The sequence below is a fragment of the Triticum urartu genome, chromosome 3 (genome assembly GCF_003073215.2).
Source record: "Triticum urartu cultivar G1812 chromosome 3, Tu2.1, whole genome shotgun sequence".
NCBI lineage: Eukaryota > Viridiplantae > Streptophyta > Magnoliopsida > Poales > Poaceae > Triticum > Triticum urartu.
The window spans coordinates 402,289,483-402,361,571 of record NC_053024.1 but is presented as its reverse complement, the minus strand read 5'-3'; positions in this window follow the sequence as shown (position 1 = coordinate 402,361,571).

The following is a 72,089-nucleotide window of genomic DNA, read 5'->3' as shown; positions in this document are numbered from 1 at the left end:
CTGAAGATGCTTTAAGGCCTTGGGATCGTGTCACTAAGAGCATCTCCAATAGATAGTCCAAATTTTGGCGGTCCAAAACTGGAGTTGTAAAATATGGACCGCCAAATGTTGCATTTTGGAGCTTCGAAAAATGCTCAACTCCAACAGATGGTCCAAATCGAAGATGTAAAAGAGCTTCTCCAACAGATGGTCCAAAACAAGATGGAAAAAACTGGCCAGCAGCCACGCGAACACCTTGTACGCGCGGTAGAAGAAGATGGCCGCCGGTTGGATTGGCTGCTGCGGACGACTGCGGTCGGCTTTAGACGGCAGCGGTGATGAGAGCTAGCTCGGCGGGCGGCGAAGAGGAGTTCGGTGACCGACGGGGAGGAGGTCGTGCGGGCTAGGTGTGGCAGTCGTGCAGCCGGCTACAGGGCCGTGGAGAGGCCCGTGACCGACGGGGAGGAGGCTGGCGGAGGCCTACAGGGCCAGCCGGACCGCCGGAGGTGCCGAATCCCCACCGCGGCTGCCTCCCGATTCAGCGGCGCCCGGGCGGCTGCAAGACAGCTTCCGGCGACGGAGGCGACGAGGGCGAGGGCGGCGGCGGGGATTCGGGGCGGTGGCGGCGGGGATTTGGGCGGTGGCGGCGACGATTTCCCACCAACTGGTGTTCGCGTAGACGGACGGGAGCGACTATGAAATGAAAGGAAGGGCGGTTGGGCGTTGGCGGGTGGTCGCTGAATTTGGAGCAGTTGTATCTCGCGATGCAAATTTGCACCACAAGGTGTTGTATTTTACATCACCGGGAGGCAGCGGTCCAATTCTTTTTACATATGGACCGTCTGTTGGAGCAGCGTTTTTTGTCCCAGACGGTTCAAAAGTTAGGTATTTTGACATTTAGGCCGTCTATTGGATATGCTCTAAGGATGGATCTGGTAGCTGTGCTGTCCCACATTAATGCAGAGAGGCGACTAGGTAGCGCCGTAGCGGTGACACTAGATAAACCGGTGGGCGCTTGAGGGAGTCCTGTATTAGGGGGTGTTCGGGTAGCCGGACTATACCTTCACCCGGACTCCCGGACTATGAAGATACAAGATTGAAAACTTCGTCCCGTGTCTGGATGGGACTTTCCTTGGCGTGGAAGGAAAGCTTGGCGATGCGGATATTCAAGATCTCCTACCATTGTAACCGACTCTATGTAACCCTAACCCTATCCGGTGTCTATATAAACCGGAGGGTTGTAGTCCGTAGGCAATCAACTCCATACACAACAATCATACCATAGGCTAGCTTCTAGGGTTTAGCCTCCTTGATCTCGTGGTAGATCTACTCTTGTACTACCCATATCATCAATATTAATCAAGCAGGATGTAGGGTTTTACCTCCATCAAGAGGGCCCGAACCTGGGTAAAACATCGTGTTCCCTGCCTCCTGTTACCATCCGGCCTAGACGCACAGTTCGGGACCCCCTACCCGAGATCCGCCGGTTTTGACACCGACATTGGTGCTTTCATTGAGAGTTCCTCTGTGTCGTCGCCTTTAGGCCCGATGGCTCCTTTGATCATCAACAACGATGCGGTCCGGGGTGAGACTTTTCTCCCCGGACAGATCTTCGTCTTCGGCGGCTTCGCTCTGCGGGCCGATTCGCTCGGCCACCTGGAGCAGATCGAAAGCTACGCCCCTGGCCATCAAGTCAGGTTCGGAAGCTTAAACTACATGGCTAACATTCGCGGAGACTTGATCTTCGACGGGTTCGAGCCACGGCCAAGCGCGCCGCACTATCTCGAGGGGCATGATCTAGCTCTGCCTCCAGACAGTGTCCTGGAGGCCGCACACGCATCAGTTCCGACCCCTAACTCGGAGCCTATTGCGCCAATCGAGGATGAGCGGTTGGACGTCACCTCGGGGGCTGCGATCCCAAAAGCGATCGAGCCGAACGCTAGCCCCGCACTCTGCATGACCCGTGACTTCGAGGATCCGGAGTCCTCCCCGGACTACGAATCCCCCGCGCCCCTGCCAATCGAATCCGATTGGGTGCCGATAATGGAGTTCACCACCGCAGACATCTTTCAGCATTCGCCTTTTGGCGACATCCTGAATTCTCTTAAGTCTCTCTCTTTATCAGGAGAGCCCTGGCCGGACTACGGTCAGCGAGGGTGGGACACGGACGATGAGGAAATTCAAAGTCCACTCACCACCCACTTTGTAGCCACTGTCGACGATCTAACCGACATGCTTGACTTCGGCTCCGAAGACATCAACGGCATGGTTGACGATGTAGGAGACGAACAGGAACCAGCACCTGTAGGGCGCTGGAAGGCCACCTCGTCATATGACATATATATGGTGGATACTCCAAAAGATGGAGATGGCGATGGAACAGTGGGGGATGACACCCCCAAGAAACAGCCAAAGCGCTGGCGTCAGCGGCGCCGCTCTAAATCCCGCCAAAGCAAAAACGGTGATTCCGGCACGGGAGATAATACTACCCCGGATAGCGCCGAAGAACACCCACCTCAGCAAGATTCAGCACAGGAAGATGGAGAAGCCTGCCCTCATGAGAGAGCGGCAGACCGAGAGGTCGAGGATGATAACTATACGCCTCTCTCCGAAGACGAGGCAAGCCTCGATGACGACGAATTCGTCATACCATCAGACCCCGCCGAACAAGAGCGTTTTAAACGCAGGCTTTTAGCCACGGCAAGCAGCCTCAAGAAAAAGCAGCAACAACTTAGAGTTTCCCAAGATTTGCTAGCTGACAGATGGACCGAAGTCCTTGCGGCCGAAGAGTATGAACTCGAAGGCCCCTCCAAGAGTTACCCGAAGCGCAGGCCGCTACCCCGATTAGAGGAGGAAGCACCTACATCACCAGCGCATGACATGGCAGACCGGCCACCTCACGGCCGCGACAGAGAGGCCTCTCGGCCCTCCACCCAAGCCATGCCCCGCCGCCGCTCAACTAAGGCACGGAAAAATGCGCCCAACCTGCGAGACATACTGGAGGATAAGGCAAGACAAACAAGATCTATCTACGGATCGCGCAGGTGCCCTACAGCATGTGACAATGATCTTCACTCCGGATACAACAAATCCGGCCGGGCCGAACACAACAGACATAGCTCTTCCGAGCTGCGTCATGATATAGCCCATTACAAAGGCGCCGCACACCCGCTATGCTTCATGAATGAAGTAATGGATCATAAAATCCCAGAGGATTTCAAACCCGTAAACATCGAATCATACGATGGCACCACAGATCCGGCGGTATGGATCGAGGATTATCTCCTTCACATCCACATGGCACGCGGCGATGATCTACACGCCATCAAATACCTCCCGCTCAAACTTAAAGGACCGGCCCGGCATTGGCTTAACAGCTTGCCAGCAGAGTCAATCGGTTCTTGGGAGGACCTGGAAGCCGCATTCCTCGACAACTTCCAGGGCACTTACGTGCGACCATCGGATGCCGACGACTTAAGCCACATAATTCAGCAGCCAGAGGAATCGGCCAGACAATTCTGGACACGGTTCCTAACAAAGAAAAACCAGATAGTCGACTGTCCGGACGCAGAGGCCCTAGCAGCCTTCAAGCATAACATCCGTGATGAGTGGCTTGACGGCACCTGGGACAGGAAAAGCCGAAATCCATGGCAGCCCTCACGACACTCATGACCCGCTTTTGCGCGGGAGAAGACAGTTGGCTAGCTCGCAGTAACAACTTATCGAAGAACCCTGGTAATTCGGATACCAAGGACAAAAGTGGCAGGACACGCCAGAATCAGCAAAAACGCCGCGTTAGCAGCGACAACAATGAAGACACGGCAGTCAATGCCGGATTCAAAGGCTATAAATCCGGTCAGCGGAAAAAGCCATTCAAAAAGAATACTCAGGGCCCGTCCAGTTTGGACCGAATACTCGATCGCTTGTGCCAGATACATGGCACCCCCGAAAGGCTAGCCAATCACACTAACAGGGATTGTTGGGTGTTCAAGCAGGCAGGCAAGTTAAGGGCCGAAAACAGAGACAAGGGGCTGCACAGCGACGACGAGGAGCCCAAGCCGCCGAACAACAATGGACAGAAGGGCTTTCCCCCACAAGTGCGGATGGTGAACATGATATACGCAACCCACATTCCCAAGCGGGAGCGGAAGTGTGCGCTACGGGACGTATACGCGATGGAGCCAGTCGCCCCAAAGTTCAACCCATGGTCCTGCTGCCCGATCACTTTTGATCGAAGGGACTATCCCACTAGCATCCGTCATGGCGGCTTCACCGCATTGGTTCTCGACCCAATCATCGATGGATTTCATATCACAAGATTCCTCATGGACGGCAACAGTAGCCTGAACCTGCTTTATCAGGATACAGTGCGGAAAATGGGCATAGATCCCTCAAGGATTAAGCCCACAAGAACGACCTTTAAAGGCGTTATACCAGGTGTAGAAGCCAACTGTACAGGCTCAGTAACACTTGATGTGGTCTTCGGATCCCCGGACAATTTCCGAAGCGAAGAGTTAATCTTCAATATAGTCCCGTTTCGCAGTGGCTATCACGCCCTGCTCGGACGAACCGCATTCACAAAGTTTAATGCAGTGCCGCACTTCGCATATCTCAAGCTCAAGATGCCAGGCCCTCGAGGAGTAATTACGGTCAACGGAAACACCGAACGCTCCCTCCGTATGGAGGAGTATACAGCGGCTCTCGCAGCGGAAGTACAAAGTAGCCTTCTCAGGCAATTCTCCAGTCCGGCCATTAAAAAGCCAGACACTGCCAAGCGCGCTCGGAGTAACCCACACCAGGACCGCCTGGCACACTCTGAGCAAGCGTGGCAATGCGGCCCCAACCCCAGCTTTCGCGACATAGCGAAACCAGTACCTCGCGTACATAACTACGCCCTTGAAATACCATGGGCACAGGGGAAGGGGCACAATAACGGCACGCCCAAAATACGGCTTAAAACATACTAGGGGCTGCCGGATTCTTTTTTTAATTTTTTCTTACTTTCAGGACTCCATACTTCGGACGACCCGTTCGACAATTCGACTGCCGCACAAACGATGCAAGATCCAGGGAGGCAGACAAGCCATGCCGCATTATGGAACTCCCAGGTGGTCTCTATTACGAGCGATATACCTGTTTTAAATACAATTCCACGGCCTGCCCCTGGTCAGGACATACTGAATAGTCCAATATCTTTTGCTTACCGCACTATTTGTATCGTTCGGCTTTGATAAATAGCCTCTCTATAAAAAATGCTTAGCTTCTTGTCTATCTTTTGCATTGTCTTCTTTTTACATTTATGTTTATTGCATGACATGATTGCACCCGTACACCATGGTACGGCAAACACGCCAGGGGCTTCAGTACCCCTCATAATGGTGTGAGAAGTCCGTACACTTTCAGAAGTGCGGCACCCCGAACTTATAGCACTATATGCATCGGCGCCGAATCATGATTTGGGTCAATAGTTGGGTTTGCCCGGCTCCTATGTTTTGGTGCCTTACGTTCCGCTCTACCGGCTAAGGTAGCACTAGGAGAACCACTGTGATTGTGCCCCGGTTCAGCTGGGTTAAGCACCTCAGTGGAGAAAGCTAAAACTGACTGTCATGATGTGGCGAGAGACCAGTCGCTATTCGAGAGGTTTTTTGAGTCCCTAAAGGCTTATGTCGCTTCGAGCGAGGAGCTGGCTTTGTCCGGCCAAGGCGTGGATAGCGCCCCGAACTTGGTCTTCCGAACTAGGGGCTTCGCCGAAATTTAAAATTATAGAGTTCTATGGCTAAGTGAGAGTGTTCAAGCATTATAGTCCGGTTGCCTGGTTCGTTGTGCTGAGCGCCTCCCTTGAAGGACCCAACTATGGGAAAAAGAGCGCTCAGGTTTATCCCGAACACCCCAGCACTAGTGGCACGGGGGCAGAAGCCGACGACTGGCCATCTCTCAATTTTTGATAAACGGCCGCACAGAAAGTAATATTTTAAATTCAATAAGCATTGCTTAGCGGATATGAACAAGTTTTCAGCGCACAGGATAAACACGAGCGAGTTCATTCAAATATCACATCCTTGGTACATTCATCCGCCACAAGGCGGGCACCTGCAAGAACATCCTTGTAGTAGTTCTCGGGCTTGCGATGCTCCTTCCCCGGCGGCGGCCCATCCTTCACAAGCTTCTCACCGTCCAGCTTACCCCAGTGCACCTTCGCACGGGCAAGGGCCCGACGGGCACCTTCGATGCAGACGGAGCGCTTGATGACCTCAAGCCTCGGACAGGCCTCCACCAGCCGCTGCACCAGCTCGAAATAGCTCCCAGGCAGGGCCTCTCCGGGCCACAGCCAAACTATGAAGCCCTTCATGGCCTGCTCGGCCGCCTTGTGGAGCTCGACCAGCCGTTTCAGCTGGTCGCTCAAGGGCACAGGGTGTCTAGCCTCAGAATACTGAGACCAGAATACCTTCTCCGTCGAGCTACCCTCTTCAGCTCGGTAGAATGCGGCAGCGGCGGATACACTGCGGGGAAGATCTGCGAATGCCCCTGGAGAGCTCCGGATTCGGGTAAGTAACAGGTAGTTCACTTTTATATTTCTGCTTTGCATAAAGAATGCCTTACCCGCTGCTATCTTCCTCATCTCCTCCAACTCTCGGAAGGCCTTTTGGGCTTTGGCCTTGGCAGACTTGGTAGCCTCTAGGGCCGTTGCAAGCTCGGATGCTTGTGCCTTCGACTCCAGCTCCAAACTCTCATGTTTTTTCATGAGAGCCTGAAGCTCTTGCTGCACCTCGCCGACCTGAGCCCCAAGTCTGTCTCGCTCGGTGCGCTCCACGGCCATTTTCTTTTCGGCCGCAGACAGCGCCTGCTCAAGGGTCGCCACCTTAGTCGTGGCCCCTACAATAAGCAGTACAATCCTGTTACTCTTTCTGCAATCAAGCCTTTCTATAGGCACTTTTTCTGTAAGGTATTTCTTACCTTCTTCCTCCTCGAGCCGCCGCTTGGCAAGGCTGAGCTCTTGCTCGGTCCGCTCGAGGTCCTGCTTCAGGACACCCACCTCCGCAGTCAGTGCGGCGGTGGATAGCAGCGAAGCCTGCATACGCATATTGACTCTTTTTTGTTAGACTCCTGCGATATTTAATAGATCCTCTATTCGGCTTTTCTTTCCGAACGCCAAACAGAGCATCAGGGGCTGCTGTCTATGCGGTAATATTTTTACATATTTTTACTTACCTCGAAGCCTGTTAGAAGGCTAGCGCAAGCTTCAGTCAGTCCGCTCTTGGCGGACTGAACCTTCTGGATCACCGTACTCATAATAGTACGGTGCCCCTCATCGATGGAGGCGTCGTCAAGCACCTCCAGCAGATTGTCCGGCACCTCTGGCTGGACGGAGGCCGCCGGCTCAGAAGGCTTGCTCCTCTTGGAAGGAGTTCGCCTACCGTGGTCCGGAACTGTGGAAGATTCCGGCGCGGTGTCCGGCACAAAGCCGGACTGAGAGCCCCGGGGAGCCTTATCCCCCTCACTACTGGAGTCCGGAAGGTTGCCTTGCGGCTCCTCCGGGACCACCTCCTCCTGCCCCGGAGCTTGTCGCGACGCCACTTCGGCGTCGTCCGCAGTGCGGGGGGAGACAGCAGGCGGAACTGAGTTCACGTCCGATGAGTCTAGGGAGCCGCCCGACGATTCGTCGAATTCGGCCCGGGGCGGACTGCATAATTACATTCGACATTAGGGAAAGCTGTGCAACAAAGGAACATCATGAGTTACTCTGATATCCGAACTTACGATTTCGCCCGACGCTTGGCCCTGTTTGGCCACTCCTCTTTGCCCTCTTCGGCGTTGGGGGCGTAGTCCGGCGGAGGGGTCTTCCTTTTCCTAGACCCCTCGGCCTCCCCCGTTGGGGCGGCCTTCCTCTTCTCTCCTCCCTCCGATGGGGGGGAGAGTTTTCTTCTTCCTCCTCCTCGTTTTCGCGGGAGGAGGGCGTCTCGGACTCGTCAGATGACGAGTCCGACACCACCATGTTGCGGGCACTCTTTCGAGTCCCCGTGGTCTTCTTCTTCTTGGCCTTCTTCTCCGGCACCACATAAGGCGCCGGAACCAGCAGCTTCACTAGTAAAGCTGGGGCTGGGTCTTCGGGTAGCGGAGCTGGACAGTTAATCGGTCCGGATATCGCCCGCCAAGCCTGTCAAAGGTAAGGGAGTTTAGATCCCGCATAGAGTCAAACTATGAAAAAAGCTTAGCATCCTGTAAAAGGTGTAGATGGCTTACCTTGCCAGTGTGACACTGCGAGCTGTATCCGCGGTCCTCGGAGGCGGATGCGGGAGCCTCGGCACCCTTGAATAGCATCTTCCAAGCATCTTCGTACATCGTGTCGAAGAGCCTGCTGAGGGTTTGATGCTGCGCCGGGTTGAACTCCCACAGATTAAAATCCCGTTGTTGGCACGGGAGGATCCGGCGGACAAGCATAACCTGGATTACATCAACAAGCCGGACTGGCTTGTTCACCAGGGACTGGATGCATGTTTGCAATCCGGTCACCTCTTTTTCGTCACCCCGTGACAGGCCCGTCTCTTTCTAGGACATAAGCTGTGTGGAGGGTCCGGATCAGAACTCGGGGGCTGCGGTCCATTCCGGATCACGCGACTCGGTGATGTAAAACCACCCAGATTGCCATCCCTTTAGGGTCTCCACGAAAGAGCTCTCGAACCATAGGACGTTGGCCATCTTGCCCGCCATGGCGCCTCCGCACTCCGCCTGGCTGCCGCGCACCACCTTGGGCTTGACGTTGAAGGTCTTGAGCCAGAGGCCAAAATGGGGGCGGACGCGGAGAAAAGCCTCGCACACGATGATAAACGCCGAGATGTTGAGGATGAAGTTCGGATCCAGATCGTGGAAATCCAGGCCGTAGTAGAACATGAGCCCCCGGAAAAATGGGTGGAGTGGAAAACCCAGTCCGCGGAGGAAGTGGGGGAGAAATACTACCCTCTCATGGGGCCTTGGGGTGGGGAGAAGCTGCCCCTCTTCGGGAAGCCGGTGCGCGATGTCCTTGGACAGGTATCCGGCCTTCCTTAGCTTCGTGACGGAGGAGACCATCCACTTGCCTCTCGCTCCGGACATTGCTGGAGAAGGTTGAGGTGGGAAGTGCGGGCTTGGGCGCTGGAGCTCGGGTGCGCAGGAGATGGATAGGAAAGGGAGGAAGAAGGCGTAGGTAAAAAGGTGGATCCTTATCCCCTTATGTGGGCGGATGCGGTTGTGCGTCCCCACCTACCTAGTAAAACTCGCTTGCCTCCCAAGCGCCGTGATAAGTGGCACGGTTGGGTTACCCACGTCCGTATTGATGAGAATCCCGTAAAAGGGGGGTACACGATCTCTGCTTTAAAAAGACGTGCCAAGGAAACCGCCTCACAAAACAACGCTGAGGTGGAAAAGTGAAATCGATTCGGGTAAAGGACTTGGCTGTAGTGTGTTGACGCACTGTGGAATACGTCAGCAGATTTGATTTGTGTTAATATTATTCTCTCTATGGCAATATGTGGAAGCTTATTTTGCAGAGCCGGACACTACTCTTGGTGTTTACAATCTTTTATGAAGGACTTGGAGGAGGAACCCGCCTTGCAATGCCGAAGACAATTTGCGCGCCGGACTTGTCGTCATTGAAGCCTGGTTCAGGGGCTACTGAGGGAGTCCTGGATTAGGGGGTGTTCGGGTAGCCGGACTATACCTTCAGCCGGACTCCCGGACTATGAAGATACAAGATTGAAGACTTCGTCCCGTGTCCAGATGGGACTTTCCTTGGCGTGGAAGGCAAGCTTGGCGATGCGGATATTCAAGATCTCCTACCATTGTAACCGACTCTATGTAACCCTAACCCTATCCGGTGTCTATATAAACCGGAGGGTTGTAGTCCGTAGGCAATCAACTCCATACACAACAATCATACCATAGGCTAGCTTATAGGGTTTAGCCTCCTTGATCTCGTGGTAGATCTACTCTTGTACTACCCATATCATCAATATTAATCAAGCAGGACGTAGGGTTTTACCTCCATCAAGAGGGCCCGAACCTGGGTAAAACATCATGTTCCCTGCCTCCTGTTACCATCCGACCTAGACGCACAGTTCGGGACCCCCTACCCGAGATCCGCCGGTTTTGACACCGACAACGCTCTATACATTAGCTAGCCGAACGGATACAAACTAGAAATTCACATATACTACTATACATTGTATAGACTATCTGGCAGTCGCCCCACAGAAATTTGCAGATTGATTAGTCAGAACTTGCTGAGCTCTAAATACTCGCACATCATTTTATCTCTCAAAAAATTCTTCATCTTATACCCGAAAGTGCAGATCGATGAACATAGCTCAGCAATTCCATAAATACGCAAAGTTCTATCTATTTTTTACAAATTTCTCACCCAAAACAAGGCCCTTTGATAATTCTGGAACAAGTAGTACTTCCTTCAGGAACAAGAAATACTATATCATGTACAGACTTCACATAAAAGTGTGAGATGCATAACAAAAACTACTCGTGGTTATAAAAAAATACGCTGACTGCGAGCCTGTGGTGATTGCAGACTGCCCTTCGGTGCCTTAAGACACCTGCCTTTGTGCCTATAACATGTGAGCCCAGCAGGTGGCTGGCCTACATGTCAGGGACCCAAAGGCATGTGCTTTTACTGCATTGAAGCTGCTTCCGGTGATTGCATAGCTCCCTGCGTACGGTGGTGTCTAGACTGTAGCACCACATGCACGCCATGGATCCTTGAGGAGTGGGTAGGCTGCCGAGATCCCAAACTCTATGGGCCATGGCCATGGTTAGAGAAGAAGGGATGTAGGACCGGCGTGACTCCTAAATCTGGGAAATAAGGTGTTGCCTCAAGCATGTCTTGTTGCGTTGAAGCTCCTACATCAGAAATCAAATGAAGAACTGGCATCACAATTTCAGCACAAACACCACATAGTCAGCAAGCACACCGGCCGGAGCAGACACCCACAACACACACATACACATGGCCAGCCATACACGACATGCGAACGCACAACACAAGAAAAAAGAAGGCCACAACCATGTTTCGAATGCCCATTTGAAAGATTCCATAGTTTCTTTGCCGAGAACGACACAACCAAAAACACAATAAATCCATTATGTCACTTAAGCAACTAAGCAATGCATGGATCAATATTCAATACACATAGCCAACAGAAAACATCAATTCTACATGCTCATGCCATGTCACTAATTACCATGCTCTTACCTTACATCGGCCTACATGGATCCAATTTTCAGCAAGATCTGCAACAACATATAACTAGGGTTAGGAAAGTTTGCAAAAAAATGACAAGGACCGATAAAGACCTAAGGAATTGCTTCCCGCAGGCAGTGGAGGTGGGACGTGAGAGCACGGAGGGACGCCGGGAAGAGGAGCAGGAATGGCGGCGGACGGCTCGGGCAAGGCCATGGCGGCCACGGGCAAAGAAGTGACAGTAGGGGAAGAGGAGGAGGATGGCCGGAGAGGGGAGCTGCCACAGGGGAGGAGGAGGATGGCCTGCTTGGCGGACAGATCTGCTGGAGTACGAGAGGAGGAGCACAGCCCGCGTGGTGATTTACCTGGGCGCCGCCGCGTGCTCTCCTGCTCGCACGGGTATGGGGATGGCTGTTCATGATGGAACGGATAAGGCAAAAAAACAAGGCTAAAAAAAGTTGCACGAACCTTTTATCGGCTGGGCACCATGCGCAGTTGTGGACCTTTCCTGGGCTTGGAACCGTATCTCCATGGGCCCATGACTGGCGTGCCGCAGGGGTATCAGGCTATGGGATGGGCCTAGCGCATAGGCACGTGCACGCGTGGTCCACAAACACCTATAACAGGAAATAAAATGTATTCATTCCAAATGTGAGAAATTCAAAGATGGCAAATGTTTGGACCAGATCCCAAGCCTAACATGTGGCTATGATTGCTACCTCCACAAGATTGTTGCATAGGTTTGCTTTTCCCTATATATATATAGTGTTACTATTCATCACCCAAGGTGCAAAATAAGTTATTCTTCACCCGAGGTAATTTTACGATCGTTTCATAACTAAATTACGTTTCAAATAAAACTAGTTACATTCATCTTGATTCACTATCTAAAATTTGGTATAATAAAACAAAAATATAGGTCATAAGATCAGAAAAATGCATTTTATGTATATTTTACACTATGTTTTTACGTTTGTAATTTTAGTAATATAAAATATTTTTTACGGCGACTATATATTTTCTTACAATATATTTTTAGTATAAAATAAGACAAAATTTATGAAACACAAAATTACGGTGAATTGATATTAAAATAGAGGGGGTGAAGAAAAACTATTCCTCGCCCAGGGTGACTATTCATCACCCAGGGTGCAGAATAAATTATTCTTCACCCGAGGTAATCTTATGATCGCTTCCTAAATAAATTACGTTTACAATATAAATAGTTACATGCATATTGATTCAATATGTAAAATTTGGTATAAAAAATAAATAAAAATATAGGTTATAAGATCAAAAAATCACATATATGTATGTTTACACTACGTTCTCTTTTCATGTATGAAATAAGACAAAATTTACGAAACGTAAAAATACGTTCCATTGATGTCAAAATAGCAAGGGGGTGAAGAATAAATATTCCTCATCCAGGGTGACGAATAGCGCGACCCTATTATATATATAAACACTATTCTGATCACAGGATCAGAATAATATTCTGATCACAACCTGAACTGCCTGAGTAATGCACCTGAACTTCCCTCTGTACGAACTCGACCTTCGGACTATCTTCGCAACCGTGGCTTCCCCCGCGAATTATTCTGATTAGTCATCTTCTATATGATGTTAATGTAATCTAGAAATGTTTTTAGCAACTAAATACTGGTTTTAAATAGGAATCTCGCTCGTTGGCGGATTTTGTTCTAGGGTCGTGATGAAATTGCGTTTTTTGCAATTTTACTGCCTGAGCTGTTCGACCTAAACTTCTCCCAGTGCTAGGTTGAACTTCCACCAACATTGCCCAAATGGGGCTTGCGATATACCATTGGAAAGCTATGGATACCAGTATCATGACCCAAGTTAAATTTTTGGCAAAATGTAAGCGGTTTAAGAGCAGTTTTGAAAACCGTTTTTTCTTCATACAAAAAACATGAATCGTATTTTTGATCGTATTTCTATACCGTTTATCGGAACGAGGCAAATAATATGGCATTGAAATGTTGTTGTAAAACCGCTCCTTCCACATGTTGAAAGTTTTTTCTAATTCCTTATGGTTAAAGAGTAATTTAGAAAATCATAAAATTTTGCAAACCGAATAGCCGAGTTCATATTTTCGATGTCATTTCTAAATGGCCAATCGAATTGAGGCAAATTATATGGCTTTGGAAAGCTTATAAAAATGCTCTACTTTCTCTTGTTGAAAGTTTTTTCTAATTTTGAACGGTTTAAAAGTAATTTAGAAAATAGTACAAGTTCCACCGAGTTCGTATTTTTGAGCTAATTTTTTAACCTTACGTCCGAATGCAACAAATGATATGGCGTTAGAAATCTTGAGGAAATGCGAAACTTTTTGGTGTATATTATTTCTCCCAATTCATTACGGTTTTATGTCAATTTTCAAAATAGCTAAAAACGTATTTTTGTTGTAATTTTTACAAATTTTATCGGAATGGGACAAATAATATACCGTTAGAAAGCTACGAAAAATGTGAAACTTTTTCATATTGATGGTTTTCTCTAATTCCTAGCCGTTTTCAAGTAATTTCGAAAATGGCGGGATCATTCGTTCTGCCTTTATCACGGAACAGATTCTTCAAAAATGCACCACATGAAGAACTTGAACTTCTCGGCATGTGTACTTGAACTTCACTCTATTTTTTCACGTGCTTTTCTCGCTCGTAGCTCTTCATCCACTGCTCGTAGCTCTCCATCCACTCACTGGAATTAAGCTAGTGATATACCGATGGAAAGCTGTTGTAAACAAGCAACTTTCCCGTGTTGATCATTTTTCATTTGAAATTCATTCAGTGTAGTAGTTGAACTTCCTGTTGTTTTCACGTTGAACTTCTGTGGCATATTTTTGTTTGTAATTTTCTCATCCATTCGTCGGTGTTACACAAGTGATATTCCTTTTGTACAAACCTCTATCACAATAATTTTTCTAACTTTGTCCGACCGAGGACTTGAACTTATAACAACAACAAATTCGGACCTTGCCTTTTTATTCATTTTTCTCATATTAAACACACACCATGTAGTACATGAACTTTTTCCATTTTTGTGATTTGAATTTTTTATTTTCTTTTTGAAATCAAATTGCTCCCAAATAATAATTGAACTTCTTTGTGGATTGAGAGAATTATTTTAAAATTCAAAAAAAAATCTTTTTTGTGTTTTCGAACATGGAAGTATAAGGTGAACCTCTCTCGCAAGAATTTTTGAACTTCCCCGACAGAGCACGTGAACTTCTTGCAACAAACCTTTTAAGCTTTCAGTTTTATATTCTTATATTCTTATCTGAAACGCATTCCGTGTAGTAGTTGAACTTCCTGATGTTTTCACCTTGAACTTCTGTCACGTATTTTTGTTCAACCTCTCTCACAACAATTTTTGAAATTTATCGGGCTAAGCACTTGAACTTCTAAAAACAAAATCTTTTAGACTTTTCTTTTTCATTCTTTTTTCATAAAAAATGCACACCATGTAGTACGTGAACTTCTGGCAGTTATCAATCTAAACTTCTCTCGGTTACGTGAAAACATCTGAGTTTTTTTACGAATATTCATCTGTATTTCTTAATTATTTTATGAATTCTGAAGCACTCTATTTTTAAAAGTTGAACTTGTTATTTTATTTTTGAACTTCTGAGGGAAATCTGAGTTTTCTATAATCACCGTACTTCTCCATATTTTTAATATGGACTTCCTAGGTTTTTTGATTAAACTTTTTTATGAAATTTTGAAGTGCTCTATTTTTAAAAGTTGAACTTCTTGTTATTTAATTTTTATACTTCTTGTTTCCATTCTTTAATAACAAGGAAAATCTGAGTTTTCTATAATCATCGAACTTCTCCATCTTTTTAATTTGGACTTCCTGGTTTTATTTCTTTTAGTAACGGAAAAAACCTACTTTTTGATAGACATCGAGCAACTCAGTTTTTAAATTTGAACTTCTAGGTTTATTTTAGCACAGAAAATCTTCTTTATAAATTTGTTTGAGATGCTTCTTTTTAATGACCTTCTTTGGGTTTGTAACAAGCATTGAACTTCTTCGTCTTTTTAATTTGAACCTATAGGCTTTTTCTAGAAACGGGGAATTTTATTTTTATAATTTTTGAAATGATCATTTTTTAATTTAAACTTCAATGTAATAGTATTGGAAAACGGGGAATATTTTTTTATAATTTTTTAAATGATCATTTTTTTAATTTAAACTTAAATGTAATAGTATTACACAAAGAAAAACTCAAAAAAGCTCCAACTTTTCCATGGCACTAGCACACGAGCAAACATTTGTTTTCTGCCTGCCACTAGTTTTTCATTTGACTTGCTATGAACATTTTGTTCGACCTGCACATAGCGCAATCCAGGAGGAGCTATGCCTACCACTAGTTTTTCATTTGACTTGCTATGAACATTTTGTTCGACCTGCACATAGCGCAATCCTGGAGGAGCTATACTACAATGTTGTTTCAGCATGGCACAGAAGCGCACACATAGGACTTAATGATGCATCTTTATGCCACTCTGGGCAGCGTTACTTTTTTCCTATAATAAACGTCGGGTTGCCCCGTTATTTTAAATTCGAACTTATAGTTTATTTAAGAAATGAGGAAAATCCTTTTTCTTTTAAAACTGTTGTGAATTATTCTATCTTGTTTTAATTTGACCTTCTTTGGTTTTTTGTAAATAGAAAAATAATTTTTTAGTACAGAGATAAATCTTCTATGTGTTTTTATAATTTGAATTTAGGTTATATTGTTTATAAACTAAAATATTTTTGGATCGGTGCTCTACCTTTTTTCATAATGATTAATTTTGCCGACAGGATTTAGCAAAGTGTATGTTTGTTTATAACTACAACAGAGGCATTTTTTACATGTACTTTCTAGAATGATTCTCTGTACATACAAAGTTCTACAGTGTTGATTTTCTCTGTTTTCTTTAGCTGAGTTCTTGTGATGTGAGCACAAGGATGGAAACTGAAGAACATGCAGCTCTGTTCTTGGAGCATTCTCTGCACTTTGCTTTCCTCTCAACACACCATTTTGCCTTCTCTGCACTTTGCTTTTCTCTTGACGCACCATTTCTTTCTCAAAGGGTAGTTCTGAGGAAGCATCAGCCAGCACATAAACACTACAGATCCTTTGATGCTCACAGAAAGTTGGAATCTGTATACTACTACTACCATTAGAGACAGAATAGCTAACTCCCGTGCCGCACTCAATAACTGTTGTTTTTTTCCTGAAGCTCGGAATTACATTTTCCTACCTTCTTCCCGTGCTTGCTTGTTCTTTTCTTTTAATAGGTGAGAAATCAATGTGTGTTGCCACAGCGTCACCTTCTGGAGGAGCATCAAGAGGAAGTCGAAGCTGTCTTGAGGAACGGCGTTCGTGCCCTGCAGTGGGGTTGGGACAGCTACAACGGCGGGATCCGGGAGCTCATCATCCATAGTCGGTGCGGCACTTTGCTAGTAGAAGTTCAAGGCCAGATCCGGAGGAAGTTCAAGATGATTAGGCGGTTTGGCAAAGACGACGCCTGACAGTGGCAACACTCTGGAGGTAGGACGGCAGTGCGCGATGTCACTGGGGCTGGGAGACAGTGCACTGGGACGTCGGTGAAATCATTCAATAATGAAGAAGAAGAAGGTAGGCAAGGGGATTTCACCGGCCCTGACCAGGATCCGGGCGCGTGGTGACGAGGATCCGGTCCTGTAGGTGGCGGCGCTGCGGCAGGAGGGCCTGGCAGCGGCGCTGCGGGAGGAGGCCGGCAGCGGCGTCACGGTAGGAGGCGGTTATTTCCGAATGGGGGTTTCCAGAGGTGGCGGCGCCCGGGGTTGGCGGGGCAGCGGCGCCTCGGGTCGGGGGCGGCGGCACCTGTGGTCGAGGGCGGCGATGGTAGGGTGGTCCCCGGTGGTAGGTGGATTGGGGGTTTCCTGCGGGGGCGGCGGGTGGGTCGGGGATCGTGAGTGGTGCGGGAGGTGGGGGATGGGTTCTGGCTTCTTTTGGCATTTACGGGATCTCAGGAGTATCCGATCGCGACTATATAGGGGGAGCCGTGATCCAAATAGTTATTCTAATCCCAGGATTAGAATAGTGTTACTATATATATATATATATAATTTCCAATACATTGGCGCAAGTCAATTAATCGCTGAAAATGCTTAGGTTGATGATTCTATTCAATCATTTTGTTCCCACTTCGTCTCTGTAGAGCTGTAGAACTTTGACAGTAGCTTGCGTAGACATTGAGCTCATATATTTCGTGGGATCGTCTGGAGCGTTAACAACTAGAGAGAGCATTATTCAGGACTGACTTCACTGCAGTCTAGTCTTTGTTAAAATATCTCTTTGAATCGAAGAAATAAGCCCGCCAAGGCACGACAACATCAATATTAAAATCCATTGTCCGTCGCTGCGTGGAGAATTGAATAGTAATATAGGTCAACCGACGACATCCAATGAATATATATAATATGTGTGCATGTCAAGCATAAATTAGTGTGGAAGACTTACTCGGCAAAGTAGGGCACGTGTATGTTTTCCTTGGCCGCATTTGCAGTCATGCCTTCCCAAAGGTAGGTCGCCATGATGTAGGTTAGTTGCAGTGAGCATATGTCGAGTTTTCAATGGCTATATTTGGTTGTTGTAGTGAGCATATATGACTTGTTTATTTTAGTTATTCACGATGTTATGTGCATTATATGCAAGTATGAAATGCATAGTTCAATTTCATCAATACCAGTTTCAACGGCTATATTAAGTTCATGTTATGCCTTGTGGAGTTAATACATGTCCTTTATTTCAGTTTTATACAATTATCCAATGTATTGTCTAAGAACGAGCTACATTATATTTAGTTTTAACAATACCAATTTGAATTACAATATTTGCTCGTTGCTAAACTTGTTATTGTTAACATTCACTTTCATTTTTTTATCTTATTTACTAGCGTGCTTAACCTACACATTGAAGCTATTATTTGGAGATGATGTTGCTATATATTTAGTTGATGTTAAGCTTGTTCTACTTAACATGCCTTTCCATGTACTTACACATGACAACAATAATGGGAGTAACTAACATTTTCCATCGAGGTTAGTTTCATCCATCGACTTATATTATATTACACCATTCTGCAATTGTAGTTTCGCTTCTAATACTAACTTGTTGCTTGCAGGTACATATGTCTTCGGTACAGATCCATGCTTGGACCCTTTTTGCATATGGGGCAATGAGATATTCATGAACTAGCATCAGGTGAGTAAACTAAGAAATATTGTTAGAAAAATAAACAAATGATGGCAATTAATATATTTGTTTACGCTCTATCCAACACAACAGTGAGCTATAGGCTGGTAACTATGAACTTTGTAGCATTCTTTTTTCTGCCCATATGGAGTTGTTAGACGACAACGTCTGAATATTTTTTGTTGCAATGGTTCCTAGAGAAGTTTACTCAAGATTACCTTGCAAAGTACATGATTGGTGGACATGCAACGAAGGTTAAAGTATTTCATCTAGACTATAATGAGTATCTAGAAGTCCTGAAGACAATGAAGGATGTGGGGTGGCCATCACAAGGGGTTGCCCTAGAGTCGTGTGTGCATTCGCCGTCGAGGAGGGCTCAATATGGGCATTCCACTTCACCTTCTCCAGCAACCAGAGTGTCTTTCTCATTTTGTGTTACCATCTTGAATACGACTGTGGCTCATTATTCTTTATTTGTTGTTTCTGTAGTTCTTGAATATATGTACCTATGAATCGAATTATGCATTCGTTCTTAAACCTATTTGTATACATGATCAATAGGAAATAAGTGATTGCCTACTTTCAAATTCAAATTTTGTGAAATTCTAAATGCAGGAATTAAATTAGAAAGAAAATTATGCTCTACATGCCATTACACTGCACACGGTTTACCAAAGCAAAACATTTGTGAGCAACCTCCAGTTTAGACATGTCGGTGGAAACGACACCTATGGAATCACTGGGGTCCCTTCTACGGTTGGCGGGCGCGGGGTTGTCAAAGAGCGGGTCTAGTAGCTAGCACAAAGATCGTTTACCCAGGTTCGGCTGCAAGGATGCGTAATACCCTAATCCTGCTTTGGTGTATATTTGAGTGTTCTTGAGCTTCCGAACTAGCTGCGGTGCATGCGTAGTCCAAAAGATCAGAATCCTTCTCCAGTAGGCCTCGGGCCTCCTTTTATAGTCAAAAAGGGGTCGCCACAGTGGCACACGGGAGGTGGAAAGGTAAATAGTGTACAAGCTTATCGCCTGTCATTACGGGACAAGGCACATTAAATGCGCCCCTTAGGTGTCCCGTTGCTTTATTGGGGATGGCAACGAGGCCATCCCGTCTGTCGCCGTTCCGCCTCGCTCCGACACGCATCCAGGCCAACGAGGCATGCAGCGCCACGTTAGCTGGCAGGCTGCTGAGATGGCGTGGTGGTAGGGTCTTCACGAAGATCTGCATGCCACCACACAGGTGCTTGACTAGCTGGATTAGCATCCATGTATTGCCACGTGGGTACTAGCCTCAGTTGGTGGGTTGGCCGCCGAGCTGGGGCGGTGACGGGGCGGCAAGGTCTTGTCGCAGTCCTGCTTATATTCCTGGCAAGGGTATTGCTAGGGTCTTGTGATCGCCCTCGTCAAGAGTCTTGCCGGGGCCATGCGAGTGTTTTCGGCAAGGAGCCTTGTCGGGGCCTCGGGGGCATCCTCGGCAAGGAGGCTTGCGATTGTCTTTTCTTCTGGTCATTGTCTAGTCTTGTGGGCTCTTTGTCTTCACAAAGATTCATATGTCACCATGGAGGTGCCTCCCGAGCCTCGGTTCCAATGTGGTTGATGGTGTTGGAACCCTTGGGCTCAAGGGTGGCGCACTCTGCTGGCATTGGGCAAGTTGCCCCAGCAAGGCCCTTGCCGGGGCTGCGGAGGCCCCCCGGCAAGGGTCTTGCCGGGGGAGTCCACCTCGCCCTCTTGCTCTTTGTGTCTCTGGTCTTGGCGTAGTTCTGGTTGTCTTGTGCTTTTGCTTCCTCTACCCCGCTAGGTATGGCCGCAAGCACGGCTCTGGATGTTTGCGCACAAGTAAAGGGGAACAGAAGAGAGCCCCTACTTTTGTGCACCGACAGGAGCCCCCGGGCCTAGGCCATACATAAGCGCGATGCGTTGTTGGGCTAGGCCCAAAATGGTGCGCGTGCATGTGGGGCCGAGTTTTACTGCTGTAATTTTCTCGCCCGTCGCACTTCCCCACGACCCGCGTCGAATGCGCAACGCGAGGGTCGTGTGTGATGTGGGGGTCATTCATGGGGCGGTTGCCTCCCTCATGTGTCACATCGCAGTGAATGCTAAAGAGGCAGCCCGCGCCTTCCCCATAAGAAAAAGGGGAAACTGCGGGCGCGCTACTCATTTACCCTTCGCGTCTCTCCAATTTCGGAACCAATGTCCCCCCTTCTTCTTCCTCAAGAGAAAAAGCTGAAACCCCTGCCTCCATCTGCCGCCGTCGTGCTCCCATTGCCCCCAATCTCCCACTGCTCCAGATTCTTCACCTCTTTCCCGGCCGCCATGGCACCCAAAATCAGTAAGGGCAACAGAGTGGCTAAGGACGCCGATGAGAAGGAGATGTCGGAGAGCGAGTCGGCGGCGCTTCGGACGCATCTTGCCTTTTCCCCTTGACGGTTGATGCGTTCCACCTCAGGGACTACTTCAAGCCTTTGTGGGGGGTGAAGACGACGGGGCATCCGGCTACGCACATCATCCCCGCCGATTTTGCCAAGGCCGGCCCGAATCGGTATCCTTTCTTTGTTGACTACTTCTCCTGTGGGCTTTGCTCCCCTTTCTCCGACTTTTTCAATGATGTCATGCACACCTTCGGCTTCCATCTTCTTGATTTCACGCCGAATGCCGTGGCGTGTATGGCCCTCTTCGCCCACCTTTGCAAGGGCTTTGCCGGAATGCTTCCTAGCACGGCGCTTTTCCACCACTATTTCTTTCCCCGTATCCAGGCGGGGGGTGCCATCTCTGGCTGCGTCACCTAGATCCCATGGATCCAGGAGAAAGGTACATATCCAGAGGGTGCCTAGAAGGAGAGGTGGGAGGAGTGGTGGGGCCGGTGGCTATGGATCGAGGAGGAGGATCCGCAGGAGTTCTGCCAAGTTCGTCAGAGCCCGCCAGTACGCCGCAAGAATTGGAGCGACGCTGACGCCGATGACAAGAAGCTCGGGATTGCTACCACTAGGATCCATCGCCTCACTATGGCCGGGCTCACCCTTGAGATGATTGGGGCCGACTTCATCCGTCGCCGCATCGCCCTACTGCATAACAAGGGGAGGCTGGCCTGGCTCTTTAGGACGCAGGCGATGTCATGAGGCTTCACCCTGGCTTGAAGCACAACTTCACGGTGATGGGGCACGCTCATTTTTGTTAGCGGATTTTCCAGCTCGATGTGGGTGACGACAGCAGGGCTGGGAGAGCCGGCAAGGCCGCGAAGGCCGGCAAGGTCGTCACGGGGCCTATGTTCGGGTTGCCGGCGGGAGTGGTCCCGCTAAGCAACAACTCTCGCCAAACCGACATCATCTCCATGATGCCGGACTTCAACGTGCACGGCCTTGACCCAAGTTGGGCCGAGCCAGAGGAGGAGTGGGTGCAGGAGTTCTTCAACAACCTATCAGAGAGGTATGTCCGTGATGATCCATTACTTATCAAGGACATCACCAAGTAGGAGCTAGACTACATCACCGCCAGGGCGGCGGAGGCGGCGCTTGCCAGGGAAGCTGGCAGCGTCGGCCAGGTGGAGAACGAGGCCGAGGTGGCCGTGGAGGAGGAGGAGCTTGCCGGATGGGTAGAGCCTGCTGGGGAGGCCAGCAGCACCGGCACCGGGGCCCCTCTCATTGAAGATGTGGTCGAGGATTCGACCGAGGAAGAGGCCGAGGCTGACGACCCTCCGACAATGGGGAGAAAGCGTGTCCTGTGGCGGGCCAGCTCTGGTGAGCCGGTCCGGCCCGGCAGGACCGGGCAGCGGCAAGAGGCACAAGGGGAGTCCGTGCACCTGACAAGGGTCGCGGCAGCGAGGAAGGTGGTGAAGGACGCGGTGACGAAGAAGAAAGTGACCGCCTCTTCGTCCAAGCATCGCCGGACTCCATCCCCTTCCCCTCCTCCTGCAGGCGTCGACACGAAGGTCGTCTTCGATCTTGGGTCTCTCAGCCCAAGGAGGAAGAGCAAGGCAGCGGAAGAGGATGTGGAGGATGAGTAAGCATCTTGCCTTTCATCATCTCCGTTCCTTCAGACCGCGCTGGTTTCCTTGACTTGTTTTTACTCTTGCAGGGATATGGAGACGCTGGCCGAGAGGGTGGCGAAGAGGGCCAGGGCCTCGACGGGCGGCCAGCCCCTGGCAGGCACCTCGAGTACGCCACTGGTGGTGGAGAGCAGCACGGACAGCAGCCCCCGGCGCAGCCCCCAGCGTGCGTTCACCACTCGGTCCCCATCAACGTGTGTTGGGATACGATCCCTTGGCGCTGACCTTGTCGTGGTTGCGGGAGGAGGACGGCAGTAGGAGGAGCCACTGAGGGCCACCCCCAACATGCCACCCCCATCAACCACGCCGCCCCGAGGGGTGTCCCCGGCAAGGGTGCCAAGCACCAAGCCCATGCGCACGGAGGAGGAGGAGGAGGCGAACCCGGGCACTGGTGGCTCCGTCCTGACACCAAATATCACACGAGGAGGGGGACACTTCTTCCCAGCCCGGCGCGGGTGAGTTAATTGCCCTCTGTCCCTGTTCTTGCTTTTTCTTTTCAAACCTTGGTCTTGGCCTCGCCTCATTCCCCTCCTCGGTATCCAGACCCTTCCCCGGCGGCCCGAGGACATTGACACCGTCATTGAGGAGGTCACCAAGGACGCCGAGGCCGAGGCCGCCTAGATCGCCATCGAGGAGGCTACCAAGGGTGCTGCCGAGGATGCCGCCAAGGGGCCGACCGGGGAGACCGGTAGGGCCGCTGCCGAGGAGGCCGACAAGGGGCTTGCCGGAGAGGCCGGCAAGGCCGTTGCCAAGGAGGGGTTGGTTGATGACCAACCTTCCTCCTCCGCTGCCTCTGGCTCGTGCAAGTACCTGAAGGTGAGCGACGACCTGTTCGTCCACCTCCCAGGGACGGCGAGCACCAGGGCTCCCACCAAGTGGGAGGTGTTTGATGACAAGGTGCTCGCCGCCGCCGGGCTTGAGGTTGTTGATGAACTGAGCGCCGGTGGTGGCGGTTCCCAGGAAGAGCGTCTCCTCCAGGCCATTAGCGTCAACTTCCAGAAGCTCCAGGCGCTTCACCGTGCCTGCCTGGACAAGGCCAAGTGCAGGATGGTGGCGGTGGACAAGGCGGAGGCGGATCTCGAGGAGCGCGTCGCCGAGACGCAGGCTTGGTTCCGCCAGGCCTGTGAGGAACTGAAGGCTGCCCAAGATCTGCTGGTCGAGCGCAAGCAGGATCTTGTCCTGAAGCAAGCCGACGTCGAGAAGGCCTAGGAGGCAGCGAAAGCACAACCCGCCAAGGACGAGGCCGCTCAGCACCAGCATCAGGCCGTGCTGAACTCCCAGAAGGAGGACCTTGCCGCTCGTGAGGAGAAGCTCGCTGCGAGACTCTGCGGCAAGGATGAGGAGGCCGAGAAGCTTGTCGTGCAGCGGACCTGGGAGCTGGAGTAGAGGCACGAGGAGGCACTCAATGCTCAGGCCCAGGTCCAGGCCGGCAAGGTGAACGAGCTGGAGGTGGAGCAGGACAGGCTGAAGAAGCAGGTCCTGGAGCTGACGGGGGAGAGGGATGCGGCCAAAGGTGCCTTGGCTGACGCACAGGCCATAGTCCTCGGCAAGGTCGAGCTGCTCTCCCAGGCCAATGACTCCATCAGGGATATGAAGCTGAAGCTGGAGGGCCTCGAGGGGACACTTTCGGAGGTCAGGGCATGGGAGGTGACCCTGACCAAAGATCTGGAGGCCGAGAGGCAGCTGCGGAGGAATGACGCCACCAACCACGCGGATTTTGTGAAGGGCGAAAACCTCTGGATTAGCCGCCTCGCCGACATCGCTGGCAGGATCACCACGCAGCTGGCTACCATGGGAATGCCCAATGTGAGGTACGCCTCGAAGCCGAACGTGAGTCCCAATGCCAAACTGACCCTGTTCTTCGAGGGCGTTCTTCGAGCTCTGGAGCAATTCCGCTCCAACAGAGCGACCTCCCTGGCCAATGAGGCCCAGAAGCTTTGCCGGGGTGTCCTGACCAAGGTCCTCACCAAGGTGGCGTACTGGAACCCCAACCTCGACTTCGACGCCGCGCTCGAGAGCTTGCTGGAGGGTGTGGAACTCGCGGCGCTCGAAGAGCGTATTCGAGCCCATCATCAGTCGCGTTGACGGAGTTCAGAGGATAGAGGGCTAGCGCCGGGACTAGGCACCCCGTTTCTCATCGCCGCTATAGTTCATGACCAAGAAATTTTTTATCTTTAGTTAGAACTACAGCAACAATTGATGTAATATAACTCTGCAGTACCTTGAAACGATGCATGTTATTTTCCTGTTCGATCGTTCTTTGTATGTACACCCTACGCTCAACTGGATAGGCTTGCCAGCACGCGAACCCGGGCTACGGCGTTTCGAGGACGGATCCTCACAACAGGCTGGGTGTGCCTGCAGCCAAGTAAACCACCTTGCCGTTCTCATCACGGCCGCTTGAACTGTTGAGCGGACTCGAAACAGAACAAGGGTGTTGCCAATAGCGGGAAGGCCACCTTGCCATTCTCGACGTGGCCGCTTGAACTGTTGAGCGGACTCGAAACAGAACAAGGGCGTTGCCAATAGCGGAAGGCCCCCATCGCGTGCAGGTTTTTCATACCAAGAGCAGGATCTCTGAGGAAAACAACCTTATACATAAAATAATTACTCAAAGTTTCGAATGACTTAGCTTTTCTATCGCGGTGCGAGTGTTTACTGCACCCGCAAATGATGCCACTCGTTCGGTCATCTTCTTCCTTGGGGGGATGACCACGACGAAACCGCTGCGCCAACTAGACCAGATTTCCACAACTGCGCCCCCTACCTGGTGCGCCAAAGATGTCGGTGGAAACGACACTTATGGAATCACTGGGATCCCTTCTACGGTTTGCGGGCGTGGGGTTGTGCAAAGAGCGGGTCTAGTAGCTAGCACAAAGATCATTTACCCAGGTTCGGGCCACAAGGATGCGTAATACCCTAATCTTGCTTTGCTATATATTTGAGTGTTCTTGAGCTTACGAACTAGCTGTGGCGCGTGCGTAGTCCAAAAGATCCGAGTCCTTCTCCAGTACACCTCGGGCCTCCTTTTATAGTCAAAAAGGGGTCGCCACAGTGGCACACAAGAGGTGGAAAGGTAAATAATGTACGAGCTTATCGCCTGTCATTACGGGACAAGGCACATTAAATGCGCTCCTTAGGTGTCCTGTTGCTTTATTGGGGATGGCAATGAGGCTCGTCCCGTCCATCGCCGTTCCGCCTTGCTCCGACACGCGTCCAGGCCAATGAGGCATGCAGCGCCATGTAAGCTGGTAGGCTGCTGAGATGGCATGGTGGTAGGGTCTTCACGAATATCTGCATGCCACCACGCAGGTGCTTGACTAGCTGGATTAGCATCCACGTACTGCCACGTGGGTACTAGCCTCAGTTGGTGGGTTGGCCGCTGAGCTGGGGCAGTGACGGGCGGCAAGGTCTTGTCGCGGTCCCGCGTATATTCCCGGCAAGGGTCTTGCCGGGGTCTTGTGATCGCGCTCGGCAAGAGTATTTCCGGGGCCATGTGAGTGTTTTCGTCAAGGAGCCTTGTTGGGGCATCGGAGGCATCTTCGGCAAGGAGGCTTGCGATTGTCTTGTCTTCTGGTCATCGTCTAGTCTTGTGGACTCTTTATCTTCACAAAGATTCGTATATCACCATGGAGGTGCCTCCCGAGCCTTGGTTCCAATTGGGTTGGTGGTGTTGGAACCCTTGGGTTGAAGGGTGGCGCGCTCTGCTGGCATTGGGCAAGTTGCCCCGGCAAGGCTCTTGCCAGGGCTGCGGAGGCCGCCTCGGCAAGGGTCTTGCCGGGGGAGTCCACCTCGCCCTCTTGCTCTTTGTTTCTCTGGCGTTGTTCTGGTTGTCTTGTGCTTTTGCTTCCTCTTCCCCGCTAGGTATGGCCGCAGGCGCGACTCTAATTGTCCACGCACAAGTAAAGGGGTACAAAAGAGAGCCCCTACTTTTGTGCACCGACAAGACACGTTTCTCAGATCACGTTGTGTGTGATGAATCTTTAATGCACATAAAATCAACCAAGAAAAAACATGTGAAATGAACAACAGCAACACACACAGTTCCTCCTTGGTAAATGTTTGCGATAGTCTACTTATCACACACGCTTTGCAATAATGAGTTGTTTATGATGTCGTGCACATCATAAATGTTGGGAACAAAAGATCGTGTGCAATAGGTCTGTCATACCACACAGGTATTACAGATGAATTGTTTGGGATATTTATATATCTCAAACACTTAATGATATATTAACGAGTGGGATAAATTCAGGTATCGTATATGGTTTTCTGCAAACAAACATATGCATGCTTATATCCTATCACATGCGGCATTGCAGAACTAAATGTTTGTGATGGACCTCTTATATACATGATTTATAATCATGAACTGTTCATGATGTCGTGCACATCATAAACGTTGCGCCACAAAAGAGCGCGTACGATACGTATGTCAACTCACACGAGTATGAAGGTTGAAGCATTTGGTACATTTTGCATATCACAATCGAGTAATACATCAGTTTCGTGCGGGATAGACTTGGGCATTGCTTACGGTTTTCTTCTACCAAATGTATGCATGCTTACACCCTACCACATACGATTTATCTGGGACATGTGTGATCGACCCTCCAATCACCCATATTAGCAAGGCGACGGTTTAAAACGGTTTCACAGAAAGGGAGTAAAAACCATTTGCATAGGACGTTACCGCACTAGTGTTGGCATACTTGGGGTACCAGAGGCCCAACTTTGGGGGTGTGAACAAGGTATCTAAGAATATGCTTAACCGTCGTATGATGAATATCCCTAGGGGAAGATTGATATCTTGCACATATGCATACACTTAACGTGATGTCTAGTCTAGACACACAAAGATAAAGCAATGAACCAATCATAGAGCATTTGAGAGATGGGTCAAAAGGTGTACCATTTGTGTCTTCATTAAGTATTTTGGTTGGCATGGGTGTCTTGCATGGTTTGGAATCAGTCATTCCAAACTTCTCAAGTACATCCTTGATGTACTTATTTTGTGATAAGAAAATTCCTTCTTTAAATTGTTGAAATTGAAATCAGAGAAAGAACTTCAAATCCACATTGAGTGACATGTCAAAATTCTTGTTCATGGATACCGTGAACTTCTTGCACAAATGAACGTTAGGAGAAGCAAAGAGAATGTCATCTACATAGACTTGGCATAGAATCAAATCACCTCTTTCCCTCTTGGTAAAAAGAGTGCGATCAATCAACCCTCACACAAAACCATCATCGATTAGAAACTTCCTAAGATGACCATACCAAGCACGAGGTGCTTGTTTGAGGCCATACAAAGCCTTGTGAAGTTTATAAACATAGTCTTTGTGATCGGGATCAATGATCCGAGGTGGTTGTGACACATACACTTCCTCTCGTAGAGGACCATTAAGAAAAGCACTCTTTAGATCCATTTGATGTAAAGTGAAACCATTTAAAGCAGCATAAGCAAGCAAGATGTGAATGGCTCAAGATGAGCAACGGGATCAAAGGTATCATCAAAGTCCATACCTTCAATTTGAGAGTACAATTGTGGCACTAACCTTGCCTTGTTTCTAATTATGATACCATTCTCATCTTGCTTGTTCTCAATGATCCACTTGGTTCTGATGACATTTTGTTCCTTGGTTAGCCTCTCAACTAATGTCCATACTTTGTTGCATTTGAAGCTATTCGACTCTTCTTGCATGGCAACAAGCTAATCATTTTCCATCAATGCATCTTGGACCTTGAGTGGCTAAACATTAGAAACAAACAAGAAGTGAGGACAAAAGTTTGTCAATTGTTTACAAGTGACTCTACCTTTAGAGATGCCGGTTAGAATTTGTTCTATGTCCATGTGACCGGCTACACGAGGCATGATGGAGGATAGGGTTTCACGAGGTTCAACTTCATTTCCATCATCAACATCCTCAACATAAGGATCATTAATGTACCATGGAAGATCCTATTCCTCATATTGCAATGTTGAGGTTCATCATCATGATAAGGCTCATTGTATTCAATAGTTGCATGTTATTGTTGATAATCTTACTCTTGGAGAGGGTCTTGTTCTTGTTCTTGGACTATGGGCTCCTCTTGAGCAATGAGACCTTATGGTGGTGCGGGTGTTGTGGTAGCTTGAACATGAATGGATCTTGTGTCTTCTTCCTCATCTTGATGAGGTACTTGTTCCATTGGAAGAAGAGCAACACCTTGTAAAATTGTCATTCAAGGAATTATTACAGGATTTTACCCAGGTTCGGGCTCTCTCAAGGAGATAATACCCTACATCCTTCTTTTGATTGTATTGATATGAGGATAGTACATAGTACAGGTATCTGCCACGAGATTGTAGTAATGAATATGAGATTGTCTATTGACTAGCCTGGCCTATGTTTATATAATGCACCAGACGCCTAGGGTTTAGGAGAGTCATCATCTTGGGCTCCAAGTCTTGTGGAATATCCCTCGAATGCGGCATGGGATGCTCGAACTGGCCCAATAGTGAACGGCCATGGGGGTCCTCGGCCCGATCCAGCTGGTCGGGAGACGACGTGGTGAGTACCACCAAGTCTAGGACACTGCCAGTAGCCCCTAAACTGGTCTTCATGTTGGGGACGCTCCTCGATTCTTTCAAACTGTTCTTCATCTTCGGTCGTCGGTCTTGAAAACTGGTTCAACAAATCTTCTCATCTTCGATCTTGAGGATCGCCAAAGTGGATCTGAAGATTTTACACGTCGGGTATCCGAGGAGCCCCTTTAAGTTTGCGGCCTTTATCAATGCCTTGTTCATTTTTTTCCACACCTCGGGTTTGCAATTGTTCCCATGCGGCGGTGTCCTCTTATGTCCGAGCTCTAACGTTGGACTGTATCCAAGCTCCAATGCCAGACTGCATCCAAGGTGTCTTTTTGCAGCTGAGCTCCAATGCCGAACTGCATCCAAGCTCCAATGTCAGACTATATCCGAGCTCCAACGCCATACTGTATCCGAGCTCCAACGCCGGAATGTATCTGAGCTCCAACGCCAGACTGTATCTGAGCTCCAATGTCGGACTGTACCTGAGCTCCAATGTCGGACTATATCCGAGCTCTAACGATGGTCAATGTCCGAGGTGTCATAAACTACCTCGGTCATTAAAAGATTGAACGAATTCAGCCAAGCTTAATGCCGGAAATGCCCTCTGTGGTGCCAGCCACTAGGCCCGAGCTTTGTGCCGGACTGCTTTCGAGGTGGTGCACCACCTCGACTGCGGGCTGATTTTTTGTGAATATTTTCGATTGCTGCAATTTATTCTCTGCCAAGATATATAGCCAGTAGCCCTCAAGGTGTGCGTAGGTCTAAAACCCGAGATGCACTTGAAGGATGACATAAGTCCGCTGCTCCCAGTAGCCCCTGAGACTCAGATTGATTCACAAAATCGGCCTGAGGATCAAGTCCAAGCTCGGCAGAATACTTTGGGACACAAAAAGTGGTGTGCACAGTCCCCGAGACTCAGGTTGCGTGCGGCCGACCAACCTGAGGATAATAATCTCCTCGGAAACTATATTGCACTTAAATTTTCTGCATTGGATTGTCAATGCAGTGACCCCCGAGAATTGGGTTGGGTAACATGGCAGACCCTAGGATAGTAGCTCCTCGGAACTAGTTCAACTATCATGTATGTTTTGGCAATACCGAGGTGGAGTTCAACAGGAAAGATGCCGAACAATAGTTTCAGAAAAGAGTTTCACGCCGAACACCTCAACCAAGAGAATGTCTTGCTTCCTGAAAGGAAAACATAAAATAGGTGAAAGATGTTATAAGCTCAAAAGACCAAAAAACATGCGTAACTTTTTTACGTATAGATTGAATCTAGCTGTTTTGGTGCCAATAAGAAATTGGTCCTAAATTGTACTTTCATCGTGCTTTGACATGACACATCCGATCTCTAGACTTCAAGTGGGTCAGCCTTCGGCTTCAACCTCCCTATCCCAAAGGCGGATTGCTTCTCAGTCCATTTTAGCGAACTAAACGCGAGCGGCTTTAGATAGAAACCAGGCTACTCGGCTATTGATCATACACCTGAGTCGAGAAAGGAGTGGTAGAAAAAGACTTTCCAGCAACTAAGAAGAAAACATCTATTATAAAAGGGCTCATATTAATTTAAGAGCCCCCAAGTGACTTGGGTAAAACAATTTTATGTATAATGATTGTATGTATCGAAGTACTTATATAATATCTGTGTTCACCTGAACTTTGAACGCGTCTTAACCGACCATCGGCTTCTCCCTCTTCGTCCAAGGGCCGAAAAGTGTTATCTACTCCGCCTACCGAGAATATCGGCGGTGTTTTAGATAACTAGGCAATCAGGCCATGAGGCTGTAACAGACAAAGCGCGCCCAGGGAACTTATACTATATTACGTAAGAAGCATCTTCAAAGAAAATAGTGCCCCAAACGGTACCTTTCTTTGGTCGCTCATGATTACTATGAGACTTAGTGCAATATATTTGTGTATGCATGAGTTCCATCGTATGCTGACCATAGTTGAAAACAATAAGAGCACTAGCTTTCGACTTCACCCGTTTGAGGTACGAGTTCGGATGACCCGGTCGTAACAATTATAGAGATGCTCCCTTTACTCCCTAGCTGAACAATCGGGAACGTAGGGGTAAGCACAGGAGCCAGGCAACCCAGCTTTACGGAAAACTTAAGTCAACATGATGTATATTTTGGCATAATACACAAAGAAGGAATGGTGAGATACATTAATAATCATATGCAAGAAGAATGGCTTCATAAAGGAAGACCTCAAGTAAACGGGGTATTTGAATTTGTTTGTAACAAACAAGGTTTTGACAAAGAAATTTTTTCGCAAACGACTTTTTGTTAAAAAAGTATAATGCTTGGTCGAACCGAACAAAATTTAAATTGAAAGTTTTTGAGCATGAAAGCGACTTAGCTGGTTAATGTGCCAGGTGTGACGTGGGACGAGCTTGTAGTGGCTCAAGGTCCCAACCCCCAAGCCGGTCTTGACGTACCCGAGCGAAGAGCTCGGCTTGATGAAGTGATAGAACAATAGTGCCAAAGTGTTGAGGCGAAGCCCCCGATCCAGCCGAGGAGACAGAGTAGTTCGATAGCATGACAATGAAGCCCCCACGTCAGTCGACGTGTCAAAACAGGTCGGCATGGTGGATGTTAGTTTGGTGAAGCGACGACGCGATAATGGCGACACAGGGTATCACACCATGGTGACGGTGGAATTTGGTTGATGGAGGCGAGATGACGACTCCATATGCCGAGGTTACTGTGTGATGTAGCAAAAGTTAATTATCTGCACACATAAAATAGTTCAAGGCAGAAGTAATAATAATAAAATGTTTTAAAACAAAAAAGTTAAAAATTCCTCCAATTAATTAATTTGAGTGAAACAAATAATTAAAGAAACACGGACTGGACACAGGGGTCGGCTCGATGGAGAGGAAACATGAAAGTGTCATTGCAGATCAGAATTTGCCAAACAATGATGTTGTCGGGCCACTGATAGAAAACCAATCCATCATATAACGGCGACTGCAAGGGAGACAAGATTGTAGAGCTGCCACAATGAAAATTCCCAAACCATAGAATACACGTTCTGGGATACTGTGCTGCAAAAGGCCAACTATGAGTTAAATTATAAAAAAGAAAAATATATAGAGAAAAACAAATCTCCATGATGTATATTTGGATGTCCTTCTCTCAATGTGGTCACTTGCACGTCTACCACCACTTCATGTATGCATAGCTGTACGTGCGCCCTTGAGAAGCCGGTCTAGTTGGAGCTAAGCGGACCACTTATGGAGACCGTGTTACACAGTCCAAGCCAATTATCTGCGCACATTATATATGGCAAGCCAAAAATAATAACAAACAAACGTAATGATATATATATATATATATATATATATATATATATATATAAGAAATTATTCTACTTAGTTAATTTAAGGGAAGCAAATAAGTAAAAGAATATGGCCTGGGCACCGAGGTGCGTGAACGAAGAGTTCGGTTTGACGAAGTGGTGATGTTGCACGGCCGATGTGGTGAGATGAAGTCCTCGGTCCAGTTAACATGGTGAAGTTGTGATCGGCGGATGCCGAAGTCTCTTGCAGGTCGGTTAGTGAAATTGAAGTCTCATGCCAGCCGACGTGTGGAAGCAGGCCGGCTAGTGACACCGAAGTGACCGCGTAACACAGTCAAAACCGATTACCTGCACACATAAAATAGTGCAAGCAAAATAATAATAATAATTAAAGAGAGAAAAAAGCTGCATAATTAATTTATGTGAAGTAAATAATATGATATACATGGCCTGAGTGTCGAGGTTCGCTCAATGGCGTGACGGCGTTGCGGCACGCCAATGTTGACCCGGGTCGCTGAGGTTTGGTCGGCCAAGGTGACGACGAGAGGCTGGACCAGAATGCCACGCCCAAGCACCGGTAGAATATCTCTTGCATTATCCTGCATGGTCGCGGCGACGAGTGTAGCAGACCGAAATAAAAGAAACCGATCTATATTACAATAGTTCCAACTCGCATAAGGAATTAGAGATCGGATGTAGCACCCGTTGATGTAGTATATCTGTGGTAGTACTTGTTAGACTAGTAGTCATCAATATAGTTGGAGACCGGCTACAAAACTAGCACTCAATCGGACTCCTAGCAGGCAAAGGATATTGCTAGCGGACGGTCAGCGATTGCCGGGTGCCGAATAAAAAAAGAAAGGAAAAAGGAGGAATATTCCTGACGTGTGCTGCCGTTGAGCTCAATTTGCGTCGGCGCACTGCTACGCATGCATAGTCCCCTTGGCCGGATCACTCGCTTCTCCAAGAATTTCCAAGATGCGCAGGGTAGAATGTCTCCCCGAGTTAGGTGTGATGCTCTTCGCCGCAGCAGAGTTCAGATCCGACGTACCGCCAAACGGTGGTGTCATCGTTGTTAATTTCTTGATCCCGATCTGAACTATAAACAAAATAGACAACGCAGCAGTGATGCTCGCCGAGGTGGCGCATGCAAAATAGATTTCCTGCCCATATGTAAATTGCACAAGCCAATAATAATAATAATGATAAACATCTTTGCGTATTTAATTTGTGCAAATATATTATTCAAAGAAATAATGGCCTGGGCAGTGACGCGTCATGGTTGACATCGGCTGGTCAAAAACTGCTAGTCGTTCGTGGAACAACAATGTCGATGTAACATAGCGGTGAGACAAGAACTCATAAGGCGACATCATTGTGGCCACACATTATCTGCCTGTATAAAAAAACGACATTGGCCAAAGTAATATTCCCAGAAGTAAAAATATTTCGTACTAAAAATAATCTGGAGAGGTAGCACCTGACAGTAATATGAGTGGTTGGCCAAATCAAAGACATACGAAGCAAAGTCTGATGAAAAGTTGTCCGGGCGTAGATGCAGAGTTGGCCGGATCGTAGATGGTAAACGACAAAGCCGGCCGCCAGACGATCTCCATATGGGATAGCTGAGTTAATCAACCAAACCTCAGGACAAGCGCTTCCAATTAATACTACGCATTGTAGCAACAATAGTGTTAGCAGTTCTGAGAAAATCAATTAAATTCCCCAAAGGTTGATCGGGTCTACCCGGATTTGACAGGACGACGCGTGCTGCCTGTGCTTGGCCTGCTGCGCTAGTATGCATGCCCTGCGCGTGAGTCCTTGTCAGGAAGGATGCTCTCACGCTGGCCCTGCCCGCGATCTACGCGCTCGCCAGCACTGCGTACAAAGACCGCCATATTTTTTTCTTTCCGAGCTCAATTTCTGCAAACAAAAAATCGCACAAGCCGACAGCAACAAATCTAAAAGGAAACAATTCACAAAAAATATCTAACTGAAGACATAACACCTGATCATCCCATCGTTCCACGGTGATGACCTAGCAGGCTCTCAATGAAAGCACGAATGTCGGTGTCAAATCCGACATATCTCGTAGTAGGGGTCCTAAGCTAGGCGTCTTGGAGCGATAGTAACATGGACACATGATTTTACCCAGGTTCGGGTTCTCTCAAGGAGATAATACCCTACGTCCTGCTTTTGATTGTATTGATATGAGGATAATACATAGTACATGTATCTACCACGAGATTGTAGTAATGAATATGAGATTGTCTATTGACTAGCCTGGCCTCAATTTATATAATGCACCAGATGCCTAGGGTGTAGGAGAGTCCTCGTCTTGGAAGCCTAGTCTTGTGGAATATCCCTCGTGTGTGGCATGGGCTGCTCGAACTGGCCGAATAGTGAACGACCATGGGGGTCCTCGGCCTGATCCAGCTAGTCGAGAGACAATGTGGTGAGCACCCCCTAGTCCAGGACACTGTCAGAGGCCCAAAGAGATCCACATGAAGGAGCTCAAAAGGCCTTGACATTGATACGATATTCTTGGGTGGGTGCTTTGATTGATGATGCTTTCTGACTATCCATGCACTACAAACACGATCTTTCTCGAAAGAAACGTTACTTAGTCCAAGGATGTGCTCACCCTTTAAGAGATCCTGAAGATTTCTCATGTTGGCATGGGCTAGCCGGCGATGCCATAGCCACCCCTTGTCCGTCTTGACTAGTAGACAAGTTGCATGAAAGTACTTGCTACTTGTGAACTACGTTGGGATTTCCCCAAAAAGGAGAGGATGATGCAGTACAATAGAGATAAGTATTTCCCTTAGTAAAGAACCAAGGTTATCCATCCAATAGGAGAACCAAGCAACACCTCGTTAGTAGTACCGGCACACAAACAACAAATCCTTGCAACGCAACATGAACAAGGGGTTGTCAATTCCTCGACGGTTATGAGCAAGACTAAGTTGTATGTGATAGATAGATATATCACACAGAAATACAAAATAAAATAAATAGAAGATAAATGCAACAAGTTATTTTTGGTTTTAATATATGATACAATATAGACCCGGGGGCCATAATTTTCACTAAAGGCTTCTCTCTTGAAAATAACATGTGATTGGTAAACAAATTACTATTGGGAAATTGTAGAAAAGAAAATAATAATGAAGATATCCAAGGCAATGATCATATATAGGCATCATGTCCGAGACAAGTAGACCAAAACGATTCTACATCTACTATTATTACTCCACACATCGACCGCTATCCAGCATGCATCTAGAGTATTAAGTTCATAAAGAAGGGAGTAACGCCTTAAGCAAGATGACATGATGTAGACAAGATAAACTCACATATGAATAAACCCCATCTTTTCACCACTACATAAAAACACATTCGTGACATTTTGGGCCGAACGGAATTTTTTTCTGTCATGCTTATGACACTTCTATGACGATAATTGTGACAAAACCCGCTATCATCATAGATGTAGTGGGATCCTACGTCTATGACAAAAAATCATGACAGAAAATGGGCTTTTCGTCCTGGGCAGGCCGGAGACGCAGCTGCATGACATTCTTTGGACCGTCCATGATGGAAAAACCGTGGTAGAAGAGAGGGCGAAGAAAATATCGGGGGAGTTCCCGGTTATGGTGGGTGGTCGGGGGCCGAGCGATGCACGTTTCTCTCATATGTACGTGTGTGTGTGCAAGGTGTTGCGCTCTAACTGAACCCGAGCGAGGCATTGGGCTCTAACTAAGCACGAGCGATTGCACTGCAGGCTACGCGTTACTGAACCCGAGCGATCGATCGATCCCTTGCTGTTAACTGAACCGAGTGATTCCTTCGCTAATGTTGCTAACTGAAGCCGATCGAACCCTGCTGCCTCCTTCCCTGGATGAATAGCGAGGGTTGTTGGGGGGGGGTTGGATGAACAGTTCCCGGTGGTGGGTTGGATGAACAGGACCCCGTGGTAGTAGAGGCCGTTGCCACTGGATGAACAGGACCCCAATTGATCGAGCTGGTTGGAAGGTGGATGAACAGGACCCCATGGAGGGATGGATGAATAGGACCCCGTGGGGGGCTGGTGAATAGTAGCTGGTGGAGGGCTGGATGAACAGTAGCCCGTGGACGGATGGTTGAACAGGACCCCGTGGAGAGGGCTGGTTGAACAGTAGCCAGTGGAGGAGCACATGATGGAGGTTGGATGAACAGGAGCCCATGGATGAACAGTCGCAGGTGGAGGCTAGAGGAGGTCGACGGTGGATGAACAGTAGCCCGTGGAGGCAGTCGACGGTGGAGATGAACAGTATCCCATGGAGTCCCGTTTTGCGGTACGCCACACCGCTCCCGATTAACAGGACCCCCGTTTCGACCATAACGCTCCAACACAAGTCTGTTTTCTCCATTTTGCGGTATGCCACACCCCTCCCGATCAATAGGACCTCGTTTCCACCATAGGAGGTCCAAGAGAAGTCCATTTCCTCCGTTTTGCGGTCCGCCAGACCCCTCCCGATGAACAGGATCCTGTTTCGACCGTGGCCGGTCGAACACAAGGCCGTTTCCTCCGTTCCGTGGTACGCTAGGCCTTGTTTCCATCGGCTATTCCGTCTAAGTCGGTTTGCTCCCGATGAACAGCACGTGTTCCGTTGCCTCCCGATGAACACGACGCATTCTATTGCCTCTCCATGAACACGACGACGACGCAGTTTCTCCGTTCTGACCCAACCATGTACACGAGCCCTGGCCGTACGTATGCGCGAGTAGGCATTCAAGACCCCGCCCGTATGTACGTACGTGGCCGTATTTACTGTCTTGCACCTTGGCCGCTGTACGTACATGTACATGCTATGTGCGCGCCTCTACTATGACACGTTCCCTTCCTTACACAGCCACGGTTCATCGCTACAGCCTACAGATAGACCGGTCGTATGAACGTACATGTTCGCAACCAGAAAGACAACGCTACATACGCTTCGACCAGGTGGGTTCTGACTGTCAGGCACTTCCTTGCGTGCGAAGATGTAGCTGGTGGGTCCCAGCAGTCAGGGGGCGAATCATTATTTTTTTGCTCGTAATATGGACACACTTCCTTGCGTGCGAAGATGTAACTAGTGGGTCCCAGCAGTCAGGGCGGAAACGTTTTTTCGCGAAATACGGTGGCATGTCCTGTGGGTCCCTGCTGTCAGGTGGAGGAATCATTATTTTGCACGTAACAAGGAGGCATTTCCTTGTGTGTGCCCGTGGACCCAGATGTCATCCTCTCTACGTACAGTTAACGTCCGATGGATGTCGACCATGTTGACCACAGCGCGCTAAGAGCACCAGGGCGGTGGACGACGACGAGGACTAGGAAGGGAACGGCACGGAGCCGGGGAGGACTCCACAGTGGTTGCCCACACGGTGGGGAGTGTGAGGGTTTACTGGTCCGGCTGTCGTCGCCAGAAAATAACAGGAGGTGTGGGTGAGTAGAGGAATGGCCTGGCCAGCAATGGAGTAGGGTGGGGCGGTGCGGCCTGTGCGGCAGCACAGCCGGCCATGGGAGGCGGGAGCAGGCAGTCCCACCGGCACTGGTTTGGGAGGCTGGAGCAAGAAGACCAGAGGTTGAAGAAGCACTACGGCCGTTGGATGGACATCGTACGGTCTCTGCAGCTAGAATCGTTTATATTGACTAAGTTGACAAAGCTCTTGGTACGCGTCAACTTAGTAGGCCCATAGGCCAGCCTCCGAAATGGTGTGCCCCAGATTTCTTGGGGAGGAATCATTTTTTGGGAGGCTGAAGCTAGAATATCCGAGATTGAAGAAGAAGCACGACATCCTATGGATGGACATCCAACGACCACTGCTGCTAGAATTGTGTGTTGACTATAAGTTGACAAAGCCTTGCATACGCGTCAACTTACTTTTTTTTGAGGGGACGCGTCAACTTAATAGGCCCACAAGTGTGTGGCAGAGAACTTATAGCCCATTTGTGATTTGTAAGAATGTACAACCCATTTTTGAATTCTAATGGAATTTACTACAACCCATTTATAGTTTGTTAAAAGTACAACCCATTTTGTAGCTAGGACAACGATTAATAATTTCAACCAACCGTTCAAAACAGAATTCAATAAAATTTCCCACATTTTGATGGGATCCGGAATATTTTTATCCCGAAATTTCTAGTCAGATTAAATACAATTTCAATATAAATTTGTATTACGTAAAAAACAACGAAACATTGCGCGCGCAACAATTAATGAAATTAAAATTTTCAAAATCCAAAAAAAATTAAACTAATTACGTGTTTGGTGCATTTTTTATAGTTACTACCTAGTTTTTATAATTACATTCCATTTATTATTTCTTAAAGCTTGTTTTCTTGTTAAGCCTAATGCATCCCTCTTTGGAAAGATTTGCAGCCCAGCGGGGCAGAAAATAACAAGTTGACCTTGCCTGGGTATTCCTAAAAAAGTATAGCTAGGCTAGCCATTTTCAGCTTGAAATTTTTTTAATATTTGTGTTGGATATCTGGCCTGGGCTAGACGGGCCATAGCCCGCCCAGTTAATACCCTGCTCTCCTCTGAACAACAACGAAAACATCGCTCAAGAAAAACTCTGCAGTGCTCACACCTCAAAAACACAAATACTGCTCGAGCTGCTTGGTCCTAGCTGTCGGCCGCTCCTTGATTCTCTATTATTGACTACATAGGTTGACAATGGTGTGGGATCGTGATGTCAGGAAACTAGGAGGAAGCAAAAAAATTATAGTTGTATATAATAAGGAGGCACTTGCTTACGTGCGGCTATGGCCCTGGTGGGTCCCCACTGCCATCCTCTCCAAGTAAAGTCATCTCCTCATTTCTCATGTATGTTGATCATGTTGACAACGCGAGACGGCGGCGCCACGGCGAGCACAAAAACTCGAAGGACGATGGAGACGGCCTCGCAGACGCTACGGATGCTCTGATACAGCGCCCGCTGCTCATTCATGAAGCCAGGATTATAGGGGCACATGTCCACGACGACATTGTCGTTCGCTTGTTTACCGGTGCTCGTTGAGGAGACGGAGGTTGCAGCACAGGTCCTCCTGCGCTGGTAGCTCTTCCACCTTTAGGGCGTCAAAGTGTGGCCGCACCTGCTCTATGGTGAACACGGCATGAACCATCTTGTATAGTGGCGCCGGCTCTTGGTGGGAAGCTACGTCCATCATCTGATTGTCGACGCTCAGCTCAGCGAGCTTGCTGGCTAGCCAGCATGTCCGGCTGCTAGACCGACCCACTGCCAAGCACGAATCTAACTGTCGTGGTGCACCCAGACCGCCTCCCTCACCCGTGCGCATTCCGCCCGAAACGGTCAGCGTTGCCCGCCCCGCTTCCCGGTGTAGGCGATTGCTTCGCCTTCAAACAACACAAGTGTTGTCCATTCATCCGTCAGCCGCCCACATTAATGATACGCGGTTGCCGAGCTGGCTACTCCAGTGCCACACGTCCGTACCTCCGCCGCCCACCATTGCTATATAAACTGCTGCGCCGGCCATATCTGCAGTCATCCGCCTCTGTTCCCTTTCTCCTGTCCACACCACTACTGCCCACCATGGCTTCGTCGTGCTCCAGCGCTCTTCGGGACGGCGGATGACGGAGAACAAGGAGATGGCAGCCATTGCTGCCGACTAGCTGGCCGGCAGGCAGCTGGAGGACGACGACGTCCCAATGGATAACATGGTAGTCGATGATCCTGCGCCAACCCCCTCCTCCGCGCCATCCTTGCCGGTGCATTTGTAGGATCGAAAGTATGTCTAGAGGGGGGGTGATTAGACTACTTGATCAAATAAAAATCTATCCTTTTCCAAATTTTAGTCTTTGGCAGATTTTAGCTATCTTAGCACAAGTCAAGCAATCATAACACAATTCAAGCAAGCATGCAAAGAGTCCATGAGCAACGGAAAATAAAGCATGCAACTTGCAAGAATGTAAAGGGAAGGGTATGGAGAATTCAAACGCAATTGGAGACACAGATGTTTTTGTCGTGGTTCCGATAGGTGGTGCTATCGTACATCCACGTTGATGGAGACTTCAACCCATGGAGGGTAACGGTTGCGCGAGTCCACGGAGGGCTCCACCCACGAAGGTTCCACGAAGAAGCAACCATGTCTATCCCATCATGGCCATCGTCCACGAAGGACTTGCCTCACTAGCGGTAGATCTTCACGAAGTAGGCGATCTCCTTTCCCTTACAAACTCCTTGGTTCAACTCCACAATCTTTGTCAGAGGCTCCCAAGTGACACCTAGCCAATCTAGGAGACACCACTCTCCAAGAAGTAACAAATGGTGTGTTGATGATGAACTCCTTGCTCTTGTGCTTCAAATGATAGTCTCCCCAACACTCAACTCTCTCTCACAGGATATGGATTTGGTGGAAAGGAGATTTGAGTGGAAAGCAACTTGGGGAAGGCTGGAGATCAAGATTCATATGATAGGAATGGAATATCTTGGCCTCAACACATGAGTAGGTGGTTCTTTCTCAGAACATGTGTATTGGAAGTGTAGGTATGTTCTGATAGCTCTCTCCTTGAATGAAGAGTGGGTGGAGGGGTATATATATCCTCCACACAAAAACTAATCGTTATACATAATTTACCAATCTCGGTGAGACCGAATGGAGAAACTCGGTTAGACCGATTCAGCAAACCTAGTGACCGTTAGGTTTTTCGGTGGGACTGAGATGCAACTCGGTAGGACCGATATGGTTAGGGTTAGGGCATAATGTAATCTCGGTGTGATCGATTACACAAACTCGGTGAGACCGAATTTGGTAATAAGCTAACCAAAGAGTTGGTCATGTAAACTCGGTGTGACCGATCGCTCATTTCGGTGGGACCGAAATGTTATGAAAGAGAAACAGAGAGTTTACATTGCAATCTCGGTGGGACCGATCGCTCATTTCGGTGGGACCGAAATGTTACGAAAGAGAAACAGAGGGTTTACATTGCAATATTGGTGGAACTGATCGCTCATCTCGGTAGGACCGAAATGTTACGAAGGGAAACAGAGAGATTACAACCCCATCTCGGTGTGACCAAGATCCCTATCGGTGAGACTAATTTGCCTAGGGTTTTTGGCAGTGACTATGACATTTGAAACTCGGTGGTGCCGGATAGAAAGAATCGGTGGGGCTGAGTTTGACTTTTGGTTTAGGTCATATGTGGATATGGGAAGGTAGTTGAGGGTTTTGGAGCATATCACTAAGCACTATGAAGCAAGAACCTCATTAAACAACACCTCATCCCTCCTTTATAGTATTGGCTTTTCCTATAGACTCAATGTGATCTTGGATCACTAAAATATAAAATGTAGAGTCTTGAGCTTTGAGCTTGAGCCAATCTTTTTTTCCTTAGTATTTTGAGGGGTCCACTTTCCTCATCCATGTCATGCCATTCATTGAGCTTTTCCTGAAATATTAATCTTGGAATAGCATTAGCTCAATGAGCTATATGTTGTCAGGAATTACCAAAACCACCTAGGGATAGTTGCACTTTCAATCTCCCCCTTTTTGGTAATTGATGACAACATATAGATCAAAGCTTCGACAAATGATAATAAGAGTGAAAACATTGTCGCTTTGAGAAGTATGTGAAAAGTAAGAGCTCCCCCTAAATTTGTGCATAGTTTATGATTTTCTTTGGACTGCAAATGCACAGAGAATTAGGCCCATGGGTTACTCTTCCATGTCACATACATCTTGGTGGAGCGCTCAAAATAATAATAATTAAATACATGCACTCATCACCAAGCAAAGTGAATGATCATATAGGGATAAAATGATAATATCATCCAACAAGCATTAAGGTAGCATATGATCAAACACATGATCATCCAAGTATCGCATAGACAAAAGGTATCTCAAACAAGCAAAGCAAATAAAGTTCAACCACCAAAGCAAGAGAGAATAAAAAGCAATGCTCTCTCTCGAAGCCTATGATCTATACATTTTTCTACCCCTTTGGCAACAAATTACCAAAAAGTTCCTAGAAAATGCATAGCACTAAATCGTCTCTCAGGCTTGGTCTTCAGGTGGTGGTGTTCGGATAACTCCAAGAATGAAGGCTTCAGTCGAAGTAGATGGAGCTGATGGAGTAGGTGCTGGAGCTGGTGCAGATGAAGTGGCTCTGGTGTCTAGAACAGGCACTGCAGCAGACCTCTGAGCTCTAGGCACTCTGGCAAATGCATCAGTGGTTGTCTTTCCCTTCCTCTCCTGCATATCATCTTGAAGTTGCTCCACGACAGACTAGATCTCAGTTACCTTCACATCCAAGTCATAGAACTTTTGCTCCATGATTCTTTCCAAGCTCTCCTGGTTTTGACCCAGGGTGGCCAGTCCCTTCTCAATCCTCAGAGTGGATGCAATGAGGTAGCCAAGCTGATCTTACTTGCTCTTCAGAAGATACTGAGATGCTTCTTCAATAGTTGGCATCCTTGCAGCTTTCTCAGCCTTTGCCTTCTCCTTCTTGGCTTGTGCGTGCACTGAAGATGGTTCATCCTCATTCATAACCACAGTGTTGTCCTCGAAGTCTGGATAGATAGGCATGTGCTCCTTTCCCAGCAGATATGTACCAGTGCCCATCTTGGAGTTGATCAGCTCTTGAATCTGTGGGGCATACCCACAACTCCTCTTCTGATCTGCAGCTGTCCTCTTGATAGTTTCAACTATAAGGCTCATGACTTTGAACTTCTGTGGGACATCAAAGATATGAAGCAAGTTTATTGCATGTCCTCTGATCACCTGACTTTGGCAAGAGAGTGTGCCTGAGGATCCAGTTGATGGTTGGCAAGCCTGACAGAAGGTAATGTACAGATCCAAACTTATGTGTCTCAAGAGCAGCATCTGGGATCTCCTTGTACATGTGTGCCATGGTGTTGTGATCCTTCTTCTTGTTGGCATAGACATCCAAGTCATCTTCACTCTCTTTTGGGGCATTGATCAATTTCACCCATTCAGCAACCATGGACTGGTACCTCGTACCTTCAGACATCCAAACAATCCTTCCATATGGGTAGAAATGAGCTGTGGAGTAAAACTGCATGATGAGCTCATCATTCCATTTCGTGAGCTTCTGAGCCACAAACTCATCGACTCCACAAGCCTTCAAACTGTCATGTACACCTGGATAGTGATCCTCATTCTCCTTGATGTAGTCCTAGTCGACCCATCTCATGTCACACACTATGGGCTTCTTGTCAAGCAAGATGGTCTCATAGAAGTCCTGCTGTTCCTTTGTATGGAACCTATAGTCCATAGCAGTCCTTCTCGTGGTGGCATATGGATCTGACTCTCTCCATAGCCTTAGACCTGAGTCCTTCCTGATCTTCATGTTCTTAGCAACTGGATGAGCATCATTGTGATTTGGGATTTTTGGCTTCAGCTTCCTCAAGACATGTGACTCATCATCTTCTTCTTCCATTTCAGCATCAGGCACTCGGGCCTTGTTCTTTTCCTCAGCAGGGATGTTCCTAGTGCTCCTCTTTGGTTTTGGCTTTGAAGCTGGAGCAGCAGCCTTTGGAGCAGTCTTAGGCTTAGATGGAACAGCCCCTGCCCCCTCATGGCATCACCCATAAGCTTCTGAGCTTTGGGTGCTGGTGCAACATCTTCTTCCTCTTCCTCTTCAGAATCTCTCATGATTGAGGATCTCCCAAGCACTCTGGCAGTGGTCTTCTTGACCCTTTCTTTCCTCTTCTTCTCTGCCACAACCTGCTCTTTGGGTGCAGATCCCAAAGTCTCTTGAGTGGATGCTCTGGTCTTAGACATTGGAGCTCTCTTGGCAAGAACCTTTTGCTTCATGCCTGGCTTGGTGGCTGCAGCTGTGCCATATTCCTTCTTCAGGACTTTTCTCTTTGAGGTGGTTTCTTCTTCCTCAGCCACATAGTCCTCATCCTCTGACTCTGAAGTTCTTTTCTTACTGGCCCTGGTGGCATCTTTGGGTAAGTTGCTTGGGGTGCTCCTGCTGCCATCATCTGAGCTGCTAGAGGGACTAGTGCCCTCACTCATGTTAACCTGCTCCTCTGACCTGTTCTGGCTGTCACTCTGATCAGACATAATGCAAACACTGACAACAGACCCTGTGAATAGATATAAATGAGATAGAGTGGATAAGCATCACAAAATGCAGAGGTTTTTGCAAAAGAATGAATCAAAAACATAGTTTTTGTTTTCCACAGAAAGCATTTCGGATCAACCGATTTGTAAACTCGGTGATACCGAAGCAGCTTTTGGAACCTAAACTAGTGAACTCGGTCAGACTGAGTCACCGTTCGGTGGTACCGAGACTGCTAGGGTTTCACAAAGTCCTAAACTCGGTCACACCGATTTGCAATTCTCGGTCAGACTGAGAACCACATGTGCAATGGCCTGAGCCAAATCGGTGGTACCGAGTTCCACAACTCAGTGGGTCCGAGATGGTTTCGGCGGAAACCTAACCCTAAATTTTCAATCCACGACTAAACTACGGAGTATTTTGACTAGATAGAATGGTTTCAATCGTGGCAAGATACATGGCAAAGCAATGTGCTGGGGAATTGGAGATAGAACAACACAGTGATCGAGTTCATACCCTAGTTCGGCGATGAACTCCTACGGCGGCAACGGCGGGGTTGATTCCCGTTGACGACGGCGGAGACCAGCGGCAGGAGGCGGCTGGCGACAAGGAATACGATCCGGAGACCCTGGAGGCAGAGTGGGCTAAGCGCGGGTCAAGGAGGTTCGGAAAGTTTTCCAAAATTTGACCCGTGGGTATATATAGCCCGACCCTGTCGGTGTGACCGAGTGGAACAACTCGGTGGCACCTAGATTCATAACTGCAAGTAGTTACTGAAACTCGGTGTGACCGAAAGGTTCGAATCGGTTGCACCGAGGTTGAAAACCTAGATCGACTTAGTGATCTCGGTACGACCGAAATGGCTGAATCGGTCAGACCGAAACGCAGAAAGAAGTTTTGGAAGTTTAAGTCTATGACGAATTGGGGACTCCGAGTGCTCCTCACATAGAGTGGTTCGAATCTGACTTGATCAAATTTTGTGATGCAGCATGAATAGAGTTTGAGACGAGAAAAGCATAGATAGCTAGAGAAGGTTCTTAGCATTCTTGTCCATCCACTTAGCCAAAAGAAAAGGAAACCAATCAATCAAAACAACAAGTGGATGTCCTCGAATGAGTAAATTATGCAACCAACATGCTCACACAATAAAATGGCAAATGAAATATGTGGCAAAGCATGCACAAACAATTCTAGCATCTATCAAGCAATTGGCAATGACTAGGTCATCTATATATGAGTATATTGACTTAGGAGTCAAATGAGAGCATTTGATCATAGGTCATACTCATCGTTTAAGCACAAGTGGGGTTACAATTTTTACATAAAGCGTTGGTGTGTTCACACCATTAGAGTTGCTTTAACTCAATTGTTAGAGTAAAGCTCCCCCTAGATGTGAGATCCCCCCTAAGAGGGATGAAGTAACCTTTGGTTTTGTCGATGATGACTTCATGTAGGTGTTGAAGATGTGGATGCTCTATGTTGATGTAGATCATTTGGAGCTATCCTTTGGAGCGAGTTGCACTTTCAATACCTACATGGGTTAGTCCCACAAGGAACAAACAAGGGTATCCATAGACATAGAGTGATGCACACACAAGATGATGTCTATGAAAGCTTTAGGTTACCTTGTCCCTTGTCTTACCAACAAGAGGGTTTGTGACTCCTTGAACTAGTGCAAGATGTGGAAGTTGATTGCACTTGTTCTTGCCAAAATGATAAGAGTGAAGTATATTGGCGGAGTCACCCTCAAGAACTCTCTAGTTCTTCTTCTTCAGGATCCACACCATCTTGATGGGAATCCGAGTTGTAGTTGTACTTGATGAAGTGGAACTTGATGTAGTCTTGGGAACCCATTTGACCAAGGCCTCAGGAGCTTCTTCAAATGCATCAATTTCCTCTTGAAGCTTGTCCTTGCCTTTTTGCTTGTGGTCTTGTGGTGGAAGATCATATTGAGCTTGTGTCCCTTTGGATGAAGTAGGATCATACTTCTCTTGTTGAGGAACAAACTTCGTCTTGGGGTATTGATCTTCTTCCCACTCAACTCCATTGGCATTGAACTTTCGTTCAAAACCAATACCTTGATTCTTCCAATGCCTTCCTTGCTTGCGTAGAACTTCCTCAAATTGCTTGCTTCCGGCAAGGCACTTGTAAACACCTTTCTCTATAATTCCCTTCAATAAGCTATTTTCTTTCTCAAGTGTAACTTGGCTAAGAGAATCAATAGTGGAATCAAGAGAACTACTAGAAGCAACAACATTGGATTTAGCATGATTATTGTTACTACTAGAGGAAGAATTTTTCTTGTTCTTGTTACTAGACTTGACTTGAGGCATGTAAGTGGATAAGAGTAAACGCTTGGCAATGTAACAAGAACTTTTCTTGCGAAGATCATCATTGATTGCCTTTAAGAACCCATGCTCTTGCTCAAGGTTGAGCTTTTCAAAGCGTAATTTCTCATGAGTCCTTAAAAGTTCTCGATGATCTCCTAAGATAGTTTCATGAGATAACTTAAGAGTGTTTAGTTCTTTAGTTAGATACTCAATATTCTCCTTATCATTGTCATTCGTTTCATCATAGTATTCATCACTATAGTTGTCAACAAGTAACTCATCATCACCTAACAAGTCATCTTCATCACTATTGAAATCAATATACTCAGGGTGTGATACCTTTGGACCTTTGGCCATGAAGCATCTTCCAATTCCTTCATTTGGTGAATCAAATATGTCGTAGGAGTTGGTTGACACAATTGCTAGTCCGGCAACACCTTCATCTTGAGTATATTCGGAGTCGGAGTGATAGCTTCTCTTGGAGTCATTGTCGGAGTCGGAGCCGGATACCCATTCACCAACATGAGCTTGATGTCTTCGTTTTGTGTATCTCCTTGATGACTTGTCCTTCCTTTCCGAATCCTTTCTTCTCCGAGGGTGTCTTCGTTCATATCGATCATCCCTACTCCTTCTCTCCCTTGATGGTGATTCTTCTCTTCTACTTCTTCTTTTGGGAGAATCTTCTCTTCTCTTGTGGGGTGCCGTACACTCATTGGAGTAGTGTCCGGGTCTTCCACAATTGTAGCAGTTTCGCTCTCAACTAGAAGATCTTTTGTCATTGTAGGACCTTGACTTGGAACTTCTTTCCTTGCTTCTACTATTGTAGAACTTGTTGAAGTTCTTCACCATTAGGCTCAATTCTTCATTGAAGGTTTGTTTCTCACTTGATGATGTGGGAGCTTCACATGAGGCTTTGTAAGCACCACTTGACTTGTTATGGAGCTCCTCCTTATCCTTGAGTGACATCTCATGAGCAACAATTCTTCCAATGACTTTCGTTGGCTTGAGATCTTTGTAATTTGGCATCATTTGGATCAATGTGCATACGGTATCGTATTTTCTATCCAAGGCTCTTAGGATCTTCTTGATGATGAATTTGTCGGTCATCTCTTCACTTCCTAAGACGGCAATCTCATTTGTGATAAGAGCAAGCCTAGAGTACATTTCAGCGACACCTTCACCATCCTTCATTTTGAACTTGTCAAGTTGACTTTGAAGCACATCCAACTTGGATTCCTTGAGGGAGTTGGTACCTTCGTGCATGTCAATCAAAGTATCCCAAATTTCCTTTGCATTCTCAAGACGGCTGATTTTGTTGAATTCTTCGGGGCACAATCCGTTGAAGAGGATATCACAAGCTTGAGCATTGTACTATAGCATCTTCAACTCATCTACGGTAGCTTCACGATTCGGTTCTCTCTCATCAAAGAATTCACCTTGCAAGCCAACACACACAATAGCCCAAACAGCGGGATTATATCCAAGAATATGCATTTTCATCTTATGCTTCCAACTAGCAAAATTAGTACCATCAAAGTAAGGACCTCTACGGTGATAATTTCCCTCGCTAGACGCCATACTCTCCTAGGTTGTGAAACTAAGGCTATGACCACCAAAAGCTATGGAAATCAAAGCAAATGGAGACCAAAGCTCTGATACCACTTGTAGGATCGAAAGTATGTCTAGAGGGGGGGGTGATTAGACTACTTGACCAAATAAAAATCTATCCTTTTCCCAATTTGAGTCTTTGGCAGATTTTAGCTATCTTAGCACAAGTCAAGCAATCATAACACAATTCAAGCAAGCATGCAAAGAGTCTATGAGCAGCGGAAAATAAAGCATGCAACTTGCAAGAATGTAAAGGGAAGGGTTTGGAGAATTCAAACGCAACTGGAGACATAGATGTTTTTGTCGTGGTTCCGATAGGTGGTGCTATCGTACATCCACGTTGATGGAGACTTCATCCCATGGAGGGTAACGGTTGCGCGAGTCCACGGAGGGCTCCACCCATGAAGGGTCCACGAAGAAGCAACCTTGTCTATCCCATCATGACCATCGCCCACGAAGGACTTGCCTCACTAGCGGTAGATCTTCACGAAGTAGGCGATCTCCTTGCCCTTACAAAATCCTTAGTTCAACTCCACAATCTTTGTCGGAGGCTCCCAAGTGACACCTAGCCAATCTAGGAGACACCACTCTCCAAGAAGTAACAAATGGTGTGTTGATGATGAAGTCCTTGCTCTTGTGCTTCAAATGATAGTCTCCCCAACACTCAACTCTCTCTCACAGGATATGGATTTGGTGGAAAGGAGATTTGAGTGGAAAGCAACTTGGGGAAGGCTAGAGATCAAAATTCATATGATAGGAATGGAATATCTTGGCCTCAACACATGAGTAGGTGGTTCTTTCTCAGAACATGTGTATTGGAAGTGTAGGTATGTTCTGATAGCTCTCTCCTTGAATGAAGAGTGTGTGGAGGGGTATATATAGCCTCCACACAAAAACTAACCATTACACATAATTTACCAATCTCGGTGAGACCGAATGGAGAAACTCGGTCAGACCGATTCAGCAAACCTAGTGACCGTTAGGTATTTTGGTGGGACTGAGATACAACTCGGTAGGACCGATATGGTTAGGGTTAGGGCATAATGTAATCTCGGTGTGACCTATTACACAAACTCGGTGAGACCGAATTTGGTAATAAGCTAACCAGACAGTTGGTCAAGTAAACTCGGTGTGACCGATCACTCATTTCGGTGGGACCGAAATGTTACGAAAGAGAAACAGAGAGTTTACATTGCAATCTCGGTGGGACCGATCGCTCATTTCGGTGGGACCAAAATGTTACGAAAGAGAAACAGAGAGTTTACATTGCAATCTCGGTGGGACCGATCGCTCATCTCGGTAGGACCGAAACATTATGAAGGGAAACAGAGAGATTACAACCCCATCTCGGTGTGACCGAGATCCCTATCGGTGAGACCAATTTGCCTAGGGTTTGTGGCAGTGGCTATGACATTTGAAACTCGGTGGCGCCGGATAGAAAGAATCGGTGGGGCCGAGTTTGACTTTTGGTTTAGGTCATATGTGGATGTGGGAAGGTAGTTGAGGGTTTTGGAGCATATCACCAAGTACTATGAAGCAAGAACCTCATTAAACAACACCTCATCCCTCCTTTATAGTATTGGCTTTTCCTATAGACTCAATGTGATCTTGGATCACTAAAATATAAAATGTAGAGTCTTGAGCTTTGAGGTTGAGCCAATCTTTTTGTCCTTAGTATTTTGATGGGTCCCCTTTCCTAATCCATGCCATGCCATTCATTGAGATTTTCCTAAAATATTAATCTTGTAATAGCATTAGCTCAATGAGCTATATGTTGTTAGGAATTACCAAAACCACCTAGGGATAGTTGCACTTTCAGCATTGCACCATGACCATCGGTGAGGCCAGTGCCCAATACATGGACACGGTGAGGCAGAAACGTAGGAGCAGTTCCGGGAGGCGCAGGCCACCGCCGCGTACAAACACCATCTCCTCCAAGAGCACCTGCAGGCGGAGGAGCAGATCGCCGCGGAGCGGGCGGAGCAGGAGGCACTGCTCGACTCATACCGCTCCGCCCGCGAGGGCCGCCTCGAGTGCTGGCGGTACCGCATGCAGGTGGCGGAGGCTGCAGCCGCCTACAAAGAGGACGATGAAGCGGGCGAGGTGCTGTTTGGCGAGACCGAGGACGAGGAAAAGGACAATGCCGACTTCGACGAGTCCCTGCTCCGCTGGTGTTGACGAGGCCCTGCTCCGCCGAGGCCCCGCGGCACCAACAATGAGGCAGAAGACACCGCCGGCTCCGCCGAGGCCCCGCCCCGCCGGCACCGAGGTGAAGGACCTCGCCGGCTTCGGCGAGGCCCTACTCCGCCGAGGCTCCGCCCGGCCAACAACGAGGCAGAGGACATCACCGACTCAGCTGAGGCCCCACCCTGCCGGCAACGAGGGGCAGGATTTCCCCTGCTCCACCGGGGCACCGCCCCACTGGCAACGAGATAGAGGACATTGCCGGCTCCATTGAGGCCCGCCCCGCTACCAACGAGGCCGCACCAAATAGAAAACAAGGAAGATTAGAACACGGTAGGTTGCCGCTGCTCGGGTCCAAGTAAGGCCACCGCTGCTACCCTCTGACTGAAGCCAAGCTAGGTGGGTTGAGCATTGACGGCCGATTCGCTTCTTGGCGGTGATGTGGAGTCGGAGAGCTATGTTGGAGAAGGACGCTACTTTAGTTACTTAACTACTGATGCAGTTGGGTCACTGACACGTGGGCCCAACGGGCATCTAGGCCTCATGTCAGTTAGGCAACTGCACATGCAGTTAAGTCACTGAAGCTCAGTTCGCTGGAGAATAAGCTTCTGTTAGGCTCAGCCAGATACATGTGGGTAGATTCGGTTAATTAATTATACCTCTAGCGCACCCCTTTTTAGTTGAAGAATGTATGAAATGTAATGAAATCTGGCATGTTTATATGAAATCCGACCGTGTATAAATGAATTTAGTTCGATTAGTTTGAATTCTTGTATCACTGGCATTGGATGAACATGCAAAACAATATGTACTAGGATTATTCCCAGGGTGATCACCTCGTTTGCAGCAGTCTCACATGTACTCCATCCGGTCCTTTTTAGTCTGCATACAAGTTTTGTCTGCAGTCAAAGTATCTCTACTTTGACCAATCTTTTAGAAAAAAGTATGAACATTCACAATGTAAAATCAACTGAGTTTAAAGAAATCTAATATGCGAAGTAAAAAGGAACAGAGGGAGTACAAAGAGTTTGAGCTGCTTTTTAGCGTTCCTGTACATTGCGATGAAACACACATGCCTGGCAATTCATAGAGAACATTCAAAACAATGGATGATTATGCATCTCTGTGATTCACATGTCAGAGCCAATATTTACTTCACAACTAAACAATAAATAAAAATCGATCGATGTTGCTGACAGCAAAGGGTGTCCCATTCGAAAATACCAAACACATGTCTTGTTGCTAACATTAATGAGCAAAATTTGACAAGGTAGTCCCATTCCAAAATTTCAAGTGCGTGTTTTGCGTACATCAATGAGCAAACTTTGACAAGGTTTTCCCATTCCAAAATATCAAATGCCTACGATTGTGGAATGGGCAGGTTTTGCCATCAGTTCGGACATTGGCATGACACCTCGTGCTAAATAAACCAGCTGTTCTTTTTGTGCAGTTCCACCAAAATCAACCAAATCCGCGCATAGCTTGTATGATTTCACCTTTATATGTTGCAACTCCTTGAACATATTGGCACCTCCTTTATTGTGGTGGGATTCGATGTATTCGTGAACATTTTGTGCAGTTCCCATTGAAATCAAGCCGAGCACCCCTGTTTGCACAAATACAAAATAAGTGATTAGTATAAAGCAAAATGTACTATGAATTGACAGTTTAAACATGCACCTACATGGTCCATGTAGAGCACACTTTAAAAAATGGAACTCACCGGAAAGAATCCTAGAACAACATTTTACTTGCGCATCACAGCAGAAAAGATGGAGATATGTCAGTCCTTCCGAGCAGAAGTTAGTTTGGTCTTGTGGGGAGTAATGTAACCATCCTTCAACTGCTCCTTCTGCCAAGAAGATAGACAGGGCTTCTTCATCCTGGCATAATCGGAACTAGTCACTTCACGTACTCCATATTCTTCTTCAGAGGAGGATGATCCTATTGTGCAAAGACAAGAGGATAACTAAATGCTAGCATCCATGTTTGCTCGAAAAAAGGAAAGAAAATATTTAAAACAGCACAGATGAAGCACTTCTCAAGGACAATACCACTTTCTCATGATAGTATCTAAATAGTAGTGCAACACCAATAGAGATGACAAAGCTCAATCATATGGATGAAATATGTGGGAGAGTAACAACCTTTGTCAGGAGGCTTATTGTGTAGAGCATACAAATCAAGCACTTCTCCGGAACCATCTGTTGTTATCTACTGTGGTTGCCATGCTTACTATATACTCCTTGACTAGTTTAATGTTTCCCACATCTTCTTGTGCAGTTCCACTAAAATATATGGTATCTTCAAAGAAGATCCCTGTTTGCACAAGTAGAGATAATTACATATTACATTTAAGAGTGGCATCAAATCAGTGGCAAAACAATTGCTCGTTCTAGCCATAGCAATAAATTAAGATGCAAAACTATATCATTACTTATGTCATCACAGTTCCAGTGCTTCATTACAACACCAGGAGTTGATTTTTGTTTTTCGTCCGCTTGTTCTTCCCCTTTATCACTTGGTTCAATAACAGACAAGATTTGCCTTCAATGTAAGATTTGGCATGTCAATTAGGGAGCACAAGTATAACACTAAACAACGACATTAATTTTTTGATGAAAGGGGCAAAATACAGGCCAAAAGTTGTGCAATATCCTTATCTTACCTCAATGGGATATTACGGTGCACATACAAATTGGAAGTCTTGTTTCCATTTGTGCAGTTCACTAAAATCAAGCAGCATTACCGTACAAGTAGCACAACATATGAAATAACACTGCACAATCATGTGAAAGAAGGCTAGCACTAACCTCTCATGACGCGGAATTCAAACAACTCACAAGAAGAAGATCTGAACCAAATTTGCCAACACGGATAGGAAGTAAGATCTCCTCTTGTGCAGTTCCACTAAGATCAAGCAATCAAGCAATGTTGTCGGTGTGACATTTTGGTTGAACTGCACAAAACACTCTTAAAACAAAAGTGTTTTATGCAGTGCAACAAAAGGTCACAATAGCAACGAGGTGAAGTAGATAACCCTGTTTACACAGAGGTGCAAAGGAAACAACAAGTGGTCAATGATAGTGGATGACACAGAAGCCAACAAAAAGAAGCATCTAACTTATCTAATTGGGAAATAAAGCAAGATAGTAGCATTTCTCAAACGGTGGCATTGATTCATATTAATAGAGAGATTATATTAACAATAAAATTCATTAAACATGTAATTTTCTTTTAACTATGGCATTGCATGAATTTCCCAGCAGCATTATTAGAGGGTGTTTGTTTATACGGTCTTTTTGGTGTAGTGACTAAAAAAAGTCCCTTTCAGTCCCATCTAAACCAAAGGAGGGACTTTTAGGGACTAAAAGTGGGCATTTAGGACTAAAGAAAGAAGACCCCGAGGGAGAGTCTTTTTGGGACTTTTTCCAATAGTTCCCCCTGCCCCGCATCGCACCTTATCTCTATTAGTTCATTACTAGGGGTAACATGGTATTTTAGCATGTCATTTAATAACCTCTAGTCCATTTAAAGTCCTGGAACCAAGCAGGTAGAGACTAGGGACTTTTTAGTTGGGACTAAAAAAAGTCCTAGGACTTTTTAACCAAATAGGGCCTTAGATTAACAACAGCTAAAGAGTTGCACGGGACAATGGACTCACCATCACCATGTGCATCTACTGATGTATGAAGGGGTGATGCATAGTCTGTTGGAACAAAGAACAAACAACCAAGGAGCATATTTGTGCTGGTCCCAGTTCCGTTATCTTTACACACCTTTCCCTATGTGAGCGCAGCAAATCTAGTCCTGCTGAAACTCTATAGCCTTGCCCCCAAAACAAAAAGATCAGTTCGTTACACATGTGCGTACTGCGTTTGTCATTGTTTCCCCTTTTAGACCAACATAGGTGCTGGATAGCCAGTCTGTACTAGTACTTTCCCCCTTCCTTTCCTCTTTGAACCACGTCCTAGATTCATGCTATACAACTTTACCCACTACTTTCCCCCTTCCTTTCCTCTTTGAACCACGTCCTAGATTCATGCTATACAACTTTCCCCACTACTTTCCCCCTTCCTTTCCTCTTTGAACCACGTCCTAGATTAATGCTATACAACTTTCCCCACTACTTCCCCCCATTCCTTTTCTCTTTGAACCACGTCCTAGATTCATGCTATACAACTTTCCCCACTATTTTCCTATTTGATCCAACACCAAGATTCGAGTGCAGAAGCGGAAAAAGCCCACATGCAGCTAGAGCAATGTATGTGGAATAAGTAAATTATACATTAAGGTTCTTGGGGTGTGGTTCGGTGGGCGACCGGAGGCTGTTCTGCCCACACTATGTACGGCAGCGAGGAAGAAGGGGTCAGAGGCCCTCCCGCACCGCCACTGGGTGAAAGAGAACAACTGCGCCTGTAGTGGATTCCCTCCCTCACTGACGGCGACAATGTTAAGCCTCCTTCCCTTCCCGGCGGATGGATCCTGCCGGCTCTTTGACCAACAGTGAGGGAAGAGAGAGAGAGGCCAATGAAGTCTTGTTTAGATCTGGAGAGGGTGAGATTGTGTGAAGAGAGCAACTACAAGCGTTGAGGCTTCAGCGTGTATATATAGTGGAGAGAGAGAGAGTGTGAAGAGCGCAAACCCTAGAAAACAACAAAATTATGCTCAAGTGCGGTTATCGAACCCGAGACCTCAAGTTTTATGAGCGAACAGGCTAACCAGCTACACCACCCTCACGTTATGTTTAAAGAGAGGAAAGTAACCTTTTAGACATTCATGCATTCGTGTGATAAGCATGCCATGTTTTTTTTGCGTGGGAGACATTGGGATTTAAATCATAATCGTGTCATGTGGCTTTGGTGGTAAGGTCTTTTGGGATTTAAAGCAGTGTTGGTAGTACAGAAATAATGCAGCCTACATCACCTTACCTCTCTCCATGTAGTACGTTGGGTCCCACCAGTTAGAGGGTGAAACAAACAAATTAATAAGAAAAACTGAAAGCGCCAGCAGTGTATCTTACCTCACACATCTCACTACTGCTCGTGAACACTGTCCAATTGATCCCTCTGTTGGCTCACGTACTATTTTAAGTGAATCCTTATTATAACATGCACACAATTTTGGGCACTTGTATTCGACCTAATTCAGTGTGCCACCGTATCTCGTACTACTCCCTCCATCTAGGTGTAATAAGTCACGTTAGAAGGTGCAGCGGGACCAAGGTGCAAGCACATTGGAGGAGAAGGAGAAACTTAACCGGTCCTTCCTCCAATCAATGCCCTGATTTCTGTCTCTATACGCAACAATTAATCACAAAAACTAAGAGATGTTGTTTTAGCTACCATGCAGGGCCACGTATTAACTCGCATGCAAGCCGACTTTGATTTCTTGACTGATCAACGCGTAGTTGCGCTCCATGTATTGGGTTTCCGGGGGAGATAACAAGGCAGAGTAAGGAGCGTTTGGTTACATTGCTAGGCTGGTCATAGTGGTGAGTAACTTGGACTAGTAACATGCATATGGATGGTAACATGCAAGTCTTCATTACTTGAGATATAGACTCATTTTACCTCGGCATGTGTGTGTGTGTTTAACAACATGTGTGTGTTAGAGACAACGACACATGGACCTACTCCTATAGAGAGATGGTGTGTAGTGTACGATTTAGCCGCGAGAGTCGGTGCATCCTCTCATTTCCGGGCATCCTGTAGGGACAGATAGACAGCTGCCACGCCTGCTCTTGACCAGCCTGGCCCACCCAAAGCCCCTCCATCGCCCGCGTGCGCTTCCCGCCCGAAACGGTCAGCGCCGCTCCAAAGAATCGGTGCTGCATTCATGACCGGGCAGAGCGGACGCGAGCTCTCACTGGTGCCTGCGTTGAAGGGAGAAGCGGATTCAAGAGTGATGGTTGCTTCATCTGTCCAACTTACTGCTGGGTCTATTTGATTTGACGGCTCATTGGTCATTATTACTGAGGTGCTACGACTGTTGGATGTCCCACACTTTCGGCGAAAGGAGGTACTACTAGATTACAATTTTCTCCATTTTTACAGCGAAGAAGTGCGAAAGCAGTGAAAACACATAGGCTCAGTGATTACATGGCCCATCTCACAATATCACCATATTTTCTAGACACCGTGCGACACCTAACTCTTTACATCGTACTGTACTAGTATAGTACGTACTGTAATTTCTCAGCGAGATAAATTCTTACAATGCTATGAAGCTTCCAGCTTCTGTTTCATGCATCTTGCGTCCAAGGTTGTCCGTTGCAACATTTCATCAAATACAAAGGAGACTAACATGCATGCTATTGCATCTCAATGATTGATAGATCATAGCCAATATGCACTCCCTCCGTTCCAAAATAAGTGTCTCAACTTTATGCAAACTTTAGTACAAAGTTGTACTACTACTAAAGTTGACACTTATTTTGGAACAGAGACAGCTAAATAAAAAAGATCCATGCAGTCCCTAGCCCTTGAACCGTAAACCCTAACCAGGCTTTAATTTGCTGGCAACGTTGGAGCTTCCGAAAAAATAAAGTTTGCAACCCTTTGACCATCGGATCATTTTGTGCAATTTCACCAAAATCAAGATGAGCATCCCTGTGGCAAAGAAATTGAAGAAGCGTGATTAGATTAAGATTACTGGGACTAGTTGATGAGACATAAACTCATCACAAATACAGTACGTAGAAGCCAGTAGAGGTGTGTGCAGGGCAAAGAAGTAGAGAAATGTCAACATGGAGTGATGTGGGCAGCTGGAGCAGTGGTGCAAGCCGGCTGTAAAGGAAGTTGTACATGAGGGATGTCGGGATGTAGCTCAACCTAGAGGAGGGTGGCGGGAGGCGGCAACTGCCCACGTCGCGGCAGTGAGCAAGGGACGAAGGCAACCTCACCGGCTTTGTGAGAGAGAACGGTGGGGACCCCTGATCGGGATGTGCCGACAGTGCCTCCATATGAACCTATTTATATTGCGTACGTGCCACTGAAGAAATAAACATTATTTATAAATGACGCGACACCGTTCATGCGTGGTTCCCGACTCTCCATCTTTATAAGTGAGTAACTACTACTAGACGCGTCAAATTATCACGTGTGCTGCATCATCTTACGTAAATGAGCTCCACCGTGTCACGTGTGTGGTTGGGGAAGATGCAAAAGACGCAAAGAGTGCTACTAGTACACTACGTGCGTGGGTGCGTGCACGTATTCTCTTCGAGCATGGTTATTAAAAGTATAGCCCACTACTGTACTACCACGCGGTTATTATATATGGGCAAAGAGTATAGGCAGTAATAATGACTAATAAGACATCAAATCACGAGGCCCACCTTTCTCTATGTTTCACCGAGGAAGCAGCCATCATTTAACTCCTCGTTGAATATCCATCTGCTGCTACCTTCGCGAATAAATAAAAATCCACTTCTACCTCTGTAGCATGGTTAATAATATAGCCATTTCATTCACGACATAGAAATATCATTCACTTATACAATAGGGCTGGATCTAAGGCTGGTGATTGTTTTTTTACTTTGTCTCTTTCTCTTTTTGTCTCATTTACTGATTTTACATAGGAGCACGTGTAGAGGATGGCTATTCCTTTCGATGGGACTTCTTCATGGGGTTTAAGACTAAGGCTGGTCATAGTGGGGAGTAACTTAGACTAGTAACATGCTTTTGTTACTAGTCTAGGTTACTACCTTCATAATGGGTAGTAACATATAGATGGTAACATACAAACCTTCATTAATTGAGACATAGACTCATTTTACCTCGGGGTGTGTTATGTTACAGTAACATATTATGTTACCACAAGCATCTCTTCCCTCATTAACTCCATCCCACATAAGCAAATTTGTCTTGGGATGTGTCAAGTTACTACATAAGTTACCCACTATGACTAGCCTAAGCAGCTCCGAATTATGCCCGCTACCCACCACTCTGAATCATGCCATCTATGATAGGGAGTAGTCCCGTTGCAGCAATGAGGTCCACTAGGTCTAGCACGTCCTGTAAGAAGAGACTGTCACGCAAAACATATATCTTGTTGCCTTCTTCCTCACACAGTACGTACCACTGGTACGTACTACTAGTACTACTACTACTCGTTCTCCTATAAACCTTGCGCTTGGCATCTCCAAAATATTAACCTTGCGATTGGCTCTTTGCCTCTTCAGGAAGTCGAGCAATAATGGTATTGCAGTATATATCGTTCTGGCTATATGAGACCGAATGAATTGCTGTACGTCCACCACGTGGGTGAGGGAGAGTGCGTACTATTACGTCCGTTTCAATATTGACTACATACAGAGCAAAATGAGTGAATCTACACTCTAAAATACGTCTATATACATCGGTGTTTGGAGTATGTACTATTAGTTCATATTGAAATCTACTAAGGGACATATATTCCAAACAATATGATAATCTCTCTAACCAAGGTAGGGACGAGGAGTAAATGGAGGGAGCAGTTTTCTCCTTGTCCTGTGAGCCACCACACGCGTGGGCGAGGGAGCGGGCGTAAGGCGTAGTAAGCAAACTAGACCTCGTCCTGCGAGCCACCACGCCCATAGGCGGGGGATATGGTGTATTAAGCAAGCTTCTCCTTGTTCTGCGAGTTGATGGGACACATTAAAAGTAATAAGCACAGAGCATCCCAAGTGTATACAGCATTGCCTCTAAGGTAGGCCCCACATGGTTTGCCTCTTTTTTAACATAACGCGTTAAGTCGCAATTTGTTTGTTCACCTGTGGTAGACGATCCTCCATCAAGTGGACAACCAGTACACATGTCAAATTACCACGTGGGTTGCCTTTTCGTACATAAATGAGCTCCACCGTGTACCCGCGCGGGTGTGGTTGGGAAAGAGACAGGAGTACGTGCGCCGTGCGTGCACCTCTTCTCTTCGTGCACGTCCCCCAGCTACGTGGGTGTGTGTGAGAGAGATACAAACCTAGACAGATGGCGTGTTCATTCGTGAGTGTTTTTTGTTTGGGGGTGATTTCGTGAATGTATTTGTGGGAATATGTGTCGATGACATCTCAAACAAAAATTTGACACATGCAATGTGTGTGAAAAAGAGGCCTATTGATATCATATATAGAGGGGGCGATCCATGAGAAGAGAGAGAGGGGTCATAGATATCGATGGAGTCAAAGAGAGGATCAAGTTGGTGGGTGCGAGATCGATGAAGAGAGCCATCGAAATTGCGTGTGTGCAAGTCAAAGATATAGGGCGACTGACCTACCGGAACGTCGGAGGGCACAAGGCAAGTTTGTGTGTGGCAGGGAGACCTGACTAGAGCGCTCGATGTATCGGTGTTTGTGGGGGAGGAGGGGGGAGGCAGAGGCCTAACTAGAGAGGTAGAACGACTCGTATATGTGTTGAGAAGGAGAGACCCATCTATGTCTTGAGGGAGATCAGTCAACATCCATACATAACTGAAGGATGGGAAATAGGTTGGGACAAAGACAGAGAAAGAGAGGAGAGAGAGAGAGAGAGGAGAGAGAGAGGGGATGGAGAGGGGTAGAGTGCTGGATGGGTGATGGAGTTGCTTCTTGAAGATGGTGGGACAGGCCTACTAGACAAACTGAGGGTAGAACTGCAATATTATCAATAAGAGTGGGAATGTGTTTCTGTGTGTGCCTGTGCGTGATAGATGTGTCGGTACGCATGCATGGATGATGAAGGGGAACCATGTGTTTGGTAAGCAAACCTAACTAGATCGGTAGATCAATTGTTGTTTGTCGGAGGAAGGGAGAGACATAACTAATGAGGTAGATCGATCGACGCATGGGAAAAACGAGTTATAAGGACCTAGCTAGCTATATGTATAGCGGGAGATCGGTCAGTGTACATCCATTTGTTAGAGGCAAATAAGGTCCAAAGAGACGGATAGACAGAGATAATTGAGCTAGGAGGTGGTGTGAGATGCCGAGCTACTAGCTAGATAGGGGGAGGAGTGTGTGATTATGAGATCGATGAAAAGAGGGGAGAGAGTTTACACGTGTGTGGGACCATATGAGAGACACAAGGCATGAACACATAAAGGAGGAGATGGAAGGTGCATGTGTATGTTGTAGGCAGACATCGTTGGAGAGGTTTATCGATCGATGTGTGTCGGAAAGGAGTTGTTGAGACTGTGGGAGAACGACCTAAAAAAAGAATGTGCGTGATGGATAGAATGCTGAGGGAGGGGGAGGGAGAGGAGGGCGTGTGCATGCACGAGTGAAAGTTAGTTCTAGCTACAAAGGTTAGAGGATTGTGTGGGTGTAAGAGACTAACAAAGATGATAATTTGATATGAAAGTGGATTCATATATTTGAATAGGAGATCATAGTGTTATAAACATATGCATGCATGAATATAGCGGTGATACTTGTGCTGTGGTTTTGCACATGTTATACCATAAGGTGATAATGCATGGCTTTTGCAACTCACAGCTAAATGTCGAACAATCTAAACCATACTATACATCGAACAATCTCACATTTTATTTGAATTTGTGATAATGTGTGGCGTTTGTAGCTTACAACTAAATATTGAACAATCTAAACAATATTATATATCGAACAATCTCACATTTTATTTGAATTTGTGGTAATGTGTGGCGTTTGCAACTCACATCTAAATACTTGTAGGAGTAGGGGGCGGGGCACCATACATTATGTGATAAACACATTATACATATGAGACATTGTTTAGATTATGAAGATCTAGCTAGAGCTTGAAATGTACTGTGATTTGAAATCAACATAAAGTGGATTCAAAAAATCGAGTTCGAGTTCATATAGTACACATAGTTCATATCTAACTCGACAATAATCATGTGGTGTGCTGTGAAGATAATACACAAATGATGGTTTAACTTGACAATAATGATGATTGTAAATCTTGTTAAAATAGAGAAACGAATTCAAATGGTTTGACTTCACGACAATCATTATTGCAGATCTTATTCAAATAGAGAAACGAATTCAAATTTAGTTCATATTGAAGCGGTAGTATATACGTTTGGAATGCACTAAAACGTTCATTTGAGTAGCAGGGTGCATGCATTATACACGTAGCGAAATATTTTAATTGAACATAACATGAATTCAAAGTTTTGAATGACATTTGTAGTGCGAATTGATTGGGTACAGTACACGGGACTAGACTCTCTTGTGTGGTGCGAATTGATTTCTTTTTGTTTTTTCGTCGACGGAAGTGCGAATTGATTTGGTACAGTACACGTTAGGCTTGTCTGGAAATTTCAACCCATGCCTTGTTACCCCGAAATATTTAAGATACTTCTTTGTCTCGTTGTGCTCTGAAAACTCCCTCCATCTCAACCCGTGCCTTGCTATCCCAAAATTACAACACGCGCAAAAAATCCCACCTCCTGCGAAATCCCGACACACAAAATGCCCGTGATACCCCTGAACCGAAAGAACCGCCTAGCACAAATTGGTGGGGGTACTTCCGTAACTTACCCCACATTTTGGACAAGCGCATCCCTAAGCCATGGTTCCCCACTCCCATCCCATCAGCCCACTCATTCGTACACCGAGGCCGCGAAAACCCGCAAAGCCCCACACCTCCTCCGTTCGCCACTCAACTAGAGCCTCTTCCCCGATGATGCTGTCCACGGAAGCACCTCGACGTCCCTCATCCACCGTACCAGATGAGGATCCGTCATCGATATCGTCGTCCCGCCAGTTCACCACCCCGTCCTCCACCTCCAAGGAGCTGCCCGGACGTTCCCCTCATCTTTTGCACTGCCTCCGTTCCCACGCCACCGTCTTCACCTACACCACCGGAAGGGCAGCATGATCACTGATTCCTCGGATGAAGCTGAGGCCTAATCGGCGCCACCAAAGAGGTTGTACACTAATCGCCACATTTTCTTCTTGATTCGATCTCACGGTGCTGCTGGCGCTCGGTCCCGAGCCGACATGGCGCGGCTCCATCCACGGCGGCGTCGCTGGCCACTTCCTCCACGGCGTCGCTCCCTTGGCGGCGATGTCCACATCAGTAGGAGCTTCTTCTGCTTTAGCTCTCACTCACGTTGCTGGCCTGCTCTTGCTCTCGGTCCCCTGCCTGGTCTGCTCTTGCTATTGCTCTTGCTCTTGCTCATGCTGTTGCTCTCGCTCTTGCTTGCGATGTTGCTCTGATTTGGCTACACTTCAGTCGACTGAATCGACTTTTGGGTCAGTCAATTTTTAGGGGGTGGGGGGCTCGCCGGAGTTAAGGAAGAACTAGCCGCAGCGGGGAGGGGGCTCGCCCGAGAGGTACAACACTATCTATCTTACGGTTCAGGGTGGGGGCGGTGGTCGCCGGCGGTGATGGGGCGGTGTTGTGGGGATTGCCGGAGAAAAAGCTCAGCACGGGGGGGGGGGCTAGAGGGATGGCCAGGGTGGCAGCGGACCGGCAGTGGGGAGTGATTTCAGGGCGGGCGGGGAGGCGCACCGCCGGGCACGGGTGGCGGTTTGGCCGGTGGTGTCAGTCGACTGATGTTGCCACACGACCAGCTGCCTCGGCTCTCGCACGCGCTGCTGCTATTGCTTTTTTGCTACTAGTATGTTCAGTTTCGATAGCAAAATTCAGTTTCGACAGTTAAATTCAATTTCGACAGTTAAGTTCAGAGATGAGCAGCTGATGTATTTTACATCTAGCACTTTGTGGTTATGTATTTTACGTCATCTATTGGAGATGCTATTACAATTCTACTCAGGTTAACGTTGTCTCTCTTGTCCTGCTTCAGTCTCAGCGTCGTACAACTCACTGGAGCTGCTCCAACGACGAAACCCTCCATCACAGCAGAGCAGTACCCCGAGCTCCATCTCAAGATGCCTAAGATGTTCTTCCCTCCTCCGACAGCCAAGTCAGCTGGATCATTCTCGCCGACCAACCCAATCACGCTGAGATCGACATGGCTTCGCCAAAGAGGTTGTACACTTGTTGCATCTCTTTTTACTCTACATGTTATATATATTGTCCACTGAGCACACATAGTAACATGAAATACGATTAGTTTCTCCTACTATATGACAAGCAGTGAGGCACCAGGCAACTTAGCTATCCGTGATGGAATCTCTTGAACGCCATCATTATTTATCTCTACGCGTTTGAGCTGTGCATTTGTCGATGGGCCTGGGAGTTGAGCTAGTAGGGCAGTGGCCTGGGTCCAAAGTAATAGAAGTAGCACAAAAACATTTTTTGAGTGTAGGCTTTTCTTTGCTCAAGCCTGCCTACTAGAATCGCTAGTGCTTGAAAGGAAAAGTGAAGGAAAAACATAGGAATTGGAAAGTTTCCTATGGTACGACTATTCATGCATTTGGTTCAAAGGAATGGAGCAAAGGAAAACTGTAGGATTTGTTCCTTTAGTGTCTCTATGAAAGAAAAACTGTAGGAATTTTAATATCCACTTGTCCTCCTTTTCAAATTCCTATTCATGAAGCACACGACTAAGAGATAGTAGCATAATAACATTATAACCATATATTTTCTTGTGGTTTGACTTAATCTCACCATGCTTCTTTGCATCCTGTGATCTTCCTATTCTTGTGAACCAAACACACAGATTGGCAAAAATCCTGTGTTTTTAAATTTTTTGTTTTGCACGTGCGTTCCTATCCTATTACTGTGTATTTCCTATCCCTGCGTTGTTAGAATCCTCCAATTCAAATGAGCCCTTACAGAATTACTTCTCTTATAGATAGTTGTCAAACAAAACCTTGTGTGGTTTGTCCCGCTCCTGCTACGCCGTCGTCCACCCCAGCTTAGCTGCTCCAATGATAGAAGGGTCCAGCACAGCAGGGATCCGGCCTCCAGACTATCTTTGGCCGCCTCAGATATTCTTCCCCGCCACTGGCAGCCATGACAACTGCATTACCGTCATCAACCTAGCAGATGATCTCGAGGACTACATGGGTCCGCAAGAGAGGTCGCACTCTTTCGTGTTTGCTTACGTTATACATCGCTTAATATTACATGCTACTTTATCATCCTGTTCACCGATTAGACTCTGAGTCAGCTCCAAACTAATGGTCAAAGATGAGTTTTTAAATGGTTGTGGGGTACATATCGGGGCCACAATCAATAGTATCTATCTGGTTAATCTCTGGTGTCTACTATGAGTTTCATGTTGGGTGGAAAACAAACAGTAAAGAAGCCATTATCTGTATTTTTTAACTGAAGACATTATCTACGTTCTATCATTGGTTGTGGGTCTATCCACAGGTTGCTACCATCACTCTGGATTTCTACATGCACTCCTTACATAATCTCACTACATTTTATTCCTATGCATGTCAGATATTGTACACAATGGAACTGAACATGTAGAGAAAAAGAGACGAGCCTTGTGTGGCAATAAAATTTCATGCATATGTCGCTCCATGGTAGGCGCAAAGGCAGCCCCCCTCCACCCATTTTGGATTGTAATTGAGAGGAAGATATCTGTTCTAAGGGGGATTCAGAAGGAGAAGACCACTCCTATTTACCCCGTGAGGTCTTCGCTCTAACTTGGATACTGATGTTGGTTATAACATGCATATGGTTCCTTGCATTGCTTACTTTATACATCAAATATGTCATCTGCTTAGTTTAGACATGCTTTGTGTGAATGCCATCTATTTAGTTCATTCATCGTTTATGTGAATTATGCAACGCCATCTTGTTTAGCCAGGCATCATATATGTGAATTTTGTAATGCCATCCTGCTTAGCCAGTCATCTTATATGTGAATTACATCAGGCCATCCTTCTTTTTCCGTTACATATTACATTTGTCAACAATGTTAGTACATTCAACTACTCTTCGTGTGCATCAGCCATTTGACACGGTGATGGAAAATTCTAGAGTGAAAACAAGGTCTTCAGAGAAGACTATGTTATCTGATGAAGCGCATATTTTGTTGTTTACGGATAGCTCCTCAGAGGAGGATTCAAAGACATATGACCAGTCCTATTTCCCCACGAGGTGTATGCTCTAACTTGGCAGGGTTATGTTGCTCATATCGTGTGTATGGTGTCTTGCATTGCTATGTCATTTGATTAGTTTAGACATGCTTTGTGTGAATGCCACCTGTTTAGTGTCTAATTACCATATATGTGAATTATGCATTGCCATCTTGTTGCAAGACATTATATATGTGAATTATGCAATGATATCTTGTTGCAAAGGCATTATATATGTGAATTATGCAGTGCCATACTGTTTAGCCAATCATCATGTATGTGAATTATATCATGCTATCATTTTTTTGTATTACGTGTTCCATTTGTCAACAGTGTTTGTATATTCAACTACTCTTCCTGTGCATCAGCCATTTGAAGCAGTGATGGAAGTATATGGAGTGAAAAAAAGGTACTCAGAGAAGACAATGCTACCTGCTGAAGCAGACATCTTGCTGGTTACAAAGAGCTCCTCAGAGGAGGATTCAGAGACTGATGACCAGTCCTATTTCCCCCCTGAGGTCTATGCTCAAACTTGGCAGGGTTATATTACCCATGCCATGCATGTTGTCTTGCATTTCTTAGTTTTTACATCATATATGGATTGCCAGCTACTTACTTGATTACTATATAAATCATATATTTGAATTATATCATGCCATCATGTTTACATACACAACGTCTATCTGAATTATGGCATGGCAACCCATTTAATAAAGACGTCATACTTGTTTAGTGTTTACAATCATCAGATTTTGAATTATGTCATTCTATCCATGAATTATATCATGCTATCATGTTTCCATAGGCGGCATGTATGTGAATTATGGCATGCCAATCTATTTAATAAACACATTATATAGTTATATCATGTCATCCTATTTACATGGTCATCATATTTTGAACTATGTCTTTCCATCTTTTTTAGTTAGCCATCATAATGTGAAATTGTGTCATGCTATCCTGTTTAGTTAGCCATCATATAAGTGAAATCGTGTCATGCTATCCTGTTTAGTTAGACAACATAAATGTGAATTATGCCATGCCCTCTATTATTCCCCACTACCCATTGCACCTGTTTATCATACAATGTCTGTACATTCTATTACTTTTCTTGTTTATCAGCCATTTGAATTGGAGAGGGTGATTGCAGTATCTAAGGGAGTAACAACATGGTCTTCAGAGAGGATAGTGCTACCAGTTGATGCAGATAGAACCACGGTTGTACTTGCCCAAGAACCAGCCCCACCACACATAACCCAGAATCTCGCAGATTGTACCCCTACCCAATTGGATAGAGAACCAACTACACCCCTTCTAACCACAACCCCAATAGATAGTAACCCAGTTCCAGTTGACACAACACCGTCTCCACCACAGAGCACCCAAACATGAGCAGTTAGTAAGGGAACTGCAGTGCCTAAAGCACAAGGACCACCACTCCTAATCCCAACTCAATGCTTAAAGGAGAAGAATAATTGTTCTCATGTCAGGTTCTATAGCTATGGTTCGTACTCCTTTGCTCTTGCATCACTGTATTTACTCATACCAACTATTTTCAAATTTGAACGATGGAATTGAAACTCCAATGGCACAACATGTATGTTTTAAACCTGTTTCTTTAACCGGTTTGCTGTTGTAACTTGCTCTATGTTGATTTCAGTTTCAATTGAATAAACAGTTATGTTCTCATGTCATGCACATTACAAGTGTTGCTATTGCTCTATAGTTTCCCACACTTATATTCTGTCTATTCTGCTTTGTCTTGAACAAATATTAGTTGAACTCTGTCTCTATCTTGATTTGGAAACAAAAACTAGAATGATATAGACCATAAAGTGACCATGGTGCATAGATATATGTTTGTTTCATGCTGTTATCCTGTCCACTTTACTACTGAACTGATTTACCAAAATGAGTTTCATATACAACATGGTAAACCTGTGATGTGTCTGCTTGTTTCTCTTTTAGAACACGGACAAAATATTGGAGAACAGTACCCCGTTATGCAATGGTAAAGGAAGTAATGCAGATAAGGTTCAAGATAGTGAGACATCCCTGTCGGTCTCCAAGAAAGCTGATAAAAACTATCTGGACGACAGCAAGAGAACCCAAAAGTCATGTCTTGATGTAGTGTTCGAGTTACTGGCCACTACTGCTGGCACAAGCTCTTTGGACTCGCTCCCTGAATTAGTTCGTCTTCTTGAGTCTCAACTTCAAGTTGAAAGACATCGATCAGATGTGCTGCGACAGGAAGCTGAAGGACTGAGAAAGTCCCTACAGAATTCAGATGCATACTTTCTGGTGCAACAACAAGCACTGGAGGATTTAAGCACCAAACAAGAGAAAGTTAATAAGATTGCTAAGCATCTTGCTAGCATTATGGGTACCCAGAATATTGTTTCTTGAGCTCTTGTAAAGTGGTTTCAGTTCTGGACTTGTTTTGCTGCGGCGTTTATTTGCACTGGTCGCCAACTTTGACAACCAGTGTATATGATATGCTGCTTTGTTCCCTATATTTGCACTGGTGGCGAACTTTGATGGCCAGTGGATGTAATATGTGTAATGGCCGTGATAGCCTAGCGTAAGTTTCTTGCTTATTTATTTCCTTGTTGTCTTGTTCATTTGTTTGCTTGTAGTTAGTGCAGTTCTTTTTTCGTGGTTTGCTAGTGGCCGCAATAACCTATTTTTTAAAACTAGGCCACAATAACCATGGGCTACATATTTACTGTAGTTACCATGGGCCTCCTATGAGCCGTAGAAACAATGGGCCTTCTAAGGGCTGTAGAAACAATGAGCCTTCTACGGGCCGTAGCATCAATGGGCCTTCTACGGGCCGTATGATCGATAGGCCAAATACGGGCCAATAACAGACCGCATTATGGGTCGTAAACGGGCTAGATTTGGAATCATCCGTTCATGGGCCGACAATAATGGGCCATCGTTAATCGGCCATTTTTATGACGCTATGAAAATGGTCCAATGGATTAACGGGCCACAAACGGGCCCATTGTAACCACGGGCTGAATTTGGCCCACAAGCAGAAAAGGCCAGTAACGGGCCGTAAGTAACCGAATGCTGGAAATGAGCCCAAGAATAAATGGGCCCTGAGAATGCCGAAAGATAACATGGGTTGGAAACGGCCCAATGGAATAATGGGCCATTGATGGGTATAAAGCGGTACACTGTTCATTGCGGGCCAGATTCACCACGGGCCGTTAATGGGCCAAGAGTTACAAATGGCCTCGTATGGGCCGAAAGACATCATGGGCCATACATGGGCCAGAAGTTACAACGGGCTAGAATCATATTGGATGGCCCAGATGAAGCTACTGGGCTTAATTCTGATAGGCCGTAAAGCGTCGTGAGTTAGCGGGCCGTAAATGGGCTATATACGAACATGCTGTTAACAGGCTTTTCGTGGGCTGGCTTGTTACCTTTTGACCAAGTCAAACGGGCCAGCCTTTTCACTGGAATGGGCCTCTGTTGGGTCGTGCCACGTGTCGACATATCATAGGCGCCTCCTGTCCAATGAATGGATGACATCTGTCCCAACGGTGAGCCAACACGTGTTTCCTCCGGCCAATGAAAATTTTACACGTGGAAAATCCTCATTGGTCCGGGCTGTTAGCGGGTTATCGGATCCAAAACCGAACCCGATAGCTTAACGACGACCCGTTACGGTGGATGCCACGTGTCGGTCACCCTTGACGAAAGCACTTCCATGACGCGCCATTTATTGTCATGGAAGTGGACACTTCCGTGATGATAATTTTGGTAATGTCATGGAACACTTCTACGAGAGCATAGGTATGACTATCTTGATTCTGTCATAAAATCGTCATGGATGTACATGCATGACAGAAAATGTGACCTACTATGACAAACACGTATCATCACGGAAGTGTATTTTTTTGCAGTGCACCCTTAATAGCTATGATACAATACGTGGCATGTCCCCTTCTGTCATTGGGATTGAGCACCGCAAGATCGAAGACATTACAAATCACCTCTCTCATTGCAAGAAAAATCAATCTAGTCGGCCAAACCAAATCAATAGATCAGAGAGAAATATGAAGCTATAGTAATCATGCATAAATTTTTTTAGAGAAAACTCAAATAATATTCATGGATAGATCTGATCATAAAATCACAGTTCATCAGATCCCAATAAACACACCGCAAAAAGTCATTACATCAAATAGATCTCCAAGAACATCAAGGAGAACATTGTATTGAATATCAAAGAGAGGGAGAAGCGATTTAGCTACTAATTATGGACCCGTAGGTCTATGGTAAACTACTCACGCATCATCGGAAGGGCAGCAAGGCTGATGTAGAGCCCCTCCATGATCGATTCCCCCTTCGACAGAGTACTAGAGAAGGCCTTAGGATGGGATCTTGTGGTTCTGGAACTTGCGGCGGCGAAAAAAGTATTTCGGGTGTCTCTTTGACGTCAGGGGAATATTTGAGAATTTATAGAGGTGGAATTAGGGTTATAGGTGCCATGAGGGCCCCCCAATCCTATGGGGCGCTCCACCTGGGGCGAGCTCCTAGGGCTTGTCGCTCCCTCATGGCTCTTCTACCCTTCTCCCGAACCTTCTAGGGTCTCTTATGGTCTAGAAAAAATTAATCCAAAGTTTTTTCTCCGTTTGGACTTCATCTGATATTGATTTCCTGAAAAGCCAAACATGCAAAAAATAGCAAATGACACTAGGTATTAAGTTAATAGGTTAGTCCCAAAAAATGATATATATATAAGTGCATATAATGACATATAAAACATCCAAAATTGATACTATAATAGCATGGAACAATAAAAAATACAGATACGTTGGAGACGTATTAGTACTCTCTTTTGAGAAATCAACCATGTAAAGGTTTCCATCCAACTTTCCCACAAAGGCCACTTCAAGTGTATCTTTCTTAAAGGTTTGACATCTGTTAGTCCAAATAGTGTATCATAACCAATGGAAGTCAACTGGCGAACAAAAAACAAATGATATTGAAGGGATTGGACAAGTATGACATTAGCAAGAGACATTTCATTAGTGATATCCACCTTTCCCAACTCAAGTACCTATCCTTTTGATCCTGCTCCAAACACAATGATCATAAATGGTTGAATAGCTTCCATGAAGTCCATGAGCAATTTGCTATCTCCAGTCATATGGTTGGTGCATCCACTATCGATCACCCATTTGACTCCACCAGAGAAGTCAACCTACACACAATTTAATTCTTGATTAGAGGAACCCATTTTGCAATGGGACCTCTGAAGTTAGTAGCAAGGGTCTTAGGAACCCAAATTAAATAGAAGCAAAAGGCATTACCAGGACAAACAAACTGAGCATAAATATCTCCATACCTTGCCTTACAAAGCACATAGGATGGAGGCATGCATTCTTTTGGCTTGTTGTGGGTGGGCATGCCCCTAGTGACCTTCCCACACACAATCTTGTCAACTTTACCCTTTCCTTTCTCCTTGTGCCCTTCATGCACAAATCTATCCTTGATGGGAATGGTGCATTTTTAAGGACTCATCTTCTTGTTTCTTGTGCTTGGGTCAAACCAAGACCGTCTTTGGCAACCACCTCTTTGTGTTGGCTCAACACATCATTGAGGTTCTTTTGTCCTTGGGCACAAGACATGAGCCCTCTCTCAAGTTGAGCTTTTAGATAGCAACTCTCCTCAAGAATAGTTGCTAGATCAATAATAGAGTTAGTAGTACAAGCATCAACGTTTATAATAGGTGAGGAGTAAGCCTTGCCAAGAGTCTCAAGATAGGTATATTTAAGTTTCTCAAAACTCTTTGTAAGAATGATGATCACTTATTCCTTAGTCTTGAGGGACAAGTTTAGAAGCTCACGATTCTTAGAGAGAGTAGCATGAGACTCTTCAAGCTTACACTTATCATTCATTAAATCCTTGCGAGAGCTCTTAGCCTTTTTCAAGGAGGAAACTTTCTTTGCATGTACATTGATATGTCTCCAAAGCATCTATAATTTTTGCTTGTTCCATGCTATTATATTATCAATCTTGGATGTTTTATATTCATTTTATAGCAACTTTATATCATTTTTAGGGACTAACCTATTGACATAGTACCCAGTGCTAGTTGCTGTTCTTTTGGTTGTTTTTACTCCATAGAATATCCCTATCAAACGGAGTCCAAACGTAGCGAAACTTTTTGGAGATTTTTTTGGACCAGAAGACAACTTGGGGGCCAAGGAAGGACCAGAGGGGAGGCCCGTGAGGACCACAAGACCCTGGTGGGTTGTGGGGCCCACGGGGGTCTCCTGCACTGCCTCTTAGGTCTATAAATTCCCAAATATTCCAGAAACCCTAGGGGGGTTGACGAAACACAATTCCGGCCGACGCAAGTTCCAGAATCATGAGATCCAATCTAGAGCCCTATTCCGGCACTCTGCTGGAGGGGGACATTGTCATGGAGGGGTTCATCATCCTCATTGGTGCCTCTCCGATGATGCGTGAGTAGTTCACCATAACCTACAGGTCCGTAGGCAGTAGCTAGATGGCTTGTTCTCTCTTCCTGATTCTCAATACAGTGG